Source organism: Pipistrellus hanaki (genome assembly GCF_964339955.1).
Source record: "Pipistrellus hanaki genome assembly, chromosome: 3".
Classification (NCBI taxonomy): Eukaryota; Metazoa; Chordata; class Mammalia; order Chiroptera; family Vespertilionidae; genus Pipistrellus; species Pipistrellus hanaki.
In genome coordinates this window covers 174,303,312-174,375,400 of record NC_140505.1, presented here as the reverse complement: position 1 = coordinate 174,375,400, position 72,089 = coordinate 174,303,312, and positions in this window count along the sequence as shown.

The following is a 72,089-nucleotide window of genomic DNA, read 5'->3' as shown; positions in this document are numbered from 1 at the left end:
CTTTACAGTTGTTCATATGGAAAATAGCATAATATTTTTTAAATAATAATATAAGAATAAGCCCTGTGTTTTGCATATTCACAATTGTAAACCTACTTTTGCCTTACCCTGTATTTAATTTTTCACCCAGGTAGTAGTTACTTTTAAAATAAATACCGAGTCTAAATTTTTATATTTGCATTAAGAATAAAACAGCATCTTTCTGGTGAGATGAGATCATTGAAAATCCTTTGCCTTCTTTAGCTGCTGAACCATTTCAAAGTTTTGGCCCAAGAAATCCCAGACTCAGAGCATCTCAGGCTCTCATTTTGCAGGAAGAGGAAAATAAGGCCCAGAGGGGGGTGGGGAAAAGGTTTTCTCTTTCTGAAGAGCTCTAGCTTTTGAATGGAGGAATCAGAAAGCCAGCCTAACTAAACACAGACATCTGTTCTACCATTCATCTGTAACTCAGACAACAATCAACACCTAACAGCTCTCAGACAGATGAGAGAATATACTAGTTTTAGAAGATTAAAGAAAAACGGATTTCTCAATTCCTTGTGCAAGTTTAAAAGCCTTCTAGGAAATCCTACCATCTTCATAATAAAAATTTTTTAGCCTATATTCTATTAATTTTCATGTCCACAATGGAAAAGACTTTTGCTTAATAATATCCCCTCAAATACTTGAAGACTGTTGTTAAGTTTCCCTATAGGCTCTTTTTCTTGAGAATAAATAATCCAAAGTCCTTAAAATTCTTCTCATGAATGTTTCTTCCTATTTTTTCACTAATCCTTATAACTTTTCATGAGTTTTCTTCAAATTTCATATCTTGCTTCTAAATTGTGAAGCTAGCAGCAACAAAGTATTATAATATTGATTATTGAGTTCATGCCAAACTGAGTTTCTTGAGGGCAGAGATCATTTCTTACTCATCTTTGTTTCCCTACATTAGGGGTCAAGCAAACTTTTTGTTTTCTCTCAAAAGAGCCATATTATAAATATTTTAGGTTTTGTAGGCAAAACAAAACAAAACAATGTCCTCTATCTTTTTGAATAGCTGTTCTCTCTTTTTTAAAGTTTTACATTATAAAAATGTGAAAATCATTCTAACCCCAAGACTCATATAAACAGGTGATAGGACAAATTTGGCTTATAGATGCTATTTGTTGATTCCTGCTTTATATTCTAGCATAGTGAGGGGCACATAATAGGCATTTAGTAATGTTTATTGATTAAAATAATGTATGACTATGAAAATTATTTTATATATGTCTTCTATATATATATTTTTTTCTTTAGTCATTATCTGAGGTTATTTTTCCATTGATTTTTAGAGATAGTGGAAGCCTGCAACCAAGGTATATGCCCTTGATCGGAATTGAACTCAGGACCAACCTGCTAGGGCTGTCTTCTATATTCTTGGTTAGTACTTCTGTTGCATTGCTGACTCAGCTAGCTTGTCCACTAAGACTTTCAGATCTTCCTCTGCCATACATTACCTGAAGCCAGTATTTTCAATTGCTGTTTGTGTTACAGAAAACTGAAGAAGAACAAAGCAATACTTAGAGAGGTGGAGTTAAATTTATTACACGTGGGTCCAGAGGAAAAATGTCTCTTAAATTCTGGGCCCCAACATGCAGGAATTTTCCTTAGTTATGTTTTTACCTTTTGGTCTCCCAAATATGGAGTGTTTCTGGCCCCCTTTGCAAGTTCTTAAAGAGCCCCTATGTACTGGGGCCTTGAGACCTCAACCAGTGGCCTGGCCTGGCACCAGCACTGATAACCTTGTCTGAGGAAGGTTTAATGGCCTCTCTGAAGTGGAAGTAGTCTTAGCAAGCAAGAATTTACAGAAGCCAAATAGCAGGGTTAAAATTTCAAACAGCAGTTTTTATATAAGATGGATGCTTCATTTGTACTAGTATTTGGGTAGTTTTATTGTTCCTCCCTTACTCTAAGTTTTCTTTTGATATCGTTTTATTGCGCTTTCCTTTATGCTAAAATGTGGTAGGGGCCCTCTATTAACCTTTATTTGCTGGTGACTTTGGATCTCACCTTTACTTTAGTGAAGCTATTTTGAACTTTTGTTTTTCCAGTGTGTTTAGCAGCTGCCCTAGTTACAAATTATCTGTGAACTTAAAAAGCTACCCCAGGCAACTGACAAAACCGAAATTCTGGATCCAGTTCAACCATCTTAACCTGAGGCCCCAAGCTCTGTTTCCATTCTTACAGAGCCTACCTGCCCTGCAGGGATTGGGAAACTCATTTCTACTTATTGTCCTGGAATAGATGGGAGGGAATCAGACAGGCTCACAGAGAAGACTGGCACTAATGGTGACAGAAAAAAAAAAACACCCCACCTTCCTTTCTTTTTCCTTAGTTTTTGGGCCTGTAGAGAAGGCTTGTCACAGCCCGAGGGAGTGAGTGTGGAGTTCTGTATTAGTTAGAAGAATTACCATTCTGAGCTGAATTTGGATGAAGCAGTGGTGAGCAGCACAAATCCACAGAATCAGGGGGATCTAGCTGCTTTATGGAATGCCTGGAGGCTGATCTCTGAGACTGACTGAGCATATCATTCCTGCCCCACGCTCTGGGCCACACCCTCATTCTGATGAATTGATTCCTAGGTCCATGGTGCCTTTATCTGCAGTGAACTTGTGTGGGTATCTGCTGTCTCTTTTGACTGGAGTCCAGTGGAAGCACCTCTAAATTGACAGTGGGTCAACAAGGAGCCAGGCCTCCTCAATCCTCAGCATCCTGCATTGGGACACAGAGAGGCTATTAGATTTAGGGGCAGATGTGACATCAAGTCTGATAGACAACATGGCAGGGAGGGCTTCTTTCCCTCTAAGCTCCACACTATAGAGGTGGTTACAATTTTCAATCCAGGGGAACTGGGATAAGCTTTACCCTGTTCCTATCCATTGCCTAAGACCCTGTTTATCTCCTTATCCCATCCCCCTCCTCTCAGTGTTGTTGAAATTGCCATGATTGCTACCATTTAAAACATCCAGGAAAGCTGCATTTATTTACAGCGACTTCCTTCTTAACCAGCTGGGGGAGGTTTCAAAACAGCCAACCCGGTGGTGGATCAATCTTTAACATTTCTTTCAAATGTTGAAGTAAAGAAAATGATGACAATTTTAAGGCTCTATTAGGTGGAAATGATCTACGAGGGACGGTGGGCGGCTGAAGGTCACAAATCAGGTGGTTGCCTCAGGCTCAGTGATTGAGAAAGAATGTGGAGAGCAACAGGAAGTGTGTTTCCGGGTTTCATAAGAGCCTGAGTTTGGGAATTTATCAACGTGTGCCTGGGATTTTCTGTAATGAACCTCTTTACTCCTCTCATAAAACAAACCAGTGTCTGATTAAAAGCTGGCTGGCCTTGCATAGATAAGAAATGAATTTATTTTGATATTAGAAGGAAATATAATATGCCTTTGTCTGGCTTACCTGGTAAATAGCCTCACTAGCATGTGGGGATCATACTATCCCCCACCTGGTTAAAAGAACAATGTCACTGACATTGAATTTGCACAATTTGTGCATCATTAATGTTTGGAGAGGCTCTTTCAAGTCTGAGAATACATTCTCTTTTTCTATTTTTGTTACAGATCCTTCTTTTTAAAAAATAATATATATTTTTTTATTGATTTCAGAGAGGAAGGAGAGCGAGAGAGAGAAACAACAATGATGAGAGAGAATCATTGATTGGCTGCCTCCTGCAAGCCCCACAGTGGGGATTTGAGCTCGTAACCAGAGCAAGTGCCCTGACTGGGATTTGAACCTTGACCTCCTGGTTCATATGTCAATGCTCAACCACTGAGCCATGCCAGGTGGGCAAGATCCTTCTTTACTCTCTGTATGCCAGTCAGGATGGGCTTGATCACGTGGGGTAGCAAAATCACTTCAAAATATCCATGGCTTAAAACAACAAAGGTGTATTTCATTCTCGTGCTACATGTCCATCATGCCCAACATGGGCTGTACTCCACGATTTTTTCTCATAAGGGACCCCACCACCCAAAGAAGGGGTTGGCAAACTTTTTCTGTAAAGGGCCAGATGGGAAATATTTTCAGCTTTGTGGACCACATGAACTCTGTTACAGCTATTCAACTCTGCCTTTGCAATGCACAAACAGCCACAGGCAATGTGATGCATAAAGGGATGGGCATGGCTGTGTTCCAATAAAACTTTATTTGTAAAAACTGGCAGTGGGCTGGATTTGGTTAGTAGGTGGTATGTAGTGTGCCTACTCTGTGGTAGGGAGAGGAAGAAAAAGGGGGGAATCTTGCACCAATTTTTTAAGGCTTAACTTCCACTCACTTCATTGGCCTTAGCAAGCTATCTGGCCACACCTAACTTTATGGAAGTACAGAAAGTGCAGTCTTCATTTGTGCCCAGAAGAACTGGAAACATGTGAACAGCACCAATGATCTCACAGACCCTTCCCTATTCTTTTTAGAGAAGCCAGTATTTTTTCAATTTCTAGGCTACCACTTCTTAAAACATTTAAAAAAATGCAACCTATATGCTTTATAACTCAGTTGCTTTGGTGGGAACTAAACAAATTCATGAGATAGCCCTAACCAGTTTGGCTCAGTGTTTAGAGCATCAGCCTGAAGGGTCCAAGGTTCGATTCCGATCAAGGGCATGCACCTTGGTTGCGGGCACATCCCTAGTGGAGGATGTGCAGGAGGCAGCTGATGGATGTTTCTCTCTCATCGATGTTTCTAACTCTCTGTCCCTCTCCTGTCCTCATTGTAAAAAATCAATAAAATATATTAAAAAAAATCAGGAGATAAACAGCATCTAGTTTCCAGGAATCGTGCTAGGCACTAAGGATGTGACATTTTTTTTTGTTTAAGCCTACTAAATTCTATTTGAGTCCTTGCACCAATTTAAGCGAGATTAAATTCATCCATCTAACTTATGCTCAGGTGTTTAGATTTCTGGTTAGATGTCTGGAATCCAGATGGCAACCACATCCTCCTGTTGGCTTCCCTCTTCCCCCTTTTAGCCATAGAATTTGGGGCCTCTCTCCCTTTCACTGGGGCACGATTGGGCTCAAGTCTAGCTGACTACCTTGAGCACCCCTCTTTGTGTCTCCAGAGGAAACCAGCAATCTCTACCAGGCAGGGCTCCTGAAGCCTTCCCTTGTCTTTTTTGACATCCATTTCATTATCTCTAAGCTTCGCAAAGAAAGAAGTCGCTTCATCCAGGAGAGGGCACTGTGTACAAAGTCTAGAGATGATTCAGTTCTTTCTGGGAGAGGCACAAATGAAGGATTAATGAAACCCATATTCAAATGCTGAAACTATAGTACCTATCATAAAACATAAACCAAAACACCACACTAAGAATGTACTCTATAAAGAGAGAAGAAATACAATTTATTAATAACTTGTACATTTCACAAGGTACAAACTGCCTCGTTAAATCAAACATTTTTTGATTTGCTGCTCCTCTTCTTTTCTTACAATATACATTCTCAAGCTCTTTGAAACAAAGCCTGCCCTACTCTTGACTGCTTAGATGAGATCCTAGCAACGTTGGGGGTTGAGGAGAGATGGGAAGGTAGGTCCTGGTGAAAAAAGAATAATTTGGCTCTTTCAGGCATCTTTTCCCATAGGAAAGTGAATAACACTTCAGAGAAACAATGCAAAGGGTAGGAAGCAGATATAGCTAACTCCTAATGATTCCCTAAGTGCTAAAATGGAAGATGCATTTCATAAATAGGAAACATTTGAAAGGACAACTTGATGGTGATAAACTTGGTTTATTTGTACCTAATCAGCTATCTTTATGTGGTGTGTCCTTAATAGAACCATTTAGATCCCTTTTTGCTGCAACTTTCTACTTAGCTGCTAAGCTTTCTCCTCATATCCTGACTTGACCATCAGGTTATAACCACTCTCTGCCTCAGTCCTATTGTCTGTAATATAGGTATAATTACAGGGCTTGTCTCAGAGAATGTCATGAGATTCTTATTATCTGTGTTCTTTTGTGGTCTTGTCAGCAGCAGTGATGAAGGCAGTAGGCAATGACTTTTACTGCAGTGGATGCTTGAGGGAACTGGAGGATAGGCCATTGTAGTAGCAACTTGGAACAAAAAATAGTGAAAGCTGTAGAAATTCAGTTGACCAACTGACATTCCAACGGCAGAGACGGACAATTTGGCTCTCTACTGCCCCCCAAAAGATCAGTCAAACATGAGCCTGCATAAATTAGCATGGGGAGCAGATCCCTCGAGGACAGGAACTCACACACCTGCTGTGTTGCCAACGCCTTAACCTCAGCCAGTAGCTGGCTCATTGTAGGAAGGTTAAAAGCGTGAGCTATTTGTTCAAAGAGAAGCAAATTCAAGGCCTAACTCTTCTACACATTAACTGTGAGAACTGGGACAAGTCACTTAACTTTTCTTAGGCCCTGTACCATATTTTTATCCATAAAATAAGGATAATAATAATTATAGTAATCCACTCTACCAATATAGATCATTTCCGCAAAGCATCATTGGCACATACTAAACACTCAATACATATCTTCTGTTACAATTATGAAGTCAATGGCCTTGAAACTCCAGTGATACAACATTTACATAATAGAGTACTACTTGGCTGTAAAAAAGGAAGGAAATCTTATTCTTTGTGCCAGCATGGATGTAGCTGGAGAACATTATACTTAGTGAAATAAGCCAGTCAGAGAAAGACAAGTACATATGATTTCACTCAGATGTGGAATCTAGTGAACAAAATAAGCTAACAAACAAAATAGAAACAGATTCATAGACTGAGAACAGACTGACCACTGTCAGAGGGGAGAGGGGATGTGGGGCTAAGTAAAAAAGGTGAAGGAATCATGTAAGAAAACCCAAAACCAATGAATCCACTCATAGACACAGACAACAAGGAATGGTGGTTATCAGAGGGAAAGGGGGTGGGGGAAATAAGAAGAGAGGAAAAAAAAAAGAAGAAAAAAAGGAATTCTAGTGATACAGATGATATACACTCCAGAGCAGAGAGGAGGGAAGAATTTCTGGAGCATGTCCTGAAAGTTGGTGGAAGCCAAGCGAATCCATTCCAATGTTATATGGCACTAAGTGATACCATTGTGCGATCTTTGAACAGCACACAGTAAAAGAAAACATTTCGTTAATCACAGAGCATGGAGAACTTGAATTCATGACTTAAAACAAGGACTGAAGCATTCAGAAATTTCTGTTCCACTCTACAAATATTGGCAATCACTTTTTCACAGACACTTGGGGAAATCCTGGCTTAAATACTGGTGCTTCAGAAAAAGGAGAGGTGAATGGGAATTGATCATAGATTCTAAGGAGGAGAAGAATTTTGTTAAATACATTTCATAGGGGAGGAAACTAAAAGGGGCTCTAAGCTGAAATGTCCCTGTTTCATATACCTGCTGTGAATCTTGATTTCCCCAAATGATAATAATACCTTGTAGTGAGAGTTGAATGAGATAATAAATGTGAACAAGCCAACACAATGCCCAATATTTTTTGAATACTGAAAATAGTCAAATTTTCTTTTTTTATTTTTTATTCCTCTAGTGATAGAAAGAGTAACATTTGGCGGAAACCGGTTTGGCTAAGTGGATAGAGAGTCAGCCTGCAGACTGAAGGGTCCCAGGTTTGATTCCAGTCAAGGGCATGTACCTTGGTTTCGGGCACATTCCCAATAGTGCAGGAGGCAGCTGACAGATGTTTCTCTGTCATCAATGTTTCTCACTCTCTATCCCTCTCTCTTCCTCTCTGTAAAAAAATCAATAAAATGTATTTAAAAAAAGAAAGAGTAACATTAGGAAAATATGCAGTGTATTAGAATAGTTATTACAAGATTTGAAATGAATGTATAAAATAACATTGTTTTACTTAGGAATGTTATGGCTGAGTTTGCTGGTTGTTCCCCCAAACCCATTCTCTCTTTCTCCTGTTGTATTATAATAGAATCCCTTGTTGTTAGATGGGTGCATGGCTGCTCGAAGTAATGATTATACTAGTATTTTCCAGCCTCTTTTATAGGAGATGTGACCATGGATGATGGGCTGTAAGGGCAGTGGGGTGTGCAATCCATCAGACATTTTCCTTAAGATTTATATGTGCTCCCTTCTCTTTCCATTTCTGCTGCCTGGGATGTTGTGATGGCTGGAACCGCATGGAGCATTTGTCTAGCCTCCAGGGTGTGCCTTATTTGTGGATGAGGGATCCCGGGTTCTTTATGACTGTGGAGTGAGCACATCAGTGCTGGACTGCCCCTGCTTATGGGAAAGAAAACACACTTTGGTCTTTGTTTGGGCTTTTGGTCAGTTGCAGCAAAATCCAATCCTAATAATTGTCATCATTGATAGAGTCCTTGAGAGAAATGGCTTTAAAGAGATCTGAACAGTTTAGGAGACAAAGTCAAAGCCCAAAAGAAGTGTGAGTTCCTCACAAGAACTTATTTTAAAAATGCCATTCCATCAGAATAAGGAAGGAAAACAACCAAGCCTATTGGTTTCCAATACAAAGGCTGGCTAAGTCAAAGCTCTGATTTCACATTGTTCACCAATGAAAAAGATGTGGAGAATGCCAGCATGCACACATTTCTGTATTTTAAACTCTCGCGTCTTTCTGGACCATGACAGTCTAGAATTGCTAAGAATCCTGAACAGTCTTGCTCCAAGAGTAGGACTTCTCTTTAGTCCTGATATTGGTATAACTTGTAGTATTGCAAAAAAAATCATGCCTATGTATATATATTTGGTGTTTGTACTAAAATGCACATTAAAAAAAAATTAGAATTCTACCCACAGCATAATCATGCTACTTTAGATTTACATCTTATTACCGATGGTTTAGTACTTAATGATTTGACAGGGCAAAGAGGGGGAATATGGGCACATCTGGAATAGTGTCAACAATAAAAATAAATAAAAATTGTATGTATACTAAAAAACAAAACAAAACAAAAGAAACTGGTATAAATTTTTTTCCTCTGCAGTCTCTTGAATGGTTATTTCCTACATGTTTATCTGCTGCCCACAGTGCAATTGCTGGCTCACCTCTTAGGGAATGAGACCACCTTAACTGCAGCACCAGGAGGCATCAGTTAACATGGAGGCTAAGGTCAATTGGAATTATTTTGTTACACAAGTCTTCTCTTTCTGTGCAGACCTTGTCTAATTTGTAGCTTATGCATCTCTTTAAAATTTTATTTTTTATTTGAAAAAATTGAGGTGAAATTAACATATAATATTATATTAGTGTCAGGTATACAACATAATGACTTGATATTCATATATATTGCGAATTATCACCATAATAAGTCTAGTTAACATTTTTCAACACTCATAGTTATATTTTTTTTCCTGTAATGAGAACTTTTAAGATAAATTCTCTTAGCAACTTTAAATGTATAACATAGCATTATTTTGAACTATAACTACCATGCTGTACATTACTTAGTTTATAACTGGAAGTTTATACTTTTGACCCTCTTCACCCATTTTGTCCATCCCCCATCCCAAACCCTCTGGCAGCCACCAATCTGCTCTCTGTATCTATTATTATTATTATTATTATTTTTTGGATTCCACATATGAGATCATATGGTATTTGTGTTTCTTTGTGTGCCTTATTTCACTTAGCATAATGCCTCCAAGGTCCATCCATGTTATTGCAAATGGCAAGATTTATTTCTTTTTTATGGCTGAGTAACATTCCATATTTTCTTTACTCATTCTTCGATGGACCCTTAGGTTGTTTCATGAGCATTTCTCAATAAGGAGAAGTTATTTAAGCAGTGAGTAGGGTTAGCTCCATTTCCCACTTCTCCTGTGAAGCTTTCCTAGTACTCCAGCTGCAAGTGGTTCTGAATGGCTATAGTTGGTATTGCTCAGCTTGCCCTTAAACTTGTGTGTGTGTGTGTGTGTGTGTGTGTGTGTGTTTTACAAAAAGCTTTATTGTTTCCATTTGGTCCACAGCCTGGGAGAGGGCTCTGGCATGGTTAAAAGGATGCCTAGTGCAGTGTTTCCCAACCTTCTCTCATGATGAGAATCACCTGGTGGAGTTGTTAAAACACAGATTCCTGAATCCCAACTAAGAAGTGCTAAACTAGAATTTTGAGAACATATAGGTAAAATTGCATACCTAACTTAGTGCTCTGTATATAACATCTGTGTTAGAGCACTAGTTAAGTATACAATTTTACCTATATGTTCCCAAAAATTCTAGTTTAGCACTTCTTAGTTGGGATTCAGGAATCTGTGTTTTAACAACTCCACCAGGTGATTCTCATCATGAGAGAAGGTTGGGAAACACTGGCCTAGTGGTTCCAGAGAGAGGCTCAGGCAAAAGCCAGACACAAGGGGAATGCAGAGTGGCCCCTCAAAGTCCTCTGGGTTCCAAAGGCTCCTACTCATGCTTGAGGGTAAGCTTTTCAAAGAGATACTTGCCCAGCCCAGCCTGCAGGAGGTGAGTCAGGTGGTCACCCATCTTCTTGATGAGTTTCACCTGCTCACCCAGGAAGTGGTTCTGCAGGAAGCAACAGAGACGAGGTTTTGCACTGGTAGAACCCAGGGCCTGTAGCTCCAAAAGGGCCTGGTTCAGGTTCCTCTTCAAGGCCCCTGGCCACTTCCATGGTGTCCTGAGTGTCACCACACTCCTCTTGGGAAGACTTCAGCACATCCTGAAAGAGGGCTCAGCCATTGTGCTGGTTTTGCATCTTCAAGAGACGCTGGGTGCCCACACACTTTTCTTCCACCAACTCTGAGAAGTGGCCCACGCCCTCCAAAACCACATCGCTGTGGAGGAAATAAAAGCCCAGAGAGAGGTAGGTGCTGGAGGCCCGCAGATGCCGGGTGACCAGGTGGAATAATTCTGATGAATTTGGGAGCTCCTGGTGGTTCAGCCACAGGAGTTAAGCTCATAAACGGTGTTCGTTGGCTGCTCTCAGAGGCTGAGGTGGTTCCGAAGGTGGTGATTGGAAAACATGTTGGAGGGTGGTCAGAGGTTGGAAGAAAAGGTGTCCCTGGATCCGTTCTATCCAAACACTGTTGAAGCAAGAGACACATCTGGGGAACTGCTGAGGGCACTGCCTAAACTTAGTACTGTATTTTCCGGCGTATAAGACGACCCCCTAATTTTACAGCTAAAACATAGGTTTAGGCCTATATTCGCTGTATAAGACTACCCCCCACTTCCGAGGCAACACCAGTTCTTTTTTTAATAGACCGCCTCTCTGACTCTGGCCAATCTGAGCAGGCTTTTTACTAGAACTCAGTGTAGCTTCGGGTACAGAACATGTACACTGTGTTCTAGTAAAAAGCCTGCTCAGATTGGCCAGAGTCAGAGAGGCGGTCTATTAAAAAAAGAACTGGTGTTGCCTCGGAAGTGGGGGGTAGTCTTATACAGCGAATATAGGCCTAAACCTATGTTTTAACTGTAAAATTAGGGGTCGTCTTATACGCCGGAAAATACGGTATTTTATATTTTAAAAGTTTACATTAATGACTTTCTTTTGCTTTATTGTAGCTAATCCAGTGTCTTTCACATAGTAGGCTCTTAACGAATTCTTGTTTACTTATTACTCAGCGGCTGTGTTGATGCAGAATGGGTTTTGGGGCAGGCTGGGCTTACTTGTAGTCATGTTTTAAGTGTAAGTTGATTCTAATTTTGGGGTGAGTTTTTTGAATGGATGAAGAGTTGACTTACCACAAGTGTGTCCTGGAAATAACCACTTACTAACTCAGTAAGGCAAATGATTGATAACAGCGTGACTAGTGAATTCTTATGATTTATAAAAAAAGTAAACTGAATATGATTAAATTAACCATACTTCCTGAGTTCATGATAAATTAGCACAGTGGTCAGCAAACTGCAGCTCGAGAGCCACATGTGGCTCTTTGGCCCCTTCAGTGTGGCTTTTCCACAAAATACCACATGCAGGCACACATGTACAGTGCAATGAAGGATTACCCTAATTAAGTTAATAACAATGTACCTATCTATATAGTTTAAGTTTAAAAAATTTGGCTCTCAAAAGAAATTTCAACCGTACTGTTGATATTTGGCTCTGTTGACTAATGAGTTTGCTGACCACCGAATTAGCATCACCATTTCATGTAAGGCTCTTCCTGTTTGCCTGTTTTTGTTCCTTTCTATCTCATACCTATTCTGTTCCCTATAGACAGTTGTTCTAATGCATTTGACATGTATTTTTTCTTTGTATGTGTTTTAAAAAATGTAATAATAAATAATAGATGTATACATCTTATTACATGCCAGGTTCTGTTCCAAGCCCTTTATATGTAATCACTTAATTATTGTAACAGCCTTATAATTTAGCACTTTTATTACTTCCACTCAATAGATGAAAGAACCAAGGCATAGAGAGGTTAAGTAAGTTGCCTAAAGTCACACAGCTACTAAGCAATGAGGTGGGGATGTGAACCCAAGCAGTTGAGTTCCTGAATCATGTTTGTACTACCAACCATAGAACCAAAATGTGTACTATGCTTTGTGTGTGCACACATTTTTAAATTTATGTAAACTGTACTGCTATAAATATTTTGTTTCTTCTTTTACTCATCACTTTACCTTTAAGAAGACCCATGTTGCTTTGTCCACTTATGTTCCACTCTTCCAATGGCTGCACCCAGGGTATACATCTTTCACATTTTGCCTCTCTCCTGTTGCAGTGATGATACCCCAGTTTCCCACCTCTACAAATAATGCTGCCATGCACATTCTCCCTCAAGACACATGGGGTGATCTTCCTGTGTGTACTAAATTTGTGCCTGCTATGAAACAGGGAGTTGGTGGATTTAGAAACCTTTTCTGAAAAAGTTAACCTATGCCATTCAGTCATGTCTCAGGCACTGTTCCAGGTGTAGGATCACCTCAAGTTGGAAGATAGATATTTCTGTATGTGAAATTAGAATCTCTTTCTTACTAAATAGTCATTTTGTAAATGTTTATTCATGCCTGGAGGATGACACAAGGATGGGCAAGACCTCCCTGGTCTCAACAGAGTGAAGAGTAAGGACATGGACTTGGATTTGAAGTGACATAGGTGCAGAGACCACCCCCATTCTCTGTACCTGTGTGAACTTGTGTGCAAGTTTCTTAAATCCTCCAAGGCCAATTTTCTCATGTTTAAATTAGGGATAATAGCAGATTGTTGTAGGGGTTGAATTCTTCATGTTTAGAATGGGAATAATTGTTGTTTGCTGCGAGGATTCAATAAGATAATGTATGTGGAGGGATTAGCAGAGCATAGCCTGAAACAAGTGCTCCTAATAGGGGACAATTCCTGCCCTTAAGACGCTCCCCACCTAGCGGAGAAGACAGATGTGGACCCAAATATTCACGATGTACTATATTAGGACCTTGACAGCAACATGTACAAAGTGTGATGGGGGCACAGAGGAGAGCACATGGAAGAAAATATTCACAGAAAGCATGCCTACCTTTTTCGAGACACTGTCTATGTTGAATTTCTTTTATCCTGGCCTTCTAAGGTGGATATTGCTATTTCTATTTAATAGAAGTAGAAGCTAAGGCTCAATGACAATGTGCCATTCAAAGTCACTCAGCCAATTGTGCAGAAAAGATTTGAAAACCTGTCTGGCTCATTCTAAAGCAGTGGCTCCCAACATGGGGCACACATTCCACAGGGGGGCAATTTGATTTTTTTAAAATAAAAGATATTTTATTGATTTTTTTTTACAGAGAGGAAGAGAGAGGGATAGAGAGTTAGAAACATCGATGAGAGAGAATCACCAACCAGCTGCCTCCTGCACAGCCCCCACTGGGGATGTGCCCGCAACCAAGGTACATGCCCTTGACTGGAATCGAACCTGGGACCTTTCAGTCTGCAGGCCGACGCTCTATCCACTGAGCCAAACCAGTTTCGGTGGGCAATTTGATTTTTAAGGGGAGCAATTCAAGAATGAATTATTAACTGAAATTTTGCATTTCTTATGGCTCTAGGAGCCTCATATACGGTATATAAATATATATTGTGACATATTTATGCATTTCAGTTCTCATATGTTTTGAAATTTTATTTGCTATTTTTCATATCACTTCATACTATTATTATTACTTAACACTTTCTTAGTGATTTTTTCCTCAGTACTTCAGTTGTCCTTTTGTTCTTTTATTTTTCTCTTTCATGGATCCCACGTTCTTTGGAAGCTTGTTTAGACCAAGTTAATGGCCTTTTAGGCTTCCTCCATGTGAATAGGGGTTCACTTTTTGAATAATGAGAACTATATGTCACAGGGGCGGGGCATTAGAATTTTAGAGATGCTTAGGTAGGGCATGGCCAACACAAAGGTTGGGAACCACTGCTCTAAAGCCTGTGTTGTTTCAGCTACACTGAAGAGGAACAGGCATTTGACCTGGATTATTAAGGATGCATTTTCTATGTGGAAAGGGTAGGCAAACATTTTTTTTGGTACCATGACTATAGGATCTTTCCAAAGAACCATATTTTTTATTTATTCATTGACAGCACACATGCTTACTCAGAATTTACTCTGGCGGGGAAACTAGAAATGCAAAGACTAAGAGATAAGGTCTTTGTCATCCAGGGGTTTATAATCCCACCAGACAAATGAGCTATATACACATACACCATCCATAACCAGAATATACAAGGTTGCATACATTATATTCCCAGAAAATGATGTAGGTACCCGGTGAGTCCAGAGGAGGGAAATATCACCAAGGGCTCCCTGTCAGAGGCAACACTGAGAGGTGGGTGGGACTGCAGTTGTGCATTGGAACAGAGGGCACTGGGTTGGGCACTCAGCGTAGGCCTAGCTGTGTCATGTCTAATGCCAGAGTTGCATTAGGAAGAGGGGCACATAAGCATAAATTTTTGACAAGTCAGATTTTACCATTAAACTCCCTTAAATAGACAACAAAGTGTAGGCCCTTGTATTGATTCTGTAGGGCATGGGCTCAGCACACTTTTCCCTGAAGAATTAACACAAATTGCTACTGCTTTGGACTACATGGCCTCTTCCAGCCCTCAATTTTCTATAGTTGGCTTGTGTTTGGGATGGTGTTAAAAATAACATTGCTTAAATCACTGGGTAAAAGTACAATCTATACATTTCCCATGCATCAGACAGTGGAATAGGGGACTGAGTAGGGCAATGGGAAGATTACATAATGATGAATTCTTATAAATTTAACTTATTTGAGATGTGAGATTAGTGTAAAAGTGGAAAGAAAGGAATTAATGTGGGTATGTCTGGCTTTGTTGTCAGAAGAGGACTTGGGGGAAAATAGAGATAAATTTGGAAAGGGACAGATGGTGGGAGACCATGGTATGTAGGATTAGGAATTTGGGTTCAATCCTCCAGGATGACATTTGTTTAGCCAAGGGATTGCCATTTTGAGAGAAAAACTTCAAGAATACTAAACATGGTGATTATCTGTAGGCTGGACTGGTTGGGGACCCAAGACTAGTATCTCAGAGTCCAGTTGGAGGTGGTAGCAAGTCTGATGAAAGGCAATGAAGGCCTAGAAATGGTGATAGCAAAGAATAGGATCCAGCACAAAGGTGTGGAGAAAAAAGAGGGTGTGTGAGCCTGAGTGGAGATGCTGTGGAGAAAAAGGAGCGTATGTTAGCCTGAGTGGTACTAGGAACAGCCACTCTACATCATACGCACCAACTCAAACATAAATACAGACTTGCCTTTCTCACTCTCTAAAGTCCATGCAACTGGCATCTTGAGGTTGAAGAGGATCCCTGTGTAAAAGACCAAATGAGAAATAAATGTAGAACTTGGAGGCAAAACCGTGTGTGTGTGTGTGTGTGTGTGTGTGTGTGTGTGTGTGTGTGTATGTGTGTTTTGCCAGCAGCCCTGTACTGGAGGACATGGCTTTGGACCATTGTCAAACAGATTTCTACCTAGATCTTGGAACAGTCAATGTCAGGGAGAGTCTAAGTCAGAGACAACTCTGGCCACAGCTTGGGACTCCTGGTAGTGTAGACAGAGGAACCACACAAGCAAGAACCTACCCAGGTAATAAATGTGGACTCCTCCATCCATCCAATGAGATTTATGGATGCTTTCTTTTTGGAGAGGAATGAGCAAAGGGTAGGACAGGGGAAAAGTTTTACCTACCTATCGGAAGGGTGCAATAATGTGCAGATGTGCAAGAAGAAGGAAATGGATGTCCCTAACATTGTTGGAGATAATTAAAGATGAGAATAAATTCAGGAGTGGAATCTGGGAACTACTTAATGTACTGGTTTTGCCCATTTGAAGGCAAAAGCTAACATGAACACTAGCAATCTCAGGAAGAAGCACAAAGGACCAGTGATTGGTTTAGAAGAAGCCTCGTGAAGAGTGCTGATTAACCGCTGATCTGATCCCCCATGGGGACTCCACAATCTCTTCACACATTCTTGATTGACCAAGCTTGGAGGCTTAAATCGGATGGGTTAAGAGAGCAAAATATTTGGAATCATAAGGGAAAGCATTTTATTTCTCCTGGTTCTTTATTTTTTCTTTTGCATGAAGCAGAAACTCCCACCTTATGGAAGAAAGGAAAACTTGGGAAGAAAACCTCTGTCCTTTTTGCTTCTTTCCCATTCTCTCGCTATGAAGAGAGACTTGGTGGGTGGAAATCCAATCCCTGGGGTTCTCTGTTTTCCAGGAGCTTGTCCCCCTGGACCATAAACTTAGTAAGGCAGCTCAGCCTTTTGGAGGGAGGTCGGGTGTTCTGGTTGGAAATTGGTCCTAGTTGGTGAAGGCAAGTTCTCCAAGGAAGCCTTATTGTAAATACAGATGATCACTTCAACTCTGCTGATTTGGGTCTATCTCCTCAATGGTTCAGAACCCACAAGGGAATCATCATCCCATTAAATCCTAACATCCACATCAAAGTAAAAAAATCCCAATTTTGAGGTTCTTTGGAATTTCTTTTTCTTCTCTCCTTTCTTTTTCAGAAACATTTACCAAACTAAGTGACCAGTGTGAGCTTTTGGCACTTAAGTTAAATGCTTTGTCTTTTCTTTTAAATAGCCATGGTTGGCCTTGACACAGTGCATAAGGGCTGCAGGAAACCCAAATGGATACACATACCCACAAATATAATACACCTGAATATAATGAATGCAATCAAATTCACATGCACACATGCTACACATGCATGCACTTATACCATATGCAAATATATCCACATCTCTCTCTCTCTCTCTCTCTCTCTCTCTCTCTCTCTCTCTCTCTCTCTCTCTTTCTCTCTCTCTCACACACACACACACACACACACACATATAATGAACACCCCACCCCAAAATCATGACATGAATTCACACCATACATACCTTCATACCACATACCGACAATACACAAATACCTCATGGATGCATTCCACATAACATCCCCACATGCATATACACAGCACACTAACACTTCCCATGAACACACACACTATGCACATACACGTGCCACATGTACATTATACACATATAGATAAGTCACACAAACCTCCTATGCCATTGTACATGCATGGACACACAGATATACCACTACATGCACATGTAACCCTAGGATCTATGTAGAACTATAGAAAGCTCCTCTCTCTCTCTGTACACACACACACATACATACACACACACACCCTAAAATATAAAAAGCCAGGGGCCGTCACGATTAAAACAACTGGACAGATGACCAAATACAGGCTGTGTTGGGCGACAAGGTTGGCAGGGGAGTTAGTGAAGGACAACCAAATGACTGAAAAGCAGGCTGCATGGGGTGACCAGGCCAGCAGGGGGCGCAGTTGGCGGCAACCAGGCCAGCCAGGGGAGGCAGTTGGGAATGACCAGGCCGGCAGGGGGCAGTTGGGGGTGATCAGGCTGGCATACAGAGGCGGTTAGAGGTGATTAGGCTGGCTGAGGGGGGGGGCGGGGAGGGGAGGCAGTTAGGTAATCAGGCAGGCAGGCAGGTGAACAGTTAGGAGCCAGCGGTCTCAGATTGTGAGAGGGATGTCTGACTGCCAGTTTAGGCCCGATCTCTGGGATCAGGCCTAAACCAGCAGTCAACATCCCCATTGGGTCCTGGATTGGAGAGGGTGCAGGCTGGGCTGAGGCCCCGCCACCCCACCCCACTGTGTACAAATTTTGTGCACCAGGCCTCAAATATATATATATATATATACACACACACACAAACACACACACACACACACACATATTTTTCTGTCTTAACCCTGGGATCCATGTGTAGGGAGTATACAAACTTCTGGACTCATGTGAGAACAACCACCAAGACCCTGGGAAGCTCAGCCTTTGTGCAGGAGCCACTGCTACTGTGGACTGTCCCCCTCCTGTAGGAACACACTGCAACAAAGAAGCACCTGCACCCAAACCGGCAGCTTGCTTTCTTTTTGCCTTTGATTAAGTCTCACAATAAAATGGCACACCAAGGGGCACGGCATTACAGTGTCATTAAAGTGAACATTTCACCAGGAGCATTGCCTGAACTGATATGCTTCTGATGCTTTTCTTTTCACCGAGTCTCCGAGGCCAGCAGATGGGAACTTTCGTTGTGGCCAGAGCTGGAGGAGGCCAGCTTCATCTGAGAGGTGAACTGGTCAGGCCACCCTGAGTCCTGACCTAACTTCCTCCAGAAAAGGGATAGGTGTTCAAGTGCTTGATCCATAATCGATAAGCAGGGCTCACAGGACGAAACACATACATGCCATACTCAACAGAATATTAGTATAATTACAAAGAGAGTTAACATTGTAAAGTGCAGGAACACCACTCAATACCTTTTTCCTTCATGATATATCTGCTTTTTATAATGGTGGATTTCTATTCTCTCTTTCTGTACACACACACACACACACACACACACACATTTCTACTTCAGTTTTTAAAAGAGGAAGGGAGAAAGGGAGAGGAAGAGGGAAGGGGAGAGAAAGACATTGATTTGTTGTTCCACTTATTTATGCATTCATTGCTAGATTCTTGTATGAGAACTGATTCTTGTATTGAACCTACAACCTTGGCATATCTGGGCGATGCTGTAAACAACTGAGCTACCCAGCTAGGGCTAGGTAGTTTTTAAAGGCAAATCTGGAACAAAGAGCTGTCTGTTCTAAAGGAAGCCTTTGAATATGTATATTCAATGAATTTGGAGCTTCCCAGACCCAGTGCATTTGCTAAAACTGGCCCCTGCTCATGGATGAGACACCATGCTTTTATTACTATTATTAGCAAGCAGAGCAACAGCATCTACAAAGCCCAGAACAGAGAAATGATACCTGGGGGCACCACATGGTGCCAAGTAAATGTGAGGTGATTGACTATCTGCATCTCGACCTGCACAGGGCTGGAGTCCATTTGTAAAGGGCTGCCTGGTGCCGACAGGGAGGGGGCCAGGGGACAATCCCAAGGCAGTTTCCACTGTCTTTAAAGACACATCGTCTACTGGACAAAATCTGGGGTCACACCGTTTGTCCTGAGGAAACGCCTGATAAATTTTTCTTTTTTAAAAATGCCCCCTTTCTCTGGTTAGACATCATAAAAGCTTTTCCTTCTAAAGATATGTCCTTCCCCATCAACAGCCTAAGATGGAAAATTCTTTGTCATTTGCAAAGCATCGTGTCTCTTTGTGACTTATCTGTTGAACTGGATGCTGTGAGTCTCTTTGAGGCTCTGATAGTAGATAGAATATTCTGTCTCCTGTGGCACATACATTTGAAGGCACAATTCTGGGGTGAGAGCTGGGGTGGCCAGCACATTCTCTCAGACCGACCATATAGACGGAGGGTTTGTGTGTGGGAAACTTTTTGTCCTTTATATATATTCAATGGAAAGGGGACTGACATCAAGCGATAAGCTGTTCCTACGGTGGATTCTAGAAACTTCTGTCCTTGTGATCTGGTTTGGATTTACGAACAGCTGTCTTCTCAGCTTGTTCAGTATTATTCAGTTTGTTCTGAAATCAAAATTAGAGTGAACTGCACAATATTTGAATTCTTGAAAAGCTTTTAAATTGTAGTTAATTTTGTATTAAACCCCCCAAACTAAGCAGTTGGAATAAAATAGTCCTGATTAAAAAACATTTGATTTTAAAATTCTAATTCCAAGTGGGGAATAGAGAGCTATTGTGTAAAGGGTACAAAGTTTCAGTTTGCAAGATGGAAGAGGCCTAGAAATAGGTGGTGGTGATGACTACATGACAGTATAAATGTACTCAATGTCATTTGAAATGGTCAATTAAATGTCATGTGTATTTCACCACAATTAAAAAAAATTATGATACGTAGGTAAGTGCTGGTGATAGAATACACTCAGATTTTGTTGTTGTTATTGGGTGAGTTCTGTATTAAAAATCTTGCTCCCTAAATGTCCTGTTTCTTTTATCTTCTGGTAACAGGCTGATGAGACCCTCTGAAAGTGACTTATTAATGCTGCTCTGTGGATAGAGGGCTGCATCTAAGCTTGTGCAATTGCTAATGTGATCTTTTATTTTAACCTGATGTAAATTATGCTCCTCTAACCAAATCTTCAGAGATTTAATTATGCAGGAAAATATTCTTAACCCCTCTTATTTTAAGTCAGCTGGGTTGCTACTCATTTATCTTTTAAAAGAAAACCTTTGGCTTCTTTTGGCTTTATTTTGCTACTTTGCTCAGCTATATGTCATAATACTCTCCCTCTTCACAGAACACTTTAACCTACACCCTTTACATGTTGACTTTTTAAAGAGAACTTTTTTTTTTTTTTTTTTTTTTTGTCAATTGAGAGGCTGGCAGGAATAGGGCAAATAGTAATGAATATGGAGCTAGGAGATCCAGGTTTGCACTCCAGCTTTGTGAATCACTGGCTTATTTCTTGAGGTCTCAGTTTCCTTATCGGTTAATGGAGGCAATATCTACCCTACCTGCAGGGATACTGGGAAGTTCAAGTCAGATAATAATAAGAGTTACTATTTACTGAGTGTTTATTATGTGTTAAACACAGTCCAAAGTTACTTACAGATGATCATCCAAATTAGTCAACCCTCCCAATAACATGGCAGAACTATCGTGATGTCCATTTTACTGATGAGAGACTTAAGCTCAGAGAGGTATGGAGACTATCCACCGTCTCAGAGCTGGTCAGTAGTAGAGCTTGAGTTTGAACCCAGGTAGTCTGATTGCTGAGACTGTTCTTAGTCCCAGTGCCCCTTTCCTCTACACAGATGTGAAAATGCAACGCAAACTACTTTAACGCATGATGTGGAGTGGAATGGGTGAGCAGAGTTGACTTCTCCTAGATTCACGGACCACGTAGAATGTCACAAAGGTTTTGGTTCTGTGTTCATGAGGTCACCTCAGTAAGTCTGCCTTCAGTTTTGAGACCCTGGTTTACCACGGATGGAAACAATTTGGAACATCTTCATAGCAATTACTGTTCTTACAATGGGAATAATGATCTGTGTAATGAGATATTTACTATTTTTATTGCTATACTGTAAACTTCATGAGACCAGGGACAACAGATAGCCATGAACTTGCCAATGACTAGTACAATGCCCAGAACATACTTGTTAACAATTTGATAACAATGAGAGCAAACCTTTGTTGAGAGCTCTTCACATGCCTGGTGCCAAGGACTTTACATACATCAACTCATTTAATGCTTACCACAGCCCCATGAGGAGGGTATTACGACTACCATCTCCGTTTTACTGGTGAAGAAACTGAGGCTCAGGGAATTTAGTAATGTGTCCAAGGTCACGCCGTGGTAAATGGTGGAGTTGGGATTGTAACCAGGCTGTCTGACTCCAGAGTCCACATAGGCTGTCTGACTCCAGAGCCCACACCCTGTTTTGGTTCCCGAGATGTTAAAGTAGCTGAAACCAGAATCCTTTCTAATCTGGAATTGGAGCTAGGAATAAAACGCTGCTGGAAAACCCCTAGGAATATGTGATCTTGACTTCCTGGTGAGGTGCCGAGTACTGGACAACAGGAATAGAGAGACTGCATTTAGTGAACAACCGCGGCTGTGAGACCAAGTGTCTCCTCAGCCGGTTCCTCAGGGAAATGGTTGAAGAAGATGAGACTATTGGTGTTGGCTGCTGCTTGATGATTTTCACCAACTTCTCTACGAAGGAAATCTGGCCAGTTTGTCAGCAAAGATGAAAGGTGACTGAGTTGTGCCAGGAAGGCTCTGCCTGCTCTGCTTGTGGCCTGCAGCCCACATCGACTGAGGGTCTGATCATCCGAGACTTTTCAGAACTGAAACGGCCAATTGCTTCTATACCCCAGAAAGCAGGGAGAAGATGCAGTCCAAGCATCTTTTCAGAACCTCCCATTTCCTTCATTGCTCCTGGAGAGGGCCTGTGTGGAACAGGCCAGATACATCGGTGCCGAGGCTTGGAAAATTGTAATCATAGCTACTAGGTGCCAGCTATTGGCAGAAGTGCTTCACAAACCTACTTTATCTCATTTATGCCTCAAATGACCTTATCTTCCTACCCTCCCTCCCCCATTATAGATGACGAGAATGGCGCTCAGAAAGGGTGAACAATCTGCCCTGATCACGCTTTGTAAATGGGGGAGCTAGGACATGAACCCACGTTGGACTAATTTCAAAATCTAGGCTTTCTCCTCCTGCTGGAATGGAGGCATCCTTCCTGGAGCAAGGCAGCGGTGTGGGGAGGCCATGCTGCTATACATCGTGGTGGCTGTGACCCCAGAGGCTGTCCCCTCCAGCATCCTTTCTGCAGGGGCTCTGTGGTGAGCGCTGGTCCGTGTCAAATGTTGAGCGGCTCCCACGGCCGCCGCCCGAGGTGCTGAGGTTGCTCGCTGTGCTCCGAGCTGCTGAGGCGCGCACACATCACAGTTCTTAGCAAGTGCCAAGCCCTCCTGCTGAGCACAGCATGGCTCTGATGGTGGGATTTGCCAGAAGGGCTGCGTATTTTCTTCCTCAGGAAAGAAAAATCATTTTTTATTGACACCTAGGAGAGAAGCATCCCGTTTTTATTCATAATTAAGGAGTTGATTTTTCATTTCAAGGAACATAGTGCAAGAGAGATTAGACTGGAAAGGTGCCGGCCAGGCTGGGATGCCAGGAAACCAGCCTCATTTCCACACTATTGGATCCTAAAGGGAAATGTAATGATCGTCCTTGGGACACACACACACACACACACACACACACACACACACACTCACCTGTTTGCAGCTAACATTCATTATTCATGTCACAATATCTCAAGCTCTGTTCTTAGCAGTTTTCATGGATTATCTCATTCAGTCCTCAAGAACTGGCACTATCACTACCCATTTCATAGATGCAGAAGCAGAAGCACAGAGGGGTTTAGTACTCGCTCAAAGTAACACGGCTGGTAAGTGGTAAGGTCAGAATATATATCCAGGTCATATGGCTCTAGGGCTTCAACGCTCAGCCATTATGCTCTAAGCTTTTTTTTTTTTTTTTTAAATATATATTTTATTGACTTTTCACAGAGAGGCAGAGAGAGGGACAGATATTTAGAAACATCGATGAGAGAGAAACATTGATCAGCTGCCTCCTGCACACCCCCTACTGGGGATGTGCCTGCAACCCATGTACATGCCCTTGACCAGAATCAAACCTGGGACCTTTCAGTCCACAGGCCAATGCTTTATCTACTGAGCCAAACCGGTTTCAGCATGCTTTAAGCTCTTTATGTCATTTATCATGGTGACAGAATTCCTCAGCAGACAATGATTGTGCATTTACTATGGGCAAGTCTTTTTATGCAGTAGTCTATTTATTTAGCCTCACAAAACACTAGCAGAGAGCTAGTATCATACTCTCTCATTTCAGAGATGAGGAAACTGAGGTCCTGAGAAGTGAAGGGTGTTGTGTGGATGCCACAGCTGGGATTCAGATGATACCTTTTGGACTTGCAATCTGCTTTTAAAGCGCAGCTTCTGCCCTCTCTCCACACATAGACCTGTGCCAGAAAACTATTTTAGAATATTAGTAAGTAACGGGAATAATGCAAGTTTTAACTATACGCATTGATTCCTATCTGAAGTTTAGTTTGCTGAAGAAATTTGCTGCCTCAGAATATTTACAATTATAACTCCACTTCTCTAGAAACAATAAAATAACCTCTTGACATGGGTAATTAATGGAGCCGTAGAACATTCTCACAAATGGCATCTGCAGAAAAACAAGGTGAAATGAAGAGCTGTCATTGGAGCCAAGCCCATTTGAAACTCATTTCAAAACATTTAACCAAAGGGAGATAAGGGAGGGATGTGTGGCTGTTGCTTGCAGGATCATTTAACTAACAGCAAGTGTGCTTCCAAATTAAACCTTCCATTTAGAAATGTGTGTGTGTGTGTGTGTGTGTGTGCACGCACATGCACATGTGTGGGCAAGTGTACGTGTGTGTCTGAGCGATTCTCTGGTTATATGAGCAACTTGCATTAATTATATGGAAATAGATTTAAAGAAGGCAACCTGTCTTCCCTGGTAAAGAATACCTTGGGCATATATACCTCTCAAGTTCTCTACGCCTTGGTTTCTAACTTTATAGAATGGATTTCTGCAAATTTGTGAGTGAGGTAGACAAGTAAACAGATAAAGTATGACAGAGTACTTTTATTTTATCTTATTTTATTTTTAAAATATATTTTATTGATTTTCTACAGAGAGGAGGAGAGAGGGATAGAGAGCTAGAAACATTGATGAGAGAGAAACATCGACCAGCTGCCTCTTGCACACCCCCTACCGGGGATGTGCGCGCAACCAATGTACATGCCCTTGACCGGAATCGAACCTGGGACCTTTCATTCCACAGACCGATGCTTTACCACAGAGCTAAACTGGTTTCGGCTGACAGAGTACTTTTAGATGTGTGCCAGAACCTCACTAGCTTGAAGCAGACAATATCATGTATTGGTGGGGCTGTGGAGTAAAGGAAATTCTCATACAGCCACTTTGGAAAGCTGTTTAGCATTGTTTACTAAAGGCCAAAGACTACCTTATGACCCAGTACCTCCATCACCAGGCATATACCCACATAAATGCCTATATTGGTTCAACTAAAGACTTGCACAAGAATGCCATAGTAGCGTATAGCCCACAAATGGGAGCAAAACAAAAATAATCTGTGATTAATTGGGAAAAATATGTAATATTGTACAACAATGAGGAAAAATTAATTCCAGCAACATGGATAAATCTCACAAAAATAATATCTTATATATATATATATATATATATATATATATATATATATATATATATATATTATTGATTTTGTACAGAGAGGAAGGGAGAGAGATAGAGAGTTAGAAACATTGATGAGAGAGTCATCGATCAGCTGCCTCTTGCACACCCCCTACTGGGGACATGCCCGCAACCAAGGTACATGCCCTTGACCGGAATTGAACCCGGGTCCTTTCAGTCCCCAAGCCGACGCTCTATCCATTGAGCCAAACCGGTCTCGGCCAAAAATAATATTTTAAACCAAAGAAGCCAGGTACAAGAGTATGTATATATGCGTTTACCTATAGAGAGTTCCAAAACAGGCAAAACTTATCTCTTTGTCAGAAGTCAGAATAATAGTGGCCCTCAGAGACCTTGGTAGTGGGAGGTCGGGAGGGTCCCTGGAAGGGAGATTAGGCAGTCCCCGGCATTCTGATAGTGCTTTATTTATTTTTTAAGAAAATATATTTCATTGATTGTTTTTTACAGAGAGGAATGGAAAGGGATAGAGAGAAACATCGATGAGAGAGAAACATCCATCAGCTGCCTCCTGCACACCCCCTACTGGGGATGTACCTGCAACCAAGGTACATTCCTTTGACTGAAATCGAACTTTGGACCCTTCCGTCAGCAGTCTGATGCTCTAACCACTGAGCCAAACCGGTCAGGGCAGTGTTTTTTTTTCTTGATCTGGTGCTGACTACATAGGTGTGTTCAGTTTATAAGAATTCATTGAAATGTACCTAAAGCTTTGCTCTCAACTATATGGCATACTTCAATGCATTACAAAAAGAAGCATTCACAGATCATTATATAATTACTAGAAAGGGACATTTATTCCAGAACTGAGATAACCAAGGAAGATTTCCTATTGGAGATAGTTCTTAACTTTTGTCCTTTACCTTTACCATATATCCTTGATTCTGTATAATAACTACACTGGAATGTGTTTTTAAAAAATATATTTTTATTGATTTCAGAGAGGAAGGGAGAGAGAGAAAGAAACATCAATGATGAGAGAGAATCATGGGTCAGCTGCTTTCTGCATGCCCCACACTGGGGATGGAGTCTATAACTTAGTCATGTGCCCTGACCAGTAATCAAACCCGTGACCTCTGATTCATAGGTCAACATTCAATCACTGAACCACACTGGTCATGCTGGAATGTATTTTAGTTGGAAATTATGTCCATTGATCTGGCTTTCAATTTTTATGTGGTATCTGAATACCACAGTCTTAAAATTAGAAATATTAGGTCAAGAATCTGCTTATCACCCTTCATTTTAAAACTTTTCTCAACTGGTTTCATCTGTTGATTATCCACATGAGCTTTAAGAATAATTTTACCAAGGTATATAAGACAAAAATATCCCTCCTTTGGAATGTTGATTGGGAGCTATCTAAATGATAGAAATGACATTAATTGGGTAAGGAATACATAACTTGATAATATTTATTTTATCAACCAGGAACAGGGATGGCATCCCCACTGCTCACCCCATTTACATTACATTTTCTTCTCTGCAGGGTGGTTTTGATAAAAGCTACTTCATTCCCTGGGCCAATCTCAGACTGGCCAATTGCTTCTGATCACTGCAAAGACATCATGGAAAGAAATAAATGATTAATTTTTAATCATTATAGCCAGGAGAGATGGAACTATCGAGACAGGGGACATCTCGCATTGAGGAGAAATATCCTTGTGAGAAGATAGCTGGCCTAGGGATGTCAGTCATCAGAAGAATGGTGGGGTGCCCCATCTTCCTACAGGTTTCCAGGAAGGTTTAGAATGGGAGAAGAAGTGAGCCCCTGACTGCCTGTTTATGTATCTCTAGAGTTACTCAATGATTTTTACCCTAAGAGCTGAAGATAGGAAATGGTGCAGGGAGACTGAGTTTCACTGTGTCTTAGTATCAATGCCTGGTCATCAGGATGCTCCTCAACAACTTAATCCAGGAGGCCAGATGGATTTTCAATGGGTAAATCTACTCTGAGGATCACACCAGAGGCACAAAGAGATAAAATGTAAGTGGAGGAACTCTCAAGCCCAGTGACTGGTTCCAGTTTCAAAAATTATAACCCTTTCTGCAGAAGGAGCCCTGTACAATGGACAAAGTTATTCCTTAGCCATTATATCATTTCACAGCCCTCTGCCTCTAGTACTGTAATTCTCGGCCAATAATCCCTTGAGGTAGAGAGAGAGGACCAGGGCAGAGTGAATTTCATCATTTTGCAACCAGGGCAACAGACTCAGAGAGGTTGAACCATGTGTCCAGGTTCCATGGGCAGGAAATGGCAGAGCAGAGGTTAGAACCCTGGTCTGACTGAGTCTAAAGTGCTTGCGTGCCTCTGTGTTGTCGGGGACATCTGTTCAAGTCTCTCGATTCGAGACTCCAGGTCATGTTCTGCTCTGGAGAACAACATAACTTGAAAGTGATCATTCTTGTTTGTATTAGCACCAAAGGCAGCATTAAAAACCATTTGATATATAGTCATTTCAGTGCGTAGTCTGAAATTAAAACTGTAAAGCAATTTCCTCTCCTGGTTCTAGGGGCAGCTGCTTGCTGTGACTAATATTAGTGGGCTTTCAACATTATCACTGAAGTAGGGAACCTTGCAAATCAAACAGTGAGTCACTGGAAATGAGCAAGAGACTAAATAATGCCTCAATGTGTCACCGTTGTCAGGGGGCTCAGGAAGTCTAGACTCCCCAAATGGGTTGTTTTTTCCCACAGACTGAGCTCATCGTCCCCAAGTGGCACAGCTTATGTCTGGAACCAGGAAGTCTCTACCCTGGGGAGCGGAAGCAATGGGCTTGCTCTGTGTCATTCATTCTTATCTTGTCCTCAAGAGCAGGGATCAGGAAACCATTGCTCTCATGCCAAATATAGCCCACCCCGTTTTTATTACTTTTATTTTTTAACTTATCTTTATTGTTGAAAGTATTACAGATAATCCCTTGTGACCAAACCCCCCCCATTTAAAACAATATATATATTTTAAATTCATTTCAGAGAAAGGAAGGTAGAGAGAGACAGAAACATCCATGATGAGAATCACTTATCGGCTGCCTCCTGTATGCCTTCTCCTGGGGATCAAACCTTGACTAAGAATCAAACCGTGACCTCCTGGTTTATGGGTCTATGGTCAAACACTTAGCAGCACTGGCTGGGCTGGCCCACCCCATTTTTTATAAAAGTTTTACTTAAACACATATCATTTCACAGCCCTCTGCCTCCAGTACCGTAATTCTGTTGCCTATGGCTGCTTTCTTGCTGCAACGGCAGAATTCTGGTTGCCAACTTGGCTGGCAAAGCCGAACATATCGATGATCTGGCCCTTTACAGCATAAGTTTGCCAACCTCTGCTCAAGACTCTGGCGAATGCAGTCATTAACACGCCCGCTTTAAAGGAGGATTGGTCAAATGTGTAGCAACTTGGAGAGAAATGGGAACACAAACAAATGATCATAAAAGGCTCGCAGCACAGAGCACACCAGGCAGATTAAAATCTTGGTACAGACTTGGGTTTTGACTTCTCCAGGTTTATTTCTTTCCTTGTGGGCAATTTGTGTTGCTGCTGTTGTTCTTGGCAGGGCTCTCTCTAAGGATCTGTCTGGGCGGCAAGCTGCTCAATGTGATTCCTCTCAGTATGTTTGGGAACAATCTATTCTGCACTCTGAAAAGGGTTATTAGTAGTTTACCTTAATTACCAGAGTCATCTGCCAAAAAAGAAAATGAATATTTGCTGGTTTCAGCGGTTGCCCATATGGAAGTTTCCGGAGTCATTAAAACACAGCCCTCCCCTCCCCTTTTCCTTCCTTACACAGCTCGAGTGAGTGAGTGACAGAATGAGATTGGGGTTCTGTAATTGATTTACAAAGCTGGTCTTAGCAGGGGCTGCACACCCTGCAAACGGGAAGCTGGCCCCGAGAGGTGGACAGCCTCCGCTATAAGCGGCCATATGGGGTTCTTGAAATAGGCGGCAACCATCGCATGTTTATTTTCTCTGCTTTGTAGGAATGTGCTCATCCTCCAAAAAGCCTCTGGCTGAGGGTAGCCACACATTTATTGCCTACAGAGAGAATGGATAGCTAAATGCAGAAAGGAGAATAATGGTCTGAAGGCCCATCCAGGGCGGTCGGAATTTAAATTCACGCTCTGGCATGAATGCCCTCCTCGTCCAGACCCTGGCAGGAGAATTAGCTCTCTTTACTCGAAGGGTAATTTAGCTGTCAGTGTTTCCCTCTCACACTTCACCGTTCCTTTTCTATTTGACTTTTTACTTTCTTGCTCTGAGTAAATCATCTGATTTCTTTAAAAAAGCACACACAACTCATCTTTGTAGGGCTTCACTGTTTTGCTTTGTTTATTTCTCACGGATACTTAGTTGCTTCAATTTCTATCTCCCCCCAAGCTCAATGAACCCATTTAAGACAAATGTGGAAACTCTAATGAGAAATCAGAACCAAAGGCAAGGTACCCCTCCGCCCCACGAATCTTGTATTGCTCATTACATAACACAAATCTGAGGAGATGGAGTAGCAAAAGCATCCAGTCTATGAAACACATTCGGATGCAAGTGCCAAATGGCCATAACACAGAGGGAGAAGCCCGGAACCCTGTCTTCAAAAGCTATGTTGAAGGCAGAAAGTTAAACAAGAAAAAAGGCAAACGGCCGAAACCGGTTTGGCTCATTAGATAGAGCGTCAGCCTGCGGACTGGAAGGTCCCAGATTCGATTCCGGTCAAGGGCTTGTGCCTTGGTTGTGGGCACATCCCCAGCGGGGGGTGTGCAGGAGGCAGCTGATGGATGTCTCTCTCTCATCTATGTTTCTAACTCTCTATCCCTCTACCTTCCTCTCTTTAAAAAAAAAAAATCAATAAAATATATTAAAAAAAGAAAAAAGGCAAACCTCAAGCCTATGGCTGAGCGATGCTACTAAATGAGCTGACAGCAGAAGCCATTCAAAACGGCAGAACAGGAGCCAGCTCCAACACGATGGGAGAACCACCTGCAATCACATCAGCACTCGGGGAACGCGGGAGGAGATGGAGAGGCCGCCGAAGAACCCAATTCTGCAAACACCGGTGATTTATAAAATACCCACAGTGCATAACAACACAGACAGACAGAGGAGTGAGCGGCTGAGCATCCTGCCAGGGGAAAACCCCTCACAGACCCAGGCCATGAGAACCTGAAAATTCTGCGAATCAAGGCGTTGCAGGGGGAATAGCAATGAGGGGCTGGGAGGACATTCAGAAAGAAACACTGGGAAACACTCTCTCTCCCTTTCTCTCTCTTTCTCAAATCAATAAAAAACCCCATGAGATTAATAGGTTGTATCTAGTACTTCAGGGTTCTAGGATAACCTTAAAATGAGACATCTTTTGCCCTTACTGGTTTGGCTCAGTGGATAGGGCGTCAGCATGTGGACTGAAAGGTCCCAGGTTCGATTCCTGTCAAGGGCATGTACGTTGGTTGCAGGCATATCCCCTCTCCTGGGTATAGGGAGGCTTAGCAGAATGCTCTCTTCAGACCAGGTCTAATTTATTATTGCCGGAAACAGTCCCCAGGCCTGCCCCTGCGTAACCCTTTCTGTATGGCGGGGCTCAGGCACTGGGGCACTGCTCTGGGGAACGATAGTTGAGGATGTCAAGTGTTACCACTGCTCCCAGTGCCTCAAGGTGTTCCTTCCTCTCTGCATTCCCTGTTCTTCCAGCGCCGTGCCCGGTATATGTTTGATGCTTGAAAAATCTGTTTGTGAACGAACGCCCAAATGCTTTAGGAGGAAGCCACAGTCAGTGAGCACAGTGGTTAAGAGCACCAGGCAGGGGTGGGTACACATTCTGGTTGTTATCAGTGACTAGCTGTGTGACCTTAAACATGTTAATTAGGTTCCCCGACCTTTGGTTTTCCTATCAGTGTAATGATGCCAATCTCACCGTGTTGGGAAGGTTAAATGTGAGAGTGTTTATCAAGCATGCCTGATACAGCGTCTGGGGCATAAGAAGCATCCAATAAATGATAGACATGGTTAGATAATGAGGCATCGCACCTCCCAGGGCATTTGCAGTTTAGCACAGTAACTTAAAGGGAACTAGTTCTGCTGCTTGAGCTGAAGAAAATGTGATAGTAGGAAACGGTGATGTGTTTGAAAGAGCGTTGGGTGTGGAGCTCCAGTTGGGTCAGGGAAGGCAGTTTGGGACCAAGATATCAGCTCTTAAGGTGAATGCGGGGACCTACTGTGTGGCAGTGGGATGAGTCTGAGCTTAAACAAGTCACACAGAATCCAGGAGCATGGCTCTGTGCTAGTCCCTAAGCTAATGGAGCCTCCGTTTCTTCACTTAACCATGAGGGAGTTAGAGCCCTGGCCAGGTGGTTCAGTGAGTTTGAGTGTCGTCCTGGTATGCCAAGGTTGTGGGTTTGATCCTTCGCCAGGGTGCATACAAGAAACAATGAATGCATAAAAAAGTGGAATAACAAATTGATGCTTCTCTCTCTCTCTCCCTTTCTCTCTCTTTCTCAAATCAATAAAAAACCCCATGAGATTAATAGGTTGTATCTAGTACTTCAGGGTTCTAGGATAACCTTAAAATGAGACATCTTTTGCCCTTACTGGTTTGGCTCAGTGGATAGGGCGTCAGCATGTGGACTGAAAGGTCCCAGGTTCGATTCCTGTCAAGGGCATGTACGTTGGTTGCAGGCATATCCCCAGTAAGAGATGTGTAGGAGGTAGCTGATTGATGTTTCTGTCTCATCGATGTTTCTAACTCTCCCTCTTTCTTCCTCTCTGTAAAAAAAAATAAAAAAAAATCAATAAAATATATTTAAAACAAATGAGACAGCTTTGAAAAGGTATGCTAATACGTCCACAGATCAATGATAGGACCAGAATTGGAATTCTGTCCTCACCCTGAACTAGCACTGGAGGCAAAGGGTCTTTCATCCCTCATGCGTCCTTCATGTAATTAGCTTTAAAGTGTTTGAGGGACGATGAGGAATAAGCCAGGAATCCTTTTCTTGTACCCAACTTGCTACCTCCTAAGACATGCATTAATATTAGATTGATGGGAAAACTTTTGTCTCTGTCTCATGGCTCTCAGGCCCAGGCAATCCCTAGAATTCAATCTTGGGAAAGACAGTGCCCCGCACTTTGCATGCTATCACACACAGGAAGTAGTAATCATTAAAAAATAATCATCTTGAATTTTTGATGGCGCTCTGCTTGTTTGCAATTTTATTATTCATAGATGTTAACTTTGCAATTACAAAACATGGTTGTTGGTGTTTGGGAGTGGATTCTGACATCAGATTTGGATTGCCAATAAGAAGGGATGAACATGTCAAGGAAAATAAAGGACGATGACAAGGGCTAAAATCCCACTTGGATTCTATAGCTAATAATCTTGTTCAGAGCACACGATATTTGCACACCGTAATACGACTTTTACATTACAAGCACGTTCCAGTCAATTCAAAAATTAAGTAAATGGAGCAGAGGCATGCAGTTCTGCTAATCCACCAATGTCATCCATGTAATGATGTTAGCAGCTCAAGAAGAACAGGTATTGTTGTAAAGCTTCACATCCCAATGTGTTATTGCCTCTAAGCATGATTATTTGTCATTTATCTGACACCAGAAGTGTGAGCTGTACATTACAGGAGTCAAAGGTTTTGCATAAAACAAAACAAAGCCTCTCCACTCAGACTCACACTTGAGAAGTGTGCCAGTGGCTCATGAGAATGTGTCACAAAACCAGTGAACAGCATGGGGCTCATAGCCCTGGAGCTGGCCTTGGCAGGGATACATTTTTCATGAAGGGAAACCAGGAATGTAGTAGGTACACCCTATTAAACTTTCCTAAGCTGAAGTAGGTTTTAGAAAAATCTGGAATCTTCTCTGGCCACAAAATGGTCTCTGGCATTATACATTCCTGCACCGTTCATGGTACAAAATGGTCTCTGGCATTATACATTCCTGCACCGTTTCTTCCAGCATCCAATAAAGCGTTGGAAGAATAATACGGTGGCACACATTTTTAATCGGATTTATCTGTAGCAGAATTAGGCTTTTAAGCATATTTCCTCGTAAGTGAGGAAAGGCTTTGAGATAAATCTTACATTCAGCACTGGAGGTTTAAAAAATATTACTTATTTAATATGTAATGAAACTGGTTCCGGGAGTCAAACAGAAATGAGACTTGTTCAGGAAAAGTTCATGCTGCTTACATTCTCTCTCCTCTAGGGACTAGAATCTTTAGAGCATTTGTCAGTTGGGTCTGGTCACTATTAGTGACAGCAGTAGGAACAATATCCCCGATTGCTGGTACTTCTCTGTTATTTGGAGTGGTTTTTTTTTTTTTTTTTTTTTAACATGGAACTCTCAAAGATCACTAGTGATTATTTGGGAATGGCTGAATCTACACTAAAGAAAAAAATGATATAGTCCTCATAATAGTATAATTACACTGATAAACATAGCACCACAGTCTACCTATGGTATTTCCTAGCAAGCCTTCTATACTAATGAATTAATACAATACCCAAGGGCAACATCCTGGTTCTGTTTGGATTATTTTCTTCTGTTGACACCTTGGTGCCCTACTAGGGTGGTGTTGTGCATGTCCTAGTGGGTCTATGAAGCAGACTTATCAGTCTTTCAGTTTGTAGATTTTTTTCCAGGTTTTTTTTTTTTATTGTGGTAAAATATAATAACATGATTACCTGTTTTAAGTGTTACGGTTCAGTGGCATTAAGCACATTCACATTGTTGTGCAACCATCACCACCACCCATCTCCAGAAATTGTTCATCTTCACAAATGAAAACTCTGTATCCACTAAACTTAATTGGGACTACCCCACATACCTCATATAAGTAGAATTATGTGGTATTTTGTCCCTTTCTATTTATTTCACTTGACATAATGTTCTCAAGGTTGTAGCAAAGTAATATTCCATTGTATGTATATATCATGTTTTATTTATCCATTCATCCATTTGGACATTTGACTTGTTTCTATTTGTTGCTGTTGTTGTTGATATTGCTGTGTGTTTGTTTTAAATTGACTGTAAGCTTTTATTTATTATATTTTAAAGTCTATTGTTCAAAGTATTACATATGTCCCCATTTCCCCCCCATTGGCTTCTTCCTGTAAGTTTTTAATAATTAGATTTAAAGCATGGGTTTTTTCATCAACTGCCTTTCAGAATCACTTGCAAAGGGCAGTGATATCAGAAACCTCATTTTCCCTGGCTCCCTGAGAAAGGCATGGCTTATTTTCAAATGTACATATTCAAATGTCTGAGCTCCCAAGGTTAGTTGTTGTGAACTGTGATTTCCTAGCATCTGGTCTTTGAACTTGGAAGCCCTGCCTTCTCCTCCTCCTCCTCCTCCTCCTCCTCCTCCTCCTCCTCCTCTTCCTCCTCCTCCTCCTCTTCCTCCTCCTCCTCCTCCTCCTCCTCCTCCTCCTCCTCCTCCTCCTCCTCCTCCTCCTCCTCCTTCTCCTTCTCCTCTTTTTCCTCCTCCCTCTCCTCTTCCTTCCTTTTGCTTCTTGAGCTCTTTTTGTGGTTGAATTAATAAATAGAAAAACAAAACAAAATAAAGCAAAAACAGCCGAAGAGAGAGACAGATAAAGTAATAAAGAAAACAGTGGCCCTAGCTGGTTTGGCTCAGGTGGATAGAATGTCAGCCTGCAGATTGAAAGGTCCTGGGTTCTAATCCAGTCAAGGGCAAGTGCTGGGGGTTGCAGGTTCAATTCCCAGTAGGGGGCGTGCAGGAGGCAGCTGATCAATGATTCTCTCTCATCACTGATGTTTCTATCTCCCGCTCCCTTCCTCTCTGAAATAAATAAAAATATATTAAAAAAAGAGAAAATAGTGCCCATTCAGTTACATGCAAGATTATCTTAAGCTCCTGATGGCAAGGAGAATTGTTGCTGCCCTCTGGTTTTTCTTTTTAAATGAAAAATGTAAGAGTATTTGGCATGGGGATAAAGGCAGAGTTTGAACCCGTGTCATTGGTTGAAGCTTCCACAGCCACCTCAGCAGAATGCAAACGACACATAGGCTGCTGTCCTCCCAACAGCACAATAGTCAAGAATACCTCCAAGTTGGTGTGAATAAATTCTACATGCACTGGTACCTCTTGAATTCTACACACATGATACCTAGGAGATAGACTGCAGACTTTGTGTCTAAAATCAAAGCAGCTACTAGAACATGCCAAAAAACCCTACAAAAAACAAAAAACAAAACCACACACACACACACACACACACACACACACACACACACACACACATACACACACACAAAAAAAACACCCACAAAAAACAACCCCCCCCCCCAAGCCCCTGGCATTTATTTCTTAGTGATCTTAACACACAGGACTACGAGTGAACATGAAAATATTGAACCAGCTGTGGACAACCACGGTCAGCAGCTGAGAAATAACCTAGCAGAAGATGTTTCATTAGCAACTTGGGAGAGTGACAGAGTCGAATTCTCAATTGCATTTTGGATAATAAAATCTGACACATGTACTTTCAGGTACCCTCACCCCCAATGTTCCAATGTGGAAATAAACATCTATGTAGCCCCCATCTGCATCCCATTCCCAACTTCCCCATGATGCTGGGTGAGCTGCTGGCCGCCTGGGTAAGACCAAAAATTCCAGAGCCAAATGGTCTGACTGTGTTTGACCTTGGCCCTGCTATCTACTAGCTTTGGCAAAGTTATTTTACCTATTTCAGTGCCTCTTTTTTCATTTCTAAAATGGGCTTAAAAAACCCCCACCAACTAGCTCATGGTGTGTGTGTTTTTAAAAAATATATCTTTGATTTTAGCGAGAAAGGGAGAAGGAAAGAGAGATAGAAACATCAGCGATGAGAGAGAGAGTCATTGATTGGCTGCCTCCTGCACACCCCGAAATGGGGATCAAGCCTGAAACCTGGGCATGTGCCCTGATCCAGGAATCAAACCATGACCCTCCTGGTTCGTAGGAGAAACTCAACCACTGAGACATACTGGCCTGGCTAACTCATGGTGGTGTTGTAAGGGTTAAATAAATCAAATGCATCAAGTGCTTGAGAGAGTTTCTGGCACAGAGTAAATGCTATGTGAGTATTAGCTTTGCTATAGTTGGGAAAAAGAGATCCAACTGTTGTGCTCAAAACTCCAGACAGGAGAGGAACACATTTGGTTGCGATGAACCAAAGTGTTTAATCCCCAGTAGAGGGCATGCGTGAAGCAGCCAATCAATGATTCTCTCTCATCATTGATGTTTAACCCAAATTAGCCGAAACATTAAAAGGAACTTATTATGGTCATGTATTTGGAAAGTTGAGAGGGAGAGCAGGTTTGGGGTATGACTTGATCCAGGATATCAGTAATGTCCTTGAGGAATCAGACTTCTCCTTCCCCATCCCTATGTCTTTGTACTGTCTTCCACCCATGGCGATGTCAGCTTCATTCCAAGACTGGGTTGCCTCCAGATCCCAAGAAAGCTTTTAGAGGTCACCATGACCTTATGCTTCCTCATTCACATCTAGTGGGAGATTGTCTTCATCTTAGAACCTGCAACAGGAGAGGCTGAATTCAATTTCGCTGAAACAAAAGATGAGAGACTATTTCAGTGCAGGGCTGAGCTGGTGGAAAAATGCTGTTGGACGTTAGTAGGGAGGCTGGTCCATGTGACCAGGCCATATGTGCCTGCTGATTGGCCCCTCTCACAGTTAGACTCCTACCTTCCCACAGAGACTGGGGACAGGACCTCTGTCTTTCCTGATGATTGCATTTCAAAGAGATGGCTCCCGGGTCCATGAGAAAGACATTTCTGGGTTGTGGAAGATTTACAAAGGACAGAGAAAGAATTTATAATGGCAAGTCTTTTAAAGTAAAGAAAAGGGAGAAAAAAAGAAAGGACGGCTTTCTAAGAAAAGGAGGTCAGGGACTTAGAATGATGAAGCCTGTCTAAAGGTTCATAAAGCTAAGGGCAACCCTAAGGCTGTTTTTGGTCAAGAGCCATTCTAATTGGACAGCCTGTGAATCACTCTCATTCTGTAGGGCTTACCCTAAGCCCCATGGCACACTTCTCAAGCTGGCGGTGAAACCACATCTCTGGCCCCCCACGGTTCTCTGGGGGAATGAGGAGTTGTGGGGAAGCAGGAGAAAGAATTGGGTGCTGGGGAAGTAATGACAGTGTCTGGATCTTTATCTTTACGCATGGCCTTTGGTAGCACTTGCTGAGGGTTTTGACTTGATTCTGAAAGAGAAGGAAGGACCATGATGCCAATGACACAGGAAAGTTACTGAGAAGCATTTTCTGTTGCTCAGCTCCACCAAGAGCAAGGCATCCCTCCAGGTAAGCCCCACCTCAGAGATGACTGAGGGAAGAGGTCAGGCTGCTGGGAACACTCCGGCTAACTTGCCATTTGCCAACTCTGGCACTTACTCGTTTAGATTCTTTTAATATTTATTCTTTGAACGTTAGCTAAAAGAACAACGGAAAAGCCAGGAAACTGGATGGAAAGATGTGAAAGCAGAGAAGAAAGGACTCTGGGAGAGGTCAGGGAAGCAGGAGTGAGAGCAGCAAGGCCCAGGCTGGAATCCCAGCTCCTTCCTGCAGCAGCGAGATCCCAGACAAGCCACTCTCCTTAAGCCTCATCCCCTTGTTTAGAATATACATAATAATAATAATGGTATCTTCTTAACAAGGTTGTTAGGAAGATTAAATGAGATTATATATGAATACAGTACCTTGCTGTTCAGAATAAATGCTCAATAAATATTAACGGTGATCATTGTTACTGTTGCTATTCTACTGGTAGGAAATATAGTAAAAGCTTTGGGATCCTAATGGGAAGATGTCCTGACCCTTTTGAAATGGTAAGTGAAACAAGAGACATTAGGTACAGGGTTAGAACTCAGAGATTTTTTTTTTTTTAAGTTTTCATTTTTCTCTATTGATTTAGAATTTTGTTACATTGTTTTCTATCAAGAAAACCTCTCTTTTCTATATTCTGGGATAAGTAATTCCACTTGAGAAGGAATTATTTAAGAGTATATCATAAAATAATCATAGAGGAACTTACATAGAGATTTAGCAGCAAGGGTATTTCTGGCAGTATTTTGTTGGGGCTGAGGGATGCAAAAAAAAAAAAAAAAGTAAAATCACTAAAAAATCCAATAGTCCAGGGTTGATTAAATCAGCCATTGTAGCTCTAACTAGTTTGGCTCAGTGGATAGAGCATCGGCCTGTGGACTGAAAGGTCCCAGGTTCGATTCCGGTCAAGGGCATGTACCTTGGTTGTGAGCACATCCTCAGTAGGAGATATGCAGGAGGCAGCTGATTGATGTTTCTCTCCCATCAATGTTTCTAACTCTCTATACCTCTCCCTTCCTCTTTGTAAAAAAAAAAATAAAAAAATAAAAAATCAGTCATTGTAAGATATTGTATCAGTTAGCATGCTTTTTGGCTGCAAATAGAACAATCCTCCCCTCTCCCCCCCTTTCCTTTAACATAGGGTATGCAACTGAGAACACTTATTCTCTAAATAACCACAAGGGCAGAGGTAGGACTGGCTCTAGCGATGGTATTTCAGGGTCCAGCTCAGTGTCTCTTGATACTTTTTGTTCGGCCCTTGCTGTGTTGGCTTCATTCTCAGGCACCATATCCAGGATCCCAATTAGATAGAACATCCTCCAGAGCAAGAACAGCACCTTTCTCTCTCAGAGGTGCCTGGGTGTGCTCCTTCCTCTCCCAGCATAATATACCGAGTGAAATAAAAGCAGATTATAAAACTAAAGGCAACTATCCCTGCCTTTGATCAAGATACATTTGCCAATTCTTGTTTGTTTTCTCTTCCAGATGGACTTTACAATTAGCTTATCAATTTTCATACAATATCCTATTAGATTTTGGCTCCATTGTTTTGAATTTATAGGTTCATCGGGGAAGCGGGGGGAGAGAAATGGCCCTAAACACTATTTTAATTTAGACACTAAAGTGGCAGCATTGTTTGTATTATTGAAAAATAGGAAAGAATTTTCTATCTTTCAATAGGAAAACAGATGAATAAAGTACAGTATAGTCACACACTAGGATATCAGATAGCAGTTAAAAGGACTAAACTAGCAGAATAGCATAGGGCTTAAAGGTATGACACCACTGATATGAATTACAAAAAGCACACAGTACAAAACTCTCTGGGGTCCACAAATACATGAATATGTATGTAAAACACATAAAAAGGCATTGAAAGGTGCATCAAATTCAGATAATGGTTGTCTCTAGGAGGCATTGAATGAAAAAAAAGGAGACTTCAACTATATCTATAGTGTTTTATTTCTATTATTTAAAAACGATTTAGGACTTAGTGGCCTCTGGGGCAACAGTGGATGGGGGGAGGTTTTCACCATATATCCTTTCCTACCTTTTATATTTTGAACAATGTGACTGTCTTACCAACTCAACATAAAATCATAAAACAGACTCTAAAGCACACAATAATATGTTAATTATCTATTTTCATTGGGAATTATATTCTCTATATTTCATATTTTAAAAAGAGAAGAAAATAGTAACTTGTGACTAGGTGGTGGTACAGATGGGGGAGGTAGAGGTGTGGAGAGTTGGTGGAGGCTGTTAGTGTCTCTGCTGTGATATACACTGAGTGGCCAGATTATTATGATCTTTGAAAAAAAAAATATATATCTTAGAGGCCTAGTGCATGCATTTGTGCATGGGTGGGGTCTAGCCAGGGTGAGGGAACATGGGCAGTTGGGTGGCCTGCCTGCTAGTTGGACTTCTGGTGGAGGGGACAATTTGCATATTAGCCTTTTATTATATAAAATATACACTGAGTTGTCAGATTATTATTCATTCAGATATCATAATAATCTGGCCACTCAGTGTATGTTCTTACATGCTCTCTGTGTGGACTTTGCGCATGAAGTGAGCTTGTTCCCCAATGTCCCTCAGTCCAGACTCTTGTGCAATAGTGCTGTAACATAAGTAGGATGGATATGTCTTAGAAGAATGTTTTGCATGATTTGTCCCTGAAGTAGTGATGCTTTGAGCCCAGTCTCAGTGGTTTCTTCTCCATATACCTCCAACATCTCATTCCTCCTAAATCACTCAGTCCTGGATCATCATATAGGACGTGATGTAAACCACAGCATTCGTTCACTTACTCTTTGCTCTCTTAACTCTCTTCATTTCCTTCCAAAAGAAGACCAGAAACTCCAGGTGAGAATAACAGCCAGAATGATAGGTGTCCAGTGGGAGACAAGAGGGCCAACAGCTTTCTCCTTGAGGCAAAGGAGGAGAGAGGCCACTGAGGCACAAGGCTGGTGGGGATGGATGGTGTAGATGAGAAAGGCAGATCTTTTGGAGAAGTGGAGAGTGATATTCTTGGGAGTTTTAACAGTTCTTGTGGATACTTAATATTTAAGAAGATGAGAAACTCCTGGGCTTTGCTTTTCTTTAAAAAAAAAGTATTTTTATTGATTTTAGAGAGGAAAGAAGGGGGGAGAGAGAGAGATAGAAACATCAATGATGAGAGAGAATCATTGATTGGCTGCCTCCTGCAAGCCCCATACTGGGGATGGAGACCACAACCTGGGCATGTACCCTGACTGGGAATCAAACTGTGACTTGCTGGATCATAGGCTGATGCTCAACCACTGAACCATGCTGGCCAGGCGGGAAACACAATGCTGCTCTGAGGTTACAATGCACAGCTTTATATGCATTGTGATTGTAATGGGCTGACCTACAGGATGGGCAGTGGTCACATGGCTTTTTGGGGACTCATTTTATTACAAATGTAATTCCTGAATTGTGGAACTCTGAGGGTCCTTGTGGCAGGGTTTCCCCTGCACCCCTGTATGGGTCCCGCAGGGTGAGTTACTGCTTCCCCTTCTATCTTCATCTGTTCAGAGGAGGCAGTCCCTAGAAGTTTGTGGGAACAGGAAGTGGGAAAGAAGGAAACACAGATGTAACAAGAAGCCATGTCCTCTGTAAACAAACGCAACAGATGTAATAGTGGACAGCAGGAAGAGAAAAGATGAATAGGAAGGAAAAGGGTGCTATAGACTGAATGTGTCCCTCTTTTCCCTGCCCACAATTCATATGTTGAAACCCAGTCCCCATTGTGATGGTATTGGGAGGTAGGCCTTTGGGAAGTGATTAGGTCATGCCAATGAAGTCTTCATGAATGGAATTAGTGACCTTATAAAAACGACTCCACCTGTATTGGCTGGATGCGGTGGGGTGGGGGAACCAAAACGGACTACAGAGAGCTCCCCTGCCCCCTCCGCCATGTGAGGACTTAGCTGAACCAGAAAGTGGGCTCTCACAGACACTAAATCTGCCAGAACCTTGATCTTGGACTTCCATCCTCCAGGACCGTGAGAAATAAATGTTGTTTAAGCCACCCAGACTATGGTATTTGGTTAGAGCCGCCCAAACAATGACAGCAGGTCTCTCAGCTCTGCATTTTTTGTTTGTGCTCTTTTTCCTGTACCAGAAAATGTGTTTTTTTTGGCCACATTCTTCCCACCCTAATTCAGATGAATATTGTTGCCATGTTTGAAAAATCCTTGAAACAATAATTGGTATTATTCTGCAAGCACTTACTAAGAATGACAAAACTATTTACATGCTGTGAATACTGTGCCCCAAAAAATTATTCAACAAATCATACTGTTTTCCTTCCATAAAATCAGAGTTGCAAAGAGCAATAAATTAGCCATTTTCTTCAGCAAAGAACATGAATGATGATGTTCTACTTCTTTAAGTTTTATATTAATGACCTTGGACATTGGGTTCCTAAGGGAAAGACTCTTTGTGACATTTTTTATAAGGAACCTGGGTGTTTCTGTGTTGAATTTACTTAAAAATTTGGCCTCTACAGTTTGATTTCAATCATGTAAAAATATATAGTAGGCAGGCTGCTGGGACAAACACTAAAATGTTTTTTATTTTCTCTGGGCTGTGACATTCTGAGTGATTTTATTTTATCATATTTCTTTCTATTTTTCTGAATATTTACCAAGCTGCATTCAGAACTTGAAAAATAAAAAAGTTATTTTTAACAATCACTACCCATGTAAGTTTATTATCTGCCATGTGACTGCAAGGCCTTAAAAAATTTATGAAGCAGAGACTGCAAGTTGAAAACACAAATATATTAACAGTGGTTCTTAGTGAGTTATAATCCTTCTTTATTTTGTAGTTATTCCACAATGAACACAACTATTTTTATAATAGAAAAAACTTATTTTAAGAACAAACTTATTAAACTTGATTCAAAGAAATGTCAGAAGGGTCAGGCTATCTTAGCATTTTCTCTCACACAGTGGCATTCTAGAATATTTTTTGAAGGGGCATGTTTTCCCTTGATATCCATCTCAGGAGGTTGAAGAACATACCCTAGATACCTCTAGCTCCATTTAATTACTGATTTGAATGTGCTATCCTCATATTTTTAGAAATTCTTCTTGTATCTCCCTGTGACTCAACTTGAAGGAGAAAATGTATTTATGCCTAGCTTTAATAAAAATCTTATGGAGGATATGGCTGAATTGATGTCTAATTTTGTGTTATGGGGTGTTCTAGCAGGGATACTTATGCATTTACCTTATAGAGAGTTAAGGAAGTTGGAGGCAATGGTCAATTTTCTCGAGGTATTATGGCTAACCCCCAGGGCTGGAAGGAAGAGTGAGAGTGCATATGGGTAGCTGACAAGGGAGACAAGTTCAGTATTCAAAATGCAGTACTTGTGTTTGCTCCAAGGGAGAGGCAGAAATCAGGAGAGAATATGGGGTTTAGAATATGGGGTTTAAACCAGGTAGACCTTGGCCCAAATTTAGTCCTGCCACATATCTAGCTTTGGGCAGGTCACTTAATCTCTTTAACCCTCTGTTCCCCCACCTTGAAAATAGTTGTAACCCAGATGTCAGCTAAGTAAGATTGGCTTCTGGTTAATGTCCAATTCCCTTTCCCTTATCAGTTAGAACTAGAATTGGCTGTTATTAATAGAGACTTGATGATAAAAAAAGAGGAATTTTTTTCTTTCCCATTAAATTTACTGATGGACAGTCTAGGGATGACATGGTGGCTCCAACCACCAAGGATTCATGTGACTTCCAGCTTTTTTTCTCCACCCCATTATGGGTTCTCATGGCCCCAACTCAGCCCCAGACATTACTATAAATTCCAAGCAGCAGGAAGGAGGAAAGAAGGAATGAAAAAAAGAAAAAGTGTGTGTGTGTGGGAATGTATATATTATCTATCTTTTATGGCCATTAACCAAGGCAGTCCCCTTCATAAGATGTCTTCTGATGCCAGCTGTTGAAAATAATCTTTTATTCATTCTTCCACATTGGAATAATAACATTCACTTTGTAGTGTTATTGCAGCATATAATACAGGGACTGGCACAATAGCACTGAGCAGGTAATAAAGATTTTAAAAAATATTTTTTATTGATTTCAGAGAGAAAGAGAGAGGGAAATAGAAACATAAATGATGAGAGAGAATTGTAAATCAGCTGTTTCCTGCATGCCCCACAACTGGGATTGAGTCCACAACCTGAGTATATGCCCTGACTGGGAATCGAACTATAACCTTCTAGTTCATAGGTCAATGTTCAACCACTGGACCATGCTGGCAGGTCAGTAATAAATATTTTTCTTAGTAACTAATATTGATTATACTACTATTAAATTTATATTAATACATTATTACTAAATTATAGCTCATTGTTGTCAAATTTAAAACAGGCTGGGAATAATCTCAAATTACCATGGATGCATTCTTATTGGGTACTGTAGAGCTTCCAAAATAATCAAATTTTTCATGGGCTCATTTTAGGCGTGGATCTATCTAATTTTCTTTTAAGAGAGTATTTTAGTGCAGCATAAAATCTCAGTAGCATACAATAGCAAGCACCTATTTAGCTCATGGATGTGTAGGTAGATGGAGGTCAGCTCAGTTGGACTGGGCACAACTGGGTGCCAGTTGTCAAGTTGCAGTCTCTGGGGTGGCTCTGCTTATCATGGTAAGTCTAGGCTAAATCAGCACCACATGCCTCATTCTCCCTGGAGAGCCATCTAGCTCCATGTAGAGGGGCAAGTTCTTCTTATGGCAACAACAGAGGAGCAAGATGGCAAATAGAAATATTCATGTCTAGGCTTTGGGCTATTGCTTCTTTCCTTCAGCCACCGATGAAAGCAAACCACATAGTAGAGCCCAACTTTAAGGGCAAAAATATGTACATTCTAGCCAAGGATGAAGCCATGACAGTGAGGGTGAAGAACTGAACTCACCATTCAGTCTACCTCAATAGGGTGAAAAGTTGAAGTATAGTGTCATAAAGCTAGAAAAGGACCCAATGGTGAATTAGGTACCCAAATCGCAAGAGGGTGATAATTTGAGAAGATGAAGTCATTCTTCTGACACTTTCTTTGGCTGAATGATTGCTGTGACTCTTCCCAATTCTTGGTCAATTTAGGAATTCAAATGGCAGAAAATAGAGTGGATATCTCATATGAAATCTTTCAGTCATTTGGACCAAAACAGCAGAAACAGAAGGCTTCTGAATTCTGTCCTAAGTGAAAGTTTTATAGAAAGAAACATCGATTTCTTTTTTTTTTTTCCTTAGGTCACAGCAAGTCCAGCCTATGCCAGGTTAAGAGTACTTACACCAACATAAGAAACACAGACAATGCCTGCTATCAGATCAATGCTGGTGAAGAGGAGTGTTTGTGCCCCATAGCAAGGGAATACGAACAAAAGAACTTCATTGGCTTTCTCCATCAGCTGATTTGACATTGATTTCCAATGTTTAAAAAGAAGCCCCAAGTTAGTCCCAATGGAGTCAAATATAAAAAGGGAACAGCTGCTACCACAGCACAGATGACAGTTTTTTAAAGGGTTTATGAAGGAAAAATAAGACCTTTCCTCTCTAAGCGAAATAGCTCACTTAGGATCTTTCCTCTTCAGCATTTTCTGTTTCAGTAAAAAATCTGCTAATAGCTTAATTGTTTAAAACTCCAGATTTAGAGGGCAAAGGGGGGATAAATAGTTATGGAAGGAGACTTGACTTGGGGTGGTGAACACAGTACAATAGATAGATGATGTATTATAGACTGGTACACTTACAACCTATATAATTTTACTAACCAATGTCACCCCAATAAATCCAATGAAGAACCTCCAGATTCAAAAGCAAATTAAATACATAAAAGAAAGGAGGTACATCTCTCATGCTATGACAGATACCAAGAATCTTTGTATTTTAAGAGGACTGGGTTTCAAGTCCCTGTTCTGGTGCCGACGGACTCAGTGGCCTCTATAAGTATTTTATCTCCTTTTAGCCTCAGTTTCCTTATCTGTAAAGTGAGTTAGAGAGATGTGACCTAGGCTGGCTGGCTTCCTTCATGGATCTGGAGCGAGGCCTCCATTTTACAAATAGAGAAACTTGGAAAATGGAAACAAACCTCATGTGGTAGCGGGCTTTACAAGGCAAGTTCTCATCAGACTGCTTGATAGGCATCTGGGCTCACTGGTTAGCTGTGTTATCTTGGACAAGTTGCATAAATACTTCAATCTTTGAATCTATTATGCATGTGAAAACGCCACTTGCCTTGTAGGTTGTTACATGATGCATGCACCATGGTTCTCCCAAAGCTGGTTTATAGCATCTACTCAAGGAATGTTGGCTCATATTTGTACTTAGTTAGCCTCCCCCTTTGCTTTTCTAAAAGCAGGTTAATTTCGTTCAGGTATTCACTCCTCTTTTTTTTTTTTTTTAAAAAAATATATATTTTATTGACTTTTTACAGAGAGAAAGGGAGAGGGATAGAGAGTTAGAAACATAGATGAGAGAGAATCATCCACCAGCTGCCTCCTGCACCCCCCTCCACCCCTGGGGATGTGCCCGCAATCAATGTACATGCCCTTGACCGGAATCGAACCTGGGACCTTTCAGTCCGCAGACCGACGCTCTATCCACTGAGCCAAACCGGTTTCAGCCACTTCTCTTCCCATGTGCTTTAGGGGAGGCTATCTGACCTCAGTTTTTGGGGAAGTCATGATTCATTGAACCCCGTAGCCCTCAAACTCTGGTATCATCAGAATGACCTGGAGGGCTTGTTAAAAAAACAGCAACAGATTTCTGGGCCCCATCCCTAGAGGTTCTGATTCAGTAGGCATAGGGAGAGGGAGAGGGAATTTTTATTTCTAGCAAGTTCCCAGGGGATGCTGATGTTGCTGGTTCATTTAACATTTACTGTATCACAGGCAATGTGGTAACCTCTTTGCACACATCATATTACTTACACTTTAGAATAACCCAACAAGCCAAGTATTCTTATTAAACCCATTTTGAAGATGAAGAAACTGAGGCTCAGTGTCAGGCAGCTACTGGTAGAACAGGAGCTGAGTGTAGGGTTTCTGGATCCTAATTCAACGGCCAACCCACACTTGATTTATCATGCTCTCAATGCCAGGGATATTCCTTTGCAGTGAATGCTGTTCAGACTATTCACAGCAGAATGTTAGGGTACCTGGGAAGCTGGATTCATACCAGAGGCGTCTGACTAAAAATGGAATAGGGAGGGAAGGAATTTGATGAAATGCTTATGAGTTTGGGAGCATTCCTAAGGTAGGGCCAATGAAGTATCTTCTTATTCAGAAAAAGGGGGAGAGCTCTGCTTGTCTTTCATGCACAGGACAGCTGGACACCTCCTGACCCATTCCCACTCTCTAGGCCTGCTCTCTAAACCTTAATTTGCTCAGTTAGCCTTCCATTCTGCTTACTGTGTTCACCTCCACTTCATCTCAACTAAATATAGGTCTTTTCAGATCTTCTTAGCCACATTTTTACAGATGATTTTTAACTTCTTCAGTGGTTTAGTAGATCCATTTCAAACATACAAATCAATACAGAAAATAATTTATCAAGCACTCCTGTACCATTATCCCAATTTACCAGAGGTTTCCATTTTATATCTTAGACCACTCAAGGAATGACAAAAACAACAACAACAACAAAAAACACACAAAAAAAACAAAAAAAATAACAACCCTGAAATGAATATTATTCCCATACTTACTTTTATTTTTTCCATACTTACTTTAAAAATGTTACTAACATGTAGGATTGTTTTGCGTGTTTAAAAAAGTTTACATAAATGACAAACCTGTACATATTGTGCAAATCATTTAGCACTTTTCTTTTTTCCATCAACATTCTATCAAAATATAGTTTATTGTAATGGCTTAAAGTATTCTACTTTGTGAATAGACTTTACTTTATAGTCCATTCTGCTGAGTACTTTGTTATGATTGTTTCTTTCCACAAATAATATAGTGAATATTTTTTGTACATCTCTCCTTGTGTGTGCATGTGCCAAAGTTTCTTTAGGGCAGATAACCCAGGTTGGACTGCAAAATTGAAAGTGTCACTTTCAAATGTACTAAGTATTTTTGCCTTTCAATGCGGGTAGTTGTGAGTTTCTACTTTCCACATACTTGCCAACGGTTTGTGATTTTTAGATTTACCATATTAAAAAGATTTTATGTATATTGATACAAAATAGATCATACTTTCCCCACTAATTTTTATTTATTTATTTATTTATTTATTTATTTATTTATTTATTTTTCAATAAATCTTTATTGTTCATATTATTACAAATGTTCCTCATTCCCCCCCCTCCATTGCTCCCCTCCACCAGGTTCCCACCCCACCCTCTGCCTTTTCCCCACCCCCCATTGTCCTCATCCATAGGTGCACAGTTTATGTTCAGTCTCTTCCCACACCCACCTCTCCCCTTTTCCCCAAGAATTGTCAGTTCACTCCCCTTCCATACCTCTGATTCTATTATATTCACCAGATGAACCAAAAGATAGATAAAGAGACAGTAAAGCAACAAGTAGACTGTCAAATTACAGCAGGTAGGGTAGGGAGATCTGGGGGAGATAATAGATCAACCGAAGAACTTGTATACATGTTGCTGGTTGCATATAAGTACAGCCAATGGACACAAAACTCTGGGGAGGGAGGGTATGTATGGGGGGGCAATGTTAAAATATGTACACAGATAATAATTTAATAAAAAAATATTGTTCATCAGATTTTTTTTAATTCACTTGGTTTTTAGATTCACTTGTTGATAGTTACATATTTGTTGTTCATAGTTTTTATCTTTATTTACTTTCTCTTCCAAAAGAACCCCCGTCAGCAATTCATATAATTCTGGTTTGGCAGTGATGAACTCCTTTAGCTTTTTTTTTTTTTTATTAGTGAAGCTCTTTATCTGGCCTTCAATTCTGAGTAATAGCTTTGCTGGGTAGATTATTTTTGGCTGTAGGTTCTTGCTATTCATCACTTTGAATATTTCTTGCCATTCCCCTCTGGCCTGCATGGTTTCTGTTGAGAAATCAGCTGACAATCGTATGGGTGCTCCTTTATAGGTAACTACCTGCTTTTCTCTTGCTGCTTTTAATATTCTCTCTTTGTCTTTTGCTCTTGGAATTTTAATTATGATGTGTCTTGGTGTGGTCTTCTTTGGATTCCTTTTGTTTGGAGTTCTGTGCACTTCCTGGACTTGTAAGTCTAATTCTTTCATCAGGTGGGGGAAGTTTTCTTTCACTATTTCTTTCAGTATGTTTTCGATATCTTGCTCTCTCTCTTCTTCTGGGACCCCCATAATTCTGATGTTGGTTCGCTTGAAGTTGTCCCAGAGGTTTTTTACATTATCTTCAACTTTCTGGATTCTCTTGTCTTCTTGCTTCTGTGGAGGAGTGTCTTCTGGCTCTTTATGTTCCAACTCTTTGACTTGATTCTTGAGATCTTCCATTCTGTTTTTAGAACTCTGTATAATATTTTTTTTATTTCAGACAATGTATTCTTTATTTCTTGTTGATCCCTTATTATTTCTTGTTGATTTTTTATTAGTTCTTGTTGATCCCTTTTCATCTCCTCATAGGTCTTATCGACCTTTTCTAGGAAATTCTTGAAAAACCTTATAAGGGTGGTTTTGAACTCTATATCCAGTCTCTTCTTTTCCTCCATTTCTTTTGTTTGTGATCTATTTCCTTGTCTTGGCATTTTCATAGCTTCCCTGAGTTGGTAGGGTAGCTTTGTGTGCTAAGTTGTCCTAGACCGAATGACCAGTCAATTGGCTGCTATGATATGCACTGACCACCAGGGGACAGACACTTAATGCAGAAGCTGTCCTCTGATGGTCAGGGCGCTTTCACAGCAGGAGTGCCACTCAGCTGACTGATAGGCACCAATTGCAGGGCACTGTGGCGGCATGAACCTCTCCCAATGGGGACTGACTGGATGCAAGCCCGCAGCAGGTGCAGCAGCACCAGGATGGACAGGAACGCAGGCAGGAGCAGCAGACAGCGTTGGACTGCTGGTTTTGGCTTGATCTTCGCAGGCCACACTGAAGGACCCCCACAGGTCCACGAATCCGTGCACCAGGCCTCCAGTATTGTTATTATTGTTTTATTATTAGTTATATTGTTAATGTCCTACTATGCCTAATTTATAAATTAAACTTTATTATAGTTATGTATGTATTAGAAAAACATAATATATACACAGCTTAGTACTTTTAGGCATCCACAGTGTGAGGATGCTGGAGAAGTACCTACTGTATAATAAATGTTAATATCTTTCAGGGTATACTTCCCTTTACTTATTTTCTTCAAAATTGCCCTGGTTCTTTGTATTTCTATGGGAATTTTAGCATTGGCTTGATGAGGTCTAGGAAAAGCCTCTGGGAAGGTTTGATTGGAATGCATTGATTTTATAGATTAATTTGGAAAGAATAGCTATTTAAAATATTGAGTCTTTTTTACCCATAAAATGCAGCATTTTCTGTTTTTTGTTTTCAGTTTTAAAAAACTTATATCCTTCAATAAAATTTTATACTGTTTCCATAATATGAATAAATATCTTTTGTTAGCTATGTTCTTATGTACCTTATATTTTTGTTGCTATGGTGAATGATACGATTTAAAAATTATATTTTATAATTGGATGTTTCTGGTGTATAAAGATATTATTGACTTTTTAAAATATTATTTTGTATCCAACAAGCTCTTATTGCTTTGAATACTTTCCTTACATAATCTTATAGATTTTTCCATGCAGACAATCATCAATCAAATCATCTGTGAATAATGACAGTTTTGATTCATTTTCCCCAACCCATTCTAGCCTTTTTGCTTTAGCAGGAAATGCTGAATATCAACAGTGCTAAAAATGGAATGCTGTAAACATTTCCCTGTTCAGCATGCTATTTATTGAAAGTTTTTGGTAGATACTCTTCAGTAAGTAAAGAAAGTTCCCCCTCACTCCTGGTTGCTAAGAATTTTTACTTAAGTGGATATTGAATTTCATCTGTTCTTTTTCTGCATCTTTTGAGAGTATCACATGGGTTTTTCTCCTATAATCTATTAGGTTTATGTATTACTTTTATTGATTTTCTAATATTAAATTATTATTGCATTTCTGAAGTAAGCCTTACTTGATCATGGGGTATTTATTTTTAAATACTTCACTGCATTTAGTTGCCAATAAATTAAGACTTTTACATGCATGTTTATGAGTGAGCTTGGCCTATAATTTGTTTGCATTACTCTTATCCAGTAACTGGGCACGAAGGTTGCATTAGCCTCATACAAAGAGTTGGGGAGTTTTCCTCTCTCTACATGCGTGGTAATGTCTCTATGAGTTAGGAAATATTTATTTCTTGTAGGTTTGGCATCTACCTGTACAATAACGGTGGCCCCCTTTCTTTGAGGCAGGAGAGAGCATGTTTTTAACTACTGATTCAACTTTTTTTTTTCTTTAAAAATTCTAAACTATCTTTTTCTTCTTTTTTTTATTGTATAAAGTATTATATATAGGAGTACATTTATCTCCTTTTTTGATTCAACTTTTTAGATAATTATAAGTCTATCAGGTTTTCTATATATTTTTTATGAGAGAATTTGGTAATTCAAGTACTATTTTAATTTTTAAAAATTATTATTATTATTATTATTATTATTATTATTATTTTAAAACCTCACCCAAGGATATTTTTCCATTGATTTTTTTTTAAGAGAGAGTGGAAAGGAGGGGGAGAGACAGAGAAGGAGAAACATCAATATGAGAGAGACACTTTGACAGGTTGCCTTCCACACAAGCCCTGACCAGTGCCAGGGATCGAGCCTGCAATTTAGGTATGTGCTCTTAACCGGAATCAAACCCTTCAGTCCATGGGTTGGCACTCTATCCACTGAGCCAAACTGGCCAGGGCTCAAGTACTATTTTGAAAAAAATGTATGAGATTCTAGGTTTCAAATTTATTGATATCAAGATGCTTTAATTTTTTACTATATCTATAATTATATATATTTTGTTCATGTTAATGTGGCTAATTTGTACCTTAGTTCTTTTTTTTGTTCAATCTTGCCAGATAATTGGCTTGCTTTTGGTCTTTGCAAAGACCTAGACTTTGATTCTATTAACTCTCTTTATTTGGTTCTTTGTTTCTATAATATATGATGAATTTCCACCCTTATAGTTTTTATTTCCTTTCTTCTTTCCTCTCCTTCATTTGGGTCTACTGTTTTGCATTTCTAATATTTTGAAGATAAGCTAAAATCATAACATTTTGATCTTTCTTCTTATCTAATATATGCATTTAAAGCTATGATTTCCCTTAAGAACTGAGTATTGAGTTGCTTACATCAATTTTGATATTTAGTATTTTTATTGCCATTCAGATCTGAATAGTGAGAATTTCTTTTATGATTTACCTGTGGTTCTATAAATTATTTACAAGCCATTAAAAAATTTCTTGACATTCATGGTTTTGAGGTTCATTTGAAACTTGGTTTTGAATATAGTAGTGCTTTGGTCACAAAATTTGTTTGTGTGCTACAGAATGTTTTGATTTTATTGAATCTTGCTTTGTGGTCAGGTACTCAGTGAATTTTGGGTAAATTATTCATGTGTTCTTGAAAATAAAATGTAATCTTTAATTTTGGTGTATGATATAAGTTACAATTCATTTGGTGAAGTTTATTAATTGTGCTATTTAAAATGTTTATTTCTTACTGCTTTTTATATAGTAACTAAAGGCCTGGTGCATGGATTCATGCATTGGTGGGGTCTCTCTGCCTGGCCTGTGGGGATCAAGCCGAAACTGGCATCCCCTGAGGGGTCCTGGATTACAAGAGGGTGCAGGCCAGGCCAAGGGACCCCACTGGTGCACAAATCTGTGCACCCAGCCTCTAGTATGCATATCTTTGGTTAATCTCTCCCCACCCCTCCACCCCCTGCCTTTCCCTCTGAGATTCATCAGTCTGTCCCATGTTTTCATGCATGTGGTTTCTGTTTCTGCATTGAGCGTCTGCCCCCTAGTGGTCAGTGTGCATCATAGCTATGGGCTGGTTGGCAGGTTGTGTAGGCTTTTATATATATAGATTGATACAGATTGTTAAAATCTCCCCCAATGATTTTGGATTTATTCATTTCTCCTTGTAAGTTTTTGATTATGTTTTATGTATTTTGAAGTTATGTTATTAAGTATAAACAGGTTCATGATTATTATAACTTTTTGAAAAATTATTTTATCACTACACAGTAATACTTAAAATATTTTTTATTGATTTTAGAGGGGAAGGGAAAGGGAGAGGTAGAAACATCAATGATGAGAGAGAATCATTGATCAGCTGCCTCCTGCATGCCCTCCACTGGGGACTGAGCCCATAACCCTGGCATATGCCTAGCCTGGGAATTGAAACTTGATCTCTTGGTTCACAGGTTGATGCTCAACTACTAAACCATACAGACTAGGCTTTATTTATTTATGATTCCTGAGCTGCTGTCGTCTTTAGGAAGTTTGGTTTACTCTCTGGGGACAGCCTCATTATTGTGTAAGGCTCCTATGTTCAGAGATCATTTTCCTTCCCTTTCTCTTTAGGGGTAACCACCTTACCAGTGAAACAGAAGGAAACCAGATGAGGGAATTCAATCTCTGCCTTTAGAGGCAGGCCCAACTACTATTCTCTTGGCTTCTGAAAGACCTTTTGGTTATTTAGTGATTATTTTCACAACCCAGCTGGGCATTCAGTTAGAGTTTCTTGGATTAATTGAGCAGTGGTAATTAACTGAGTTTTGGGCCTCAGTGGAGCAGTTGTGTTGGTTATTTTCAAGTTACCACAATGATAGCTTTAAATCTCTCAGGGAATCTTAAGGCAATTTCTTTCTTGTACCTTGTAAGTAGCAGAGCTGATTTCCTAGAGAATTTGGTGCCTTGTGTATGTGGATAAAGATAATAATAAATATACATGAGGTGGATAAACCAACTGGCTACTTATAATTTAAGCTGTCCTAGATCATCCATAGGATAAGAGAAAAACATCCAAAATATAACAAATGGAGAAGAAATATGTTACAGTTTGGTCCATAGAGCAAAAATGAAATAGAAGGAAAATGCAGTTGTTGAAATGAATATTGGAGGGAGACTAAACAAAGAAAGGAAAATAGCAAACAGAGAATGGGGAAAAGTTGGGAACAAAACATTTGAAAAACTGGTTTGACTCATAAAGAATGAAGAGTGATAAAACACAATGACATCACATGGAAAGGGTGTGGATCAGGAAGATTCATCCTGGATTGGAGTGTCATGATTCTGAATTATCAATGAAGAATTTAGAAGATGCTACCCGAGTTTAATTTATGCCTGCAGAGAACAACTTAGATTTCAGACCAAAGAGACAAAGAACTGGATTTATGTGGCTCAGTGGTTGAGCATTGACCTATAAACCAAGAGTTCTTGGTTTGATTTCCAGTAAGGGGTTGTACCCAGGTTGTTGGCTCGATCCCCAGCATGGGATATGTAGGAGACAGCCAATCAATGATTCGTTCTCACCACTGATGTTTCCATCTTTCTCTTCCTTCCTTTCTGAAATAAATAAAAATATATTAAATGAGATAGAGAGAGAATATAAAAAGCCTGGAGGTAGAATTGGGGTTGTTCTCTTATCTAAACTGCTGATCCATGGCTAGCAAAGAAATGGAATAATGCAGTTTGGTTTTATATTAGTAATACCCATGGGGATTTCTTATTTCTTATCATTTGGTACAATCTGGGGAAACTATCTCTATTGAGACTCAATCATCATGTTCAGAAGTGGCCTAACCTCTAGTTCTGTGGTCTTTCAGTATGTTCTCACTAAACAGAAGGGGAGAGAAAGGAGAAAAGTATGCCCTTTGGTTGCAAGAGGAGCCAAAGTTCTCTGGTCACTGGGTTTAAGGCAGCAATGTGGAAAGAAGAGAGGGTTCCCTTGCTACTGATTTCCTTTTAAACCTTAGGGTCTGGGTCACTGTAAAAGGCTCCTGAAATTGGTTTGAGTGAGTCACATGATTAAGCTTCCCAACCTACACTCTGAAATTTTGGGTCATCCTTTTGTTGAGGGGATTGGGATCCTGAGTGAACAAGTCCATTTGTTTTTTGAGGCCCAATATACCGTCCCATGAAGAGGGGAAAACTGCTAAGGAAATGTATTAGTTGGGGAACGTCAGAGAAGCAGAACCAACAGAAATAGAACTTCTATCTCATCTATATATCGATATAAATATTGATATCTATGCTTTAAAGAATCGGCTCACATAATTGTGGGAGCTGGAAAATCTAAAATCTGCAGGGCAGGCCAACTCCAACAGGAGTTGATGTTATAGTGTTGAGTCTTAAGGCAGTGTGGAGGCAGAATTCCTTCCTCTTCTGGGGACCTCAGTCTTTTCTCTTAAGGCCTTCAACTGATTGGATGAGGACCACCCACATTATGGAGGCCAATTTTGTTTTACTCAAGGTCTACTGACTTAAATGTTAATCTAAATAATACATTCATAGTACCATCTAGGTTGGTGTTGGAGAAAATAATTAAGCACCAGAGCCTAGTCAAGTTGACCCATAAAATTAACCATTACAGGAAGAGAGGAAGGGTGTTCTCTCTTACATTCCTCTTCTCCTTCCTCTCATCACCAGCAGCTGAGCAGGATCTGAACCTCCGGCACTGGTAGTGGTGGTGGGTCAGAAGTGCCCCAGTGGTGTTAACGTTCATGGTGGACACTTGTGTCTGCAGCAAAGGAGTGAGACCGGAAACAGAAACAGCACTATGGGGAGCCATAAGGGCAGAGGGTCTCCTACTTACACTCCCACCATAGGGTGGAGTTGAAACTAGAACATGGGTGGGGGTTGGAAGCTGGGCAGAGTTAAGAGTTTCAGAAATAAACCTGGTGGGATCCTCTCAGATGGTGATCTGGGCTTGGATTTTCTTCATGGAAGGCCTGGCCCTGGAGACACAGGTCTTAGAGCATTCTGGAGAATTTTCATAAGGCTTCTTCAAAGGGCTGTGATGAAAAGTTTTTGGAAATATTCATGGGCAACACATTAATGCCACTCCTGCACTTTGGCTTCCTCACTCAGCTGAGATATACTGAAACAGAATTCTGAGCCTCGACAATGGAATCAACTGATTTTGTTGTTAAGGAGCATCTAAGAGCATTTTGAGGTCTCAAAAATGCCACTGAAAGCTTTTCAAATCCCCTTCTCCCTTTTCCAGCCTCCCCTCTCTGTTGGCTGCAGAAATAGATTAACATTTGTTATACCTCCATTGTAAGCAGTCAAGCAAGCAGGTGACATTTTATCTTTGATATTTGATTGAAGGTAGAAGGCATTTTTCATTTATATTTTTGCCTGAAGGGAAGGGGAAAGCAGATAAAAGGAAGAAAAGGCAGTGCTATGATGTACTCCTCCTGTATATAAAAGTCGTAATCTAATGTTGTACTCCAGCTCTTTTCAATTTCATGAGCATGCCTCCATTATCTGACAAAACACTCAGTGCTCGGATATAGTTACCTGATACGTAGGGGAATATTGCAGTGGTAATAAAGTTGTGCCAAACATCTCTAAAATGTTTATACACTTGTCCTCATGCTTTATTTTTACCTTCATTAAAATAATTTGGATTTATGCATTTGCTATTTTAGAATCCACTTTGAAAAAGAACTTGGGTTGTAGGTAAACAATTTAAGAGCAATTGCAGATAATTTATTCCAGGTTAAAAATGTAGAAGCAAATCTTTATTATTCCAATACTAAAGACAATCAATAACAAATGCATTATGTTGAAAGATGATATTAAAATAAATAGAAGTTTGTGCATAAATAACAAAACCTCTCAGAAAACTCATGTATACTAAGTACAAATGAATATTCGATATACTATAATATTATAATAATTCCTTCTACTTATTTAAATATTAAATTCTATAAAAGTACACTCAACCACATTGCTCATTTAGGGTATTTTTTTTTTTTTTTTAGTTGAGCAATTCTCTAAACCTCTGATTTTCATATATCGAGAAAACCTTATGTACCCTGAGGATTAAATTTCATATTATGAAAATGAGGTAGAAAATGAAAATCAAAGAATTGACTAACAAGTTTATTTATTAAAGTATTTTTCAGACAATTTATTGGAGGAAATGAACAAAAACTATTTCCCTTGAATAATTTCCACTTTTTTTTGGTTGACATTAGTGTCCTTGTGAGGAGTTGAAAGGACATTAAGATGTGTCTGAGGCACAGTGATCTGGAGCAGAGTGAAACCATAAGAACATCTAGGTTCTAAGGAATTTTATCAGTCAAGGCCAAGTAAAGTTTCCAAGGCAAAATGGAAGAGAAACCTCTAAAGATAAAGAAAGATTGCTATACATATTGAGAGTGACCAGAAAATTGATAACCAAATGATTGTGTATTCTGTCTCCCCCATTCATTTTAGAATCAAAATAAGAATTTGTAGGAATTACTCAAAGAAGACACACACACGTGCACACACACACACAAAACACAAAAATACTTTTTATTGTTATAAAGCAATGTTTATAATGAAAAAGTGAGACAATATAAATCAAAAGAAAATAAATCCATAAGCACATTACTCAGAAATTTATTTTTTCTTTATATCTGCATAACATATGTGCAATAAGTGAAAACAAGTACTGATTTTGCAGCTAGTGGTGGAATTTCTCTTAGGGAGAGAATAATCTTTGTCTAAGAAAATTCTATGATGGATTTGCCAGGTATGAATGAGGACACCTGAGGATTGAGTTTTGTGAACATTACTGTGCTCACTGATACTGAATCCAGTTTTCTCCTTCTGGAGCCCCTGGCAGTTAGAAAAGCACATGACTGTGACCATGTGACTGACCAAACAGCTGTGTTTGTGAGATGTGTGTCATTTTAAATCAGAAAACAGGGAGCAAGATCTCTGTGTTCTTTCTTTTCAGTGGCATGTTGGAGTTGATATACATTATTTCTTCCTAACAATATTCAGTGACTTCAGATGGTAGCTAGAAATTGGCCATCATGGGAATTCTTTTTGATGATGTTTAGCTATTATAATGTTCATCATGATGATTATCAAGCCAAAATATGTTAAGCCAAATCTCTGTGTATGTCCCTATTTCTTTCTTTTTTCTTTTCTTTTTAAAAAAAATATATTTTATTGATTTTTTACAGAGAGGAAGGGAGAGAGTTAGAGAGCTAGAAATATCGATGAGAGAGAAACATCGACCAGCTGCCTCTTGCACACCCCCTACTGGGGATGTGCCCGCAACCAAGGTACATGCCCTTGACCGGAATCGAACCTGGGACCTTTCAGTCCGCAGACCGACGCTCTACCACTGAGCCAAACCGGTTTTGGCCTTATTTATTTCTTAATAGTAACTTTCTAGAAGTAAAATTTTGATATAAAAGGGTGAAAAAATTTAAAGTTTTGGGTATATTTCGTTAAACTGTTTATCAGAAAGTCATTTTCTTTGTTCAACAAAAAGATCTATTATGGATATATCCAGCTTGATAAAAAAGGAACTTATGTTTTATGATTTGGTAAAAGCTTAGTGAAGTTAGTTCTATGTGATCCTCCCCGCCCCAAATTCTTTAACATAACCAGTAGATACAAGACACGGGGGGCAGGGGACAAGTGAAGGCATATGCGGGGAGGGGTAAGGGAGGCTAGGGAAAGGTCGGGGGGTGGGGGGGGGGAAGGAGACATATGTATTACTATTTGTAATGCTTCAAACAATAAAAAAAAATAAATTAAAAAATATTATCTATGTCTCGTTTCCCCCCCATTGACCTTTCCCTGGCCATTGCCACCCCTAGCATATGCCCTCACCCCACCCCCTATTGTTTGTGTCCATTGGTTATATCATATGCATGCCTATAAGTCATTTGGTAGCTCTCTTACCCCTCCCCTGCTCCTAACTATCCCTTGCCTTCCTTCTGAAGTTAGACAGTGTGTTCAATTCTTCTTTGTCTCTGGATCTTTGTTCATCAGTTTATGTTGTTCATTATATTCCACATATGAGTGAGATCATGTGATATTTATCTTTCTCCTACTGGCTTATTTCATTTAGCATAATGTTCTCCAGGTCCATCCATGCTGTTGCAAATGGTAAGAGTTCTTTTTTGCAGCAGTGTAGTATTCCACTGTGTAGCTGTATCACAGTTTTTTAATCCACTCATCTGCTGATGGGCACTTTGGCCGTTTCCAAATCTTAGCTATTGTAACCTGAGCTGCTATGAACATAGGGGCGCATATGTCCTTTCTGATTGGTGCTTCTCTCATATGTTTCCATCACGTTTGGTGTTTATCACACAGCATTATAATTTCTGGTGTCCTTATTTGTTTTCCTGGCACTAGGTTGGAGCTGCTTGCTGCAGCATGAAGACTGTGCTTGGTTTATCTAATCGCTCAGCAGAGTGACATTTAGTGGGCTATCAGCAAATCTAAATAAATTAATAAACTTATTTAAATTTTTTTAATTTTATTGGTTTTAAGTAGGAGAGAAAGAGAGAGAGAGAGAGAGAGAGAGAGAGAGAGAGAGAGAGAGAGAGAGAGAGAGAGAGATTAATTTGTTGTTCCACTCATTTTTACATTCACTAGTGGGTTCTTATATGTGCCATGACCCACAGCCTTGGCTATAACCAACTGAACATCCTGGCCAGGGCAATACATTAACAATTTAAAAAATAACAAACAAACCTAAGACTTCTTGTGAGTCTTTGAGTTTACCATGTAAAGTCAAATCAATTAGAAAACATTTTCTGAGGGCCAGCTTTGTGCCTTTAACTTTTCTAAGTGCCCTGGAAAATACAAAATATGAATACATTTTAGGTTTTAAGAGGTTCTCCTTCTGCTGAGGTATTTACAATCAGTGGTTCTGATTATAATACGGTCTCTTGAACAACTGAGCAGTTGAAGGAGAGGGAACAGCAAACATTTGGAGGGTTTGTTACTTTTTTTGTCGATCCAGAAGCTAAAGAAAGGCACAGAAGTATCCAAAGTTTGTAATCTAAAGCTGTAGGTAAAGAAGGATTTGACCAGTTAAAGGTATAATTACATACATCCAAGATTATTAACATATAGATAATTGTGGGGTCTGCTTCTAAATGATCCTAAAATTACAATTTAACATTCCCCATGAAATCTGTTATCAGCTCCTGTTTCATCTTAGTTTTCTGTGTGTGCAAAAATCCAATAGAAGCTGTCTTAAGTGTTTTCCTCCTTATTAAACAGTTTTCTAAAATCCATAATTCAGTGAGACAGTAAGTAGTTGCATCTATTTCTATACAATTCAGCTCGGCAAAGCCGACTGTGAATTCAGCGGGGCATTCTTGTGCTAGCCAGTTTTTGTTATCAGCTGCACAACATGAAAGAGGATTGTATTTGTCTGCTAATGGAAGAAACAGAGGAGAATATACACCCCAAGTATAATATTTTAAAACAGTGATTTGAATGGCAGCCTTGAAATCTCAAGGTAAAGAACCGTGCAAGTTCTGGAATAGATGCATCAATTATTTATTTGGGATGAAAGGATCTTGCTTTCTTTTTACACAAAATGAAATTACCCATTTTATTTATGTACCAAACCCAAACATTCAAATCTTAAAGAAAGTCCCATTTCTTACCAAACTGTATTCGTCCATCTCCTCATCTCTCATATTTTAAGTACAATGAGGACATAAGCTTGAACTTTAATTTCAGTATTTATTTCTAAAATATACTATTTAGGAAGCTATCAAGAGAGATCTTAGTATAAAAAGAGTCTTTCTATTTCAGAAGGGTCTGCCAGTTGCAGTATCTTCGATACGTCTCCTCCAGAGGCATTTAGTCCAAATGTACACTTGTGATTTGAAGCAGAGACGGAGCAAATCACAAATGCGATGCTTTTATCCTGTGCTGTTTATGTTTTTTCCTGACATTCTTTTAATGTTAGTCTGCAAATAAACTTTGCTAACATAGGGCAGTGAAAACATACAGGTGATTTTATTTCAAGACTCATTCCCCGGCCCCCTCCCCCCCCCCCCCCCCCCCCCCCCGCCCCACACTTCTAAAGCTCTCTCATTTGGCAATATGTCTCGACTATAGCAATTGGAAAAGCCCAAACAAACATAGTAAAATCTTCCTAGCAAAATCTCCTTTTTTTTCCCCTCTCTCCCCATTTCATGCTTTGGAACATGTTGATGCAGGTCAAATTCCATTAAAGTGAACAGAGATTTGAGTTGTGATGATCAGAACAGAATTTGACAAATCTCTCTAATAAGCCAATCTGGTATCAATGGAATTATTCTTTTTTAATCCAACTGATAGGTAATTAGTTCCAACTGTTTTTCAGCAGTTTGGCTGTTTTTCTCCTGGGCTAACTGCATTCTTCAGAAGTTTTCCTTTGCCTTCTAAAAATCTCATTTTCAAATTACATGGCAAATTCAGATATCACCTACATGAGGACCACGAGAAATAACCTCAAGAAGAAGTATCCAGTTAAGCTCATTTTCTACATTTCTGCTTGGTATTAGCTGAGAAACTGATGCTATGGAGGAAATGATCTGACTTTTTAATGACAGCCACATCACTATTCACATTTACTTTAGGGGAAACTAAGGAACATAATGTTTCAGTGCTTTAAGGTCACAAATTTAATTTTTTTAAAAAAGTTAATCCTCACCTGAGGATACCTTTTCCATTGCCTTTACAGAAAAAAAGTGGGAGGGAGGGAGGATGAGGGAAAGAGAGAGAAAAAGAGAGAGAGAGAGAGAGAGAGAGAGAGAGAGAGAGAGAGAGAGAGAGAGAGACCTCAATGTGAGACACAGCAATTGGTTGCCTCCTGAATGCACCACAATGGGGAGCAAACCTGCAACCCAGTAGGCATCCTTGACTTGGAATTGAACCTATGACCCTTTGGAGTGCAGGCTGATGCTCTAACCACTGGGTTCAAATTTAATTTTTGAGAGGTGGTTTGATAGAGTGGAGTTAACTAGAACTGGGTTCAAATTTCAGTCCCAACACTAGATGTGTTACCTTGGGTGAATTAAACTCTCTGAGCCTTGGTTATCTCATCAGCAGAATGGGTCTGATGACACCTACATCACGAAGTTGCCATAATATTAATTTTGGTTACATATAGCAGGTACCTAACTTTGTGGCTGACACAGAGTAAGTGATTAATAAACTCTAGTACCCCTTCTCTACCCCACATCTCCCTCTTCCCTTTTCTTGTCTTTCTTGGTTGAACAGGAACCCTAGATGTTTTCCAAAGTATAGAATGAGATGCTGAGATTTGAAGGACTGTTAAAGGCACCCCTGTACCCAATGACTGCCTGTCATATTCTCTGAATTCTCTGATTTTAGAAATTAACTTTTGAGGGGAGAGTTAAGGCCTTAGTCCTCTGCTCAAATATTCAGGGATGTTAAAATGTTAGCTGATACTCATAAAGGGAAACAGTCATGATCTGTCCCAGATTACTCAGCACAGTTCCAGTTTTGTCCTTGTCTTATTATTAATAGCACCCATTTTCACCCTCAAAAGTGTCCTGATATGGCTAATAAATTTTGTGATTACCCATGTTCCATGATGACAGGTCCTTCTCTTGTTCACTGATGTATTTGCAGAGTTTAGCCTAGAGCCTGGTACATTGTTGATGCTCAATATTTATTTGTTGTACAAATGATACTGTATTTGTTTTATTAATATTTAATGCAATATTTCTGATTTTAAAAGTGGGAACATTATTTACTGAAAATTTGGAACTTCTGAAAAGAAAAAGAAGAAAATTTAAAAAATTTACAACATGATTGTTAATATCACAAGGTAGATTGATTTATTACATAATTAATTGTTTCTTGGAAAAAGGAGGGCAGAATCTCAAGATATTTGGGCAAAGAGGGGCTGGAGTATTAAGCATATCCACCACAGTGTCGGCCATGCTCAGAGTCCCTTCTAAATGAGCAGGGTGAGATTGCTGTTTTGTGCTGTGGGACTCTGTCCTACTGGCTGGATCTGGTTGTATAAGGGGTGGGCATTGATCCAAGAATAGGCAAACCAGACACTGACCATCCCATGACCTGCAAAAGGATGAGCAGGGCTAATCATATCCCCTCTTTTGTAGCTGAATTAAAAAAGTTAACAATGGGATCTGAAGCAGAAGGAATCTACAAAGAGAAGGTATGAGGTAAAGTAGAGTCATGAAGGATCCTGGCAGGGTGAGATGATGAAGAAACAAAAGCTATGAGGAACAGAGTATTTGAGAGAGATACTCAAGCTACAAAGAATGGAAGGAAAGAAGAAAGCAGTTGGTTGGTATAAAGAGGAGAATTGGGCAGGGCATAGAGGACAGAGGCACCATCAGAGAGAGACAGTGAAGGCACTGAGAGCAGAAGAGACAAAGAGAAGCTGGTCCCTAGCCTGTCCTGGTTCTCAGAAGTGTCTTTGGTCCAGGAGCTAGATCACAGGTATCTTTATGATAATTCACTTCCTTAGGGTGGCCTGCATGAGTCTCTGTTCTTGCCAATCCAAAAATTCTGTTTGTACTACTGGCCCACTATAACACTGCAGTGTATGCTGAATGTGTGGGGACCATATAGAATCAGTGCTTTCAGTGAGATTATAGGGACCCAGGGCATCGCAGAACCTGACTGAAGGAATAACCTCTAGATTTCTTAGAAACTGAAAAACTCAGGTACTCTCTCCATTTTCCTTTCTCTTTGCAACCAAGTGATATATCACCTTTGTTATTCTGCATATTTTTGTTCTCCACATCAGCTTCCTTCAAAGACTCCCCAAGACACTTTTTTTTTTTTTTTTTTTTTTTTTGGTGGCTCAGCAAGGCAAATTTACTTCTGCACAGAAAGGTGCAGTTGCTGGCTGAAAATCACACCTAACGTGAAGTCCATTCAGGTTTTGTTCTCTGACACAGTCTGTCCTGCCCCTCACCCTGACTTGATTGGTCAGAGCTCAGAGCTCAGGTTTACATTATTGTATGATTAGCTAATTCAGAGGAAGGGGAGGGGTAAGGCGGAGCTCAAGATGGTGGCCCCCTGTGAGTCTAAAGGTCATATCAAAATGACAGAACCTAAGATGTCCACTAGCTCCCTTCTTTGACAGAAAAGATCGCTTGTTCACTCTCACAACCCCCCTTTTATTTGACTCTTCAAATTTGGCTAGCAGTCTTTGACTTTCATGTTAACCATTCCCCTAAGACTCTTGCTTGCATGTGATACTGTTATGACATTGACTCTGGTTCTAATTCTCTAAGACTGTAGAGATCTAATGCCTAGTACTATATAATTAGCTGTAATCAGTGTATTATTTTTATAGGAGAGGAGAGAGAGAGAGAGAGAGAGAGAGAGAGAGAGAGAGAGAGAGAGAGAGAGAGAGAGAGAATGAATATGTCAGATGGTTGCTGATCAGCTGATGGATTGGCTGTGTTTGAGTTTGATGCTCCTCTGATCCAATGAGTTGTGGCAAAGGAGTATGAAGCTACATGAGCCTGCTCCATCATTTTGGGCTATAGATGCTAATTTTCTGATTAAACAGAAGAAAAAGGGCACGCAACATACATGCTACATCTTAGTTCTGCCCTGCCATTTAACCCTAAACTTTGCTCAGTACATTTCAGACCCTCACTCTGTAATGACTCTCGGTTTCTAGGGAGACACCCTCATTTCTCCCATTGCTTTGGCATACCTTCTTCCAGATCCTTTTCCCGACTACTCCTGGAGCTGTTCACAATCCTGGTTCTGACAGTTTATCTTCTTCCTAGTTTTGTCTCTGGGATCAGCCCTTGAACCCACACGTCTGGTAACCAATCTTTACCCTTTTTTCAGAACTGATAGTGTTATAAATGCCCACTCGTAAGTGCAGAGGGAAGTACTCCACGTAGGCTGGAATGAAGAAATAGCTGAAAAAATTACACAATCTTGAATACTGACAGATTCAGCACGACTTGCCTGAGGGCGCCAATCGTGTAAATTCTTCCCGCAGCAATGTGACAATCTCTTAGCAACTCTGAGCTCCTCTGGTTTCGGTTTAACAGCAACAGGGCAGCAGACCACAGGGGAACTCATTTTATCCCATAGAGTGTGTGCAGCAGGGCCATCTCAGCTTTAGCTGTCTGTCTGAATCAGCATATCCTGATGAACTGCGATTTGGCCTTCTTTCCAAGATGTCTCGTGGGAGTGACAGGAGAGATGTGAGGACATGTAGCCTTTGGGAATTATCCACATGACCAGCTGAGGCTCTGGGCTACACTCTGTCCACAGAGGCCCATGTCATTTGTTGCAACCGCTCCTTCTGGGTCTAGCATCTTGTATATTCCTTCCCGGGGAGAGAAAACTTCATGTTTGTCACCTCTGTGATGCCTTTGCATTTGCATTCTACACCAGTTTCATCTGACACCACAGATTCTGTGGCTGTCGCCCTCTCAAGACTGTGTGTCCAGAACAGATTATATCTGACAAGTTGAAAGCGCCATGAAGCCATCTCCATGAAGGAGGGAAAAAAAAATCAGACCCCAAATTGAAGTTTTATCTTTCTCTTAGCGGATGATGAAGATTCTGTTTTATTTAGAGAACAAAAGGAGAGCACTGGAGTTGGAAGGGAGAGAAAGATGTGGAGTATGTGTATGCATGTAATTTTTCCCCATGGCTCTGTTCTAAGTGGCTCCACACTTGGTCTTTAGAACAAATTGTTGACTTTCACACTTTCCCATCCCTCAAGTTATATTAGGAGATAATTAGCAACAACAGGAATTCTATAATTTTTTTTTTGCAGCCAGATCTTCTCAGTGGATGGACCACTGCATGAGAGTAAGTCAGGCACTTTCTGAAGCTATATAACTCTTTCAGGCAACTGAGGGACCATTTAGTAAATTAGTCCTTGGAATGGTACCCATAGCAGTGGTTGACTAGGGTGAAATTTACCAAAATTGCTCCCTGGTCACCTGAAAGAGCTAATGAGTGCTTAAAGGATTCTTACAGAATTTCCTAAGTGAAGAACAAATATGGCTCTCCAAATATCAATTCTATAGTATGTATTGTGTATGGGTAAGAGGCAGGCAGGGTTTTTGGTCACATAGAGGGACTTCTGATCCTGGAGCATTGCAGCAGCAAGGATGATCCTGATGATGGAGCTCTGAGAAGCATTTCCTCCTACAAAGCCCAGTGAAGAATAATTGGAATCATCCAAATGGAGGTCTGGTCAGTAAAAGCTGACCTGGAATCTTGGGGTGAGGTAGACACTAATATAAGAATTATATTTTTTTTGTTTTCTTAAAAAATAGCTTGTTTTGATTGATCTTAAAAAAAGGAAGAGAAAGAGAGAGATAGAAACATCATGATCAGAGAGAATCATTGGTTGGCTGCCTCCTGCGCATCCCCTACTGGGAATTTGAGCCCAAAACCTGGGAATGTGCCCTGACCAGGAATCAAACTGTGACCTCCTGGTACATGGGTCAACCACTGAACCATACCAGCTGGGCTAACAATCATCTTTTTAATTTCAATTCTTTATTATTTAAAGTATTACATATGTCTCCTTTTCCTCCATTGACCTCTTCCCAGCTGCTCCCACCCCCCAGCAATGCTTATATGTATGCATATAAATCCTTTGGTTGATCTCTTACACCCCCCTCCCCCGCACCCCCCCCCCCAACTTCTCTCTGAAGTTTAATGGTCTGTTCCATGCTTCTATGCATCTGGATCTATTTTTGTTCATCAGTTTATGTTGTTAATTATATTCCACATATGAGTGAGATCATGTGATATTTATCTTTCTCCTACTGGCCTATTTTGCTTAGCATAATGCTTTCCAGGTCCATCCACGCTGTTGTGAATGGTAAGAGTTCTTTCTTTTTTTACATCAGAGTAGTATTCCATTGTATAGATGTATCACAGTTTTTTGATCCACCCATCTGCTAATGGGCACTTGGGCTGTTTCCAAATCACAGTAAATTGTGCTGCTATGAACATAGGGGTGCATGTATCCTTTCTGATTGGTGTTTCTTATTTCCTGGGATATATTCCTAGAAGTGTGATTACTGGGTCAAATGAGAGTTCCATGTTTAATTTTTTGAGGGAGTTCCATACTGTTTCCCACAATGGTTGCACCAGTCTGCATTTCCACCAGCAGTGCATGAGGGTTCCCTTTCTCCACATCCTCACCAGCACTTATTGTTTGTTGATAATAGCCATTCTGATAGTTGTGAGGTGGTACCTCATTGTCGTTTTGATTTTCATCTCTCAGATGATTAGTGACTGAGCATGTTTTTATGTCTGTTGGCCACTTTGGAAAAGTGTCTATTTAGATCCTTTGTCCATTTTTTTAATTGGATTGTTTTTCTTCCCTTTTTTAAGATGTATGAGTTCCTTATAAATTTTGGAGTTTAAACCCTTATCATGTGTAACATTGGTAAATATGCTCTTCTATACAGTGGGTTCTTTTGTTGTTTTGTTGAAGATTCCTTTTGCTGTGCAGAAGCTTTTTATTTTGATGTAGTCCATTAGTTTATTTCCTCCTTAGTTTCCATTGTCCTAGGAGCTGTATCAGTAAAGATATTGCCACAACATATGTTGATATTTTTCTCCCTGTGGATAATAAGAATCACTTTTTATGAATCACTATTTGGAGGACTCAGGGAAGGATTTGAATTCTTAGGCTTGTATAAAGATAACTAGGAAGCCATTAGCAAGCTATGATAGTCATCTTTTTTTATCCTATGCTTATTGTAAAAATTATCTGTCTGGATAAGAGATTTCCAGATGCCTATTAAATATCTACCATCTCTCCCACTTTTTGTATAGAGCTCTGATTTTATTAAAGCAGCACCATGCTTAGCTAAAATATGCTAGATTTCCTAGGCTGCCTGGGAAGCTGGGAGGGGTATATGATTAAATTTTAGCTAGTGAGAGGTAAAGAGAAGTTATTGGATGGATCTTCTGGTAAAGCTCCTTTAAAAGGGTTAATGGCTTATCTGCTATGTTCCTTTTCTTTTCCTTTCTTCCTCCCTGGAATGAGGAAATGCTGGCTGGAGTTCTCATAGCCACTTTGTGAATATGAGGCAGTGTTGAGTAAGGAAGCCACAGTCAGAGAAGATAGAAGATACAGATGAGAGATAGAAGGTCTATGATTAGGTCATGGAGCCATCATATCACACCTAATTTAATTTAGCCCTGCTTTTCATGTTTCTGTTAACAGTTGAGCACATTTTCTAACTGACATGCAAGACTGGAATTCCACATCTTCTACTCTTAAATAGAAGTTATTCTGTTCACACAACAGGAACATCAATAGGGAATAAGATTCTAAAACTCAGCCAGCCCATCCATATGGATGGGCACCATATGGCCTTTCCTTGCTGCCAAGGCCAATCTAGCTGACAGACATGGAAGAATGGCAAGTGCAAAGTCAATAATGACATTCTAGAATGCATGAAATGGACATAACCTGAATAACCTTGAGATCCCATAGAGGTATCGATTCTAAAGTGTTAAAATGAAAAACACAGTGCCTATTAACTGCATATAATTTTTTATTTTTCAATTGCTGTTGACATACAGTATTATATTAGTGTCAGGTGACCAACAATATTCCGTGAAGTCTATATAGCAAATCTCTCAACTTCAAGCCATTATATTGGTCAGTTACCTTAATTATTATCTGCATTTTCATCAAATTCATTGTGTAGTTGGTCACTGTGGTTAAATTACGTCTATTTTTATCCTTAATATATGTTGGTTTTACAGGTACGTTCTCAGAGATGCACGAGAGCTGAGTACATTCTCTTTCCATTTCCTATCTAGCAACATACTACCCCTTCCCCTCCCCCAAAGTGTACTCTTTGTTGTTTGCTTTTATTTGCTGTTTCCAGAAACCTCCACAGGACATAGCAGTGGCCTCCATTTATTGGCGACACAATAGGCACTGCATTCTTTAGTTAGTTATTGTTACTCTCACTTCACAGATGAAAAATTTGGGTCTCAGAGAACTTCGGAAAGTTACCAAAGATGATAAGGTACTGATAAACAAATGGTGCTGGGATTGAAATCTAGGTCTGTGTAATCAAGATGCATAATCTTAATGACTCTATTCACTCAACAAATATTTACACAGCACTATGTGCTGGTGTCATTTCAGGACTTGGGGATAAAACACATGAGGAAAATTGCAAAAATTCTGTCCCGTCTGAAGATTTTTTTTCTTTTATTTTAAAAATTTTAGTGGAGAATTAAAATAATAAACATGATGAATTAGTAAAAGTATGCAGGTGGGAGCATGGTGGACATGGTTGAGTAACAATGAGGAAGTTGGAGTGGAGTAAGGGGGAATAGTAATTGGAAATAAGGTCTGAGAGGGATTGGAAAGCCAGATCATTATAGGGTCTTATAGACCATTGTGAAGACTTAAGTATTTCACTCTGAGGGAAATAGAGGGCCATCTGAGCTGAGAAATGATGTGATCTGACATGTTTCATAAGATCACTGCAGCTGTTCTGTTGAGAATAGATAGGAGAGAGGTACAGATTCAGGGAGTCCAGTTAGGAGTTTCTGCACTATGTTCTGCGTCACAGCTGACTAGAGAATACTCTAAGAAGGACTTCCGCCCTTCTCATTTTGCTAATTCTTTTAGGTTAAAGAGGGTAATAGCAGGAAGGTGAGGTTGGTAGCAGATAATGGTCTCACCATGGCAAGTGAGCTGGGGGTCGGTGGGACTTTCAGCTGTCTCCTCCATCCTTTTCCCCGACCTGGGAATGTGCAGGCAGAGATAGGCACTGTTGGGATGGACATCTTCAGAAATCTATGGAAACTTTCCTGGGACCAAAGTTCTCATCATTTATTTATTTTTCACCAAATTAAACAAATATTTGTGCAGCCATTGTGTGGCTTAAATGAGTGGGGAAAACAGATAACAATCATTAAGCATCACAAATATGCAAATTATATAACGTGTTAGATTGTGACAAGAGTTTTAGAAAAATGTAGGATAAAATGAGTGGGATTTTCAGGGGTTGGGTCGGGGACAGGTTTTCATATTAGTGGGGTGGTCAGAAGTAGGTCTTATTGAGAAGGTATTTTGCTTTAGTGGCTAAAATCCTTGATAATTTCATAACCTCATTAACCAGATACATCATGCTGTCACTTTTCCTTTTATATCCTACCTCCCACTGGTAAAGAAGATAAGTCAGTTGACATAATTTCCTTCTCTCCAAATGAGCTCAGAGGGCTGCTAATACTCAGCTCTTATGTTCTTCACTATCATCCACTCAATCCTATTGACTGACTCCTTTGACCTTTGAAGGGAAATCAAGATTGGCTCCTTCTTACAAAATGTGAGCAATCCCTGTTCCAGCCAGAATGTTCTGGGAAAACCATTGCTTCTTGTCATTTATATATATTGTTTCATTAAAGGGACTTCTGAGATTGGGTCCACATTGGCTGGGTCTCTACAATAGGATGGTAAAATATGATATGGGTAATGGAAACATTCACTGATTAATCTGTCCCCTCTGTTCATAAATTTTCCTTCTGTTTATAAATTCCTGATAATGGAGCAATTGATCACATTGTCATACAGCTCTTTAAATTTGGTCTTAAGATGATGGAGAATAAGGAAATCTGCAATGTTATGGTTGAATCAGCTCCGTAATGGTCATTATTGTCTAATTAATCATTTTCTGTCTAAGTGGAGTGATTTATTACTTTTGAACAGATGTTGTGACTAAAGCATTAACTCTAGATAATATTTACAATAATAACTTAATGCAAACATTATCTGGAAGAATCTAATTTAGAACTTTTGGAAGTATATTCCATTGAACAACAGTCTCATTTGATGTCTACAAAAAAATTAAAAGAAAAGATTCACTGGTCAAGTAAGTTTGGGAAGTGCTGCCTGCTACAGTTCTCTCTCAAAGGTGCTTGACATACATTGGTCTTTTAATAGCTTTGAGAAATTGTCATGAAATTTGTTTTGTTTTGTTTAACCTAGTGTTTCTCAAGCAATTATAGGATCTATTTGTCACATAACCATCAATTAAATCCTACCAATTTATAAGATGTACTCTGAGAAAAGTTAATGTGGCTGATATTAAATTTCTTAGGAGAATGAACAGAATTGCTTATTAATGGGATTCAAACAATGTTTATTCAGTGAATGGCTTGAGGGTGAGCTATCCATTTGAACTTCTTTTAATTCCTGATCTTGATTATGATTACAGTGCTAAAAGTTTCTATATAATCTCTGAATATGAACATTGGGAAGCCTCTTGGGCTCATGTAGATTTAATTTTTGGTTTGGTGTGTAGTAATAAAATAACAGGGTCTGAGTGGTCACCAAATTTACAAACCTATTTATGGCAAAACGTTATTGACATTTGAACAAACCAGGGATATGGCTTCGTGGGGCTTCTAATTTATGACCTTCCTCTAATAATCACAACAAGGAACTGCCATGATAAAATTTACTTACTCAGATAAAAACAAAAAAGCTCAGTCTCAAATACTTACAACTTATTTTAGAATTTGGGGTTTCTTAATATTGTCCACAACACAACATTTTTTTGGCTTAAAACGAATACTCTTAGCTCTCTAAACCACCTCAAGATTTCTGCAGTATAAAGGATAAGGGTGCCTGAGGTGGCAATTGATTGTGGCACTGTTAAATTGTCAAAATTATTTAAAACTTCACTTTTTTTTAGCTTCTGCTTCCATCCCTTATAAAAATATAAAATTGAAATGTAAGCTTCTCTTGCTGAAATGCCCTTAGAAGACTTATCTGGAAAATTTATTTTTATAATGAGCATGTCCTTTAAAGTTCTCTGTTACTGTGAATATTCTATTTTCCCTCATTCCTACTTGAATAGGAAGTCAGAGGACAGTTTAATTTTTGTAATATTGAGACAAATTTGTTTTTCAGATGATAAGTATAATTTATCTGAAAAATTTTTTCTTAAGTGAAAGACTTTCTCTCTTTCATGAAGAAACAAGACAATGTTTGTCTTGGACACAATATATTGAAGTGATTTTCCTCTCATTTCTATGAAAAATATTGGCATGGTCATACCATAGATCTTAATTTTACTCCTTGTGGTGGGTGTCTCATCCTGTGGGAGGGTTATATGTATTCTTTCCCACTGAGGTCAGGCTTGGTCATGTGACTTGCTCTGGTCAATGAAATAAGAGCTGAGATGATGTGTGGTGATTCCAATACTTACAGAACCATCATGGTTTGCCTTATCTTTCTTTTTCCCCCCTCTCTGCTATGGCATCAGTGTTGTCTGAGATACAGGCTGTTTGTCATTCTAGGTCCTAGAGGGAATTGATGTGGAGAGGATTCACGGCCAGCCAGTAATGGATGTATAGCTCAAGGAAGAAACGAACCCTTGTTTTCATTAACATTTTGGAGTTGTTACTGATCATAACCCATTATATTTTGACTACTACAAACTGT